The 72,089-nt window shown below is 41.7% G+C and overlaps 2 protein-coding genes and 1 long non-coding RNA gene across 4 annotated transcripts in view; 1 reads left to right on the top strand and 2 right to left on the bottom strand.

Annotated features, from left to right (window-relative positions):
• Positions 1-7,470, bottom strand: part of LOC136766426 (uncharacterized) — a 10,854-nt gene extending 3,384 nt beyond the window's left edge. The window contains exons 1-8 of one of the 2 annotated variants that reach the window (XR_010821739.1): positions 7,309-7,409; positions 7,126-7,220; positions 3,988-4,071; positions 3,571-3,623; positions 3,358-3,393; positions 1,393-1,629; positions 736-774; positions 306-329 (exon numbers count right to left, since the gene is read on the bottom strand). This is a non-coding gene — a long non-coding RNA (uncharacterized LOC136766426). Of the gene's footprint in view, positions 1-305; positions 330-735; positions 775-1,392; positions 1,630-3,357; positions 3,394-3,570; positions 3,624-3,987; positions 4,072-7,125 lie in introns of both variants that reach the window. The other variant, XR_010821738.1, reaches the window with a different exon arrangement.
• A 7,087-nt stretch (positions 7,471-14,557) lies between these two features.
• On the top strand, positions 14,558-56,113 carry eif2ak3 (eukaryotic translation initiation factor 2-alpha kinase 3). The gene is made up of 17 exons (XM_066719857.1): positions 14,558-14,847; positions 33,073-33,202; positions 40,590-40,784; positions 41,136-41,266; positions 41,425-41,665; positions 43,535-43,700; positions 44,038-44,178; positions 44,295-44,417; positions 44,546-44,766; positions 45,902-46,014; positions 49,462-49,584; positions 50,217-50,366; positions 50,646-51,405; positions 51,547-51,720; positions 52,235-52,336; positions 52,674-52,736; positions 52,884-56,113. The coding sequence occupies exons 1-17, from the start codon at positions 14,558-14,560 to the stop codon at positions 53,058-53,060; spliced, it is 3,300 nt and encodes a 1,099-aa protein (XP_066575954.1). The 3' UTR covers positions 53,061-56,113.
• Positions 56,114-67,151: 11,038 nt separating this feature from the next.
• Positions 67,152-72,089, bottom strand: part of LOC136766986 (histamine H2 receptor-like) — a 6,507-nt gene continuing 1,569 nt past the window's right edge. Inside the window, exons 2-3 of the mRNA XM_066720960.1 lie at positions 69,907-70,083; positions 67,152-67,836 (exon numbers count right to left, since the gene is read on the bottom strand). Of these exons, the coding sequence (XP_066577057.1) occupies positions 67,152-67,836; positions 69,907-70,083 (862 nt within the window). The remainder of the gene's footprint in view (positions 67,837-69,906; positions 70,084-72,089) is intronic.

The following is a 72,089-nucleotide window of genomic DNA, read 5'->3' on the forward strand; positions in this document are numbered from 1 at the left end:
TTCAAGAAAGTTACAAAGATGCCAAAATAAAATCACAAATGTCGCGCATTGCTCCGCTTTTTGTCCACAAGGTGGCGCTGTTGTGTATATAAAGCCATTACAGTCTAATATGTACTCGATTTTCCTTTATTGGATAAAGTTCAAAAAGACCTCGAACAGGTATATCACCTCATTTGAATTATGAAATTTAAATAATAAACTTGACGGTCAAATCTAAAAGACAATTTGGGGAGATTTAAGTGAGACTGAAACAACTATCAGAAGAAAATAATTAAGTTTTCACTGAAGCTAACTATAAGACTCACCAACTCCATTCTCATTTATATGACCTGCAAAAGTAAAAAAAAAAAAAAAAAAAAAGTGTTATTACACCGTGTAACATTTTTTTTTCTTTTTTTTATGGGTAGTAAGTGTTATTTCCTAATTGCTTATGCCTCTATAGTAAAGAAAATCTATTTTATTCCCCAAAACTTTGTTTTTGCGACCAGGACAGTGATATTTTGAAATGTACCTGTTTCCAATGAGAAAACGGGTGAATTTGTGTCTTTTCGTTCACATAAAGTCAGAAAAAAAAACATATGAATCCAAATTAACATGTATTTATACTAAAGTCATACAAAAATAACTACAAAAGATTTAGAAGCGAGTAGAGATTTACGATTATACTGTAAAAATGAGTTACATAGTGTTAGTAGTAATAGTAGTAGTAGTATTGTTTAAAATTGTATGCATTACCTTTGTTTTCAGGCTTTTCTCTGGTTGATACTGAACAATCTGAAACAAGCAAAAGACTTTCAATACAGTTTACTAGAGTTAGTTGTAATCCTCATTAAATATAAAAGGAAATAATAGGAATATGAAGAACCTGGGAGTTCTAGTGCAAATATTTCTCAAACCCATTACATATAACAACGAGAGTTGTAGAAGAACAGTTTATTCAATAAGTAAAAGTAAAAATAAAAAATAAAAGCTTTACCTAAATGATTGATTATCCTTCCTCAAGGTTAGATGTCTTATTTTAGATAGATGATCAACTTTAAATGCTGGCCATTGGATTACTGCAGTTTTTCATTAAAATCACTAAAATGTGTGACAGTTGGTGTACTGTGAGCCTCTTACTGCTCTGATCTGTTCTGGTGAGTTGAGGTATTCAAGATTCTGTGTGTTTGTGACGATACACACACACACACACACACACACAGCAGAGTGATTTACTGAGCTGGACAAATGGCAGACCAATTGTACTCTCTTCAGTATTACAGCACAGGGACCCACCTGCCCTAGAGGCCGTGGAGTGAATGCCCCTTGTCACTGAATTTTCAGTAATACAGATGTCACACATTTGGGAAATACAGGTAATTAACATGTAGAATTATAATAAAATTAACTTACTAGTAACTTCAAGATGGAGTGTTATGGATCTGTCATCAAGTTCAGTGTCATATATGCCATTATGAAACTTGTTTACGGCCTTGATCACAAAGGAAGTGTTGTTCAGTGCATAACCATCTTCACAATGGACATTGTCCCCAGGAAGTGAGTAGCAAATCAGAAGATCATCAACTCTTTTATAAACTCTGATGCTAGAATGCGTAGGGACCGTATAGTTTGCATTTTCCCCTGCACAAACTAAAGAAACAGTAAAATAATTAAAAAATATATAAACATGTTAAGATCTACTCCAGAAATATATAGTAAGCTATGTGAAATATATGTTGTATGTTATGAACTCTGTTAGGATAACGTGTTCTACTCAGGCCAATATACACTCACCTAAAGGATAATTAGGAACACCATACTAATACTGTGTTTGACCCCCTTTCGCCTTCAGAACTGCCTTAATTCTACGTGGCATTGATTCAACAAGGTGCTGAAAGCATTCTTTAGAAATGTTGGCCCATATTGATAGGATAGCATCTTGCAGTTGATGGAGATTTGTGGGATGCACATCCAGGGCACGAAGCTCCCGTTCCACCACATCCCAAAGATGCTCTATTGGGTTGAGATCTGGTGACTGTGGGGGCCAGTTTAGTACAGTGAACTCATTGTCATGTTCAAGAAACCAATTTGAAATGATTGGACCTTTGTGACATGGTGCATTATCCTGCTGGAAGTAGCCATCAGAGGATGGGTACATGGTGGTCATAAAGGGATGGATATGGTCAGAAACAATGCTCAGGTAGGCCGTGGCATTTAAACGATGCCCAATTGGCACTAAGGGGCCTAAAGTGTGCCAAGAAAACATCCCCCACACCATTACACCACCACCACCAGCCTGCACAGTGGTAACAAGGCATGATGGATCCATGTTCTCATTCTGTTTACGCCAAATTCTGACTCTACCATCTGAATGTCTCAACAGAAATCGAGACTCATCAGACCAGGCAACATTTTTCCAGTCTTCAACTGTCCAATTTTGGTGAGCTTGTGCAAATTGTAGCCTCTTTTTCCTAATTGTAGTGGAGATGAGTGGTACCCGGTGGGGTCTTCTGCTGTTGTAGCCCATCCGCCTCAAGGTTGTACGTGTTGTGGCTTCTCAAATGCTTTGCTGCATACCTCAGTTGTAACGACTGGTTATTTCAGTCAAAGTTGCTCTTCTATCAGCTTGAATCAGTCGGCCCATTCTCCTCTGACCTCTAGCATCAACAAGGCATTTTCGCCCACAGGACTGCCGCATACTGGATGTTTTTCCCTTTTCACACCATTCTTTGTAAACCCTAGAAATGGTTGTGCGTGAAAATCCCAGTAACTGAGCAGATTGTGAAATACTCAGACCGGCCCGTCTGGCACCAACAACCATGCCACGCTCAAAATTGCTTAAATCACCTTTCTTTCAAATTCAGACATTCAGTTTGGAGTTCAGGAGATTGTCTTGACCAGGACCACACCCCTAAATGCATTGAAGCAACTGCCATGTGATTGGTTGGTTAGATAATTGCATTAATGAGAAATTGAACAGGTGTTCCTAATAATCCTTTAGGTGAGTGTATATATATGATATACAAACTTAAATTACTTGCTGATGGATTCATGTTATCCAGAATATAAAATGGGTTGTGGGGACCATTCAGTCAATCTTGTTCTTCTATGTGGATTTGAGGCTAATGTCTAGTCTATTTTGTATGGACTCTATAAACAGGAAAAATTGATATAATTATAGTGACAGCTATTTTTAAGTTCTTATAATGGTTTATTATTTTTACAATAATTACATGATGTTAATCAAGCTTTTGTCTTGTTTAAAGCCTATATTTGTTTCCACAGCCGAGGAGGGCAGGGGTCTAGTGGTTTGACTGGAAAACAGGACACTGACACCAGTTATTGCTGGTGAGTCTCACTATGACAGACCATTCTTACCTGTCAGTGATCGTACAGGTGTAGCCATTTCGACAGCTGCAAAAATAATTACATACATAAATATATACAAATATTTTGATTCTGAAAACAGAAAAATTCTGGAGCAGGATTATATTACATACTTTTTGATGTTCCATCTTGAAGTTAATTTCCCTTAAGATTAAACATTTTCTTGAAATTTTTTGTATTAAGAGAATGAAAATGATTACTTACAACGTGACAAGAGAAATACCACAGAGATGAGCAGCATACATGTCATCATGTATCTGTCAGTGGAAACAACACCAGAGGCCTACGATTAACACATGGTTGTGCATCAACTCATAAAATGTGTAAATTACAATTATTTATAATTCCTTGTTTAATAAGTATTTCAAATCCTGAAACTGATATTTGGTCTAAAAAACCCTGATGCAATCAAATGTATTACAGCGAAGAAAGTGTGTTTCTTTTCCACGTTTGTTCTAACTCACGTAATGGAAACATCAAGACTTTATCAGTTGTGAATCTTGGCTGACCTCAAAATCGCTTAAGTGTACAAAAAAAACAAAACATCATACAATGTATTTCCTGTGAAAATTAAATAAAACCATTACAAATGGTGTCTCAGATTAAGGAAATGAAACTCACAGAAATGGAATGCAGAAGCCTGGAGGACTTTCTTGGAAATCTGCACCAGTTTCTTTCCCGCCAAGAATATATTTGTCTGACGTCCTTTTTTTTTTTGCCGGGGGGGGAAATTACATAATTCCTATTGTTGTTATCAAGATAAAATAGTACATTTCTTAAATATGCTTAATATTACAAAAAATAATAATACTATAAGCAATAATTTCCGGTGTCTTCCTTTTTGACATATGATCCCACAATGCATCATTCTGTAGTTTTATATATCTAAATGCTCCTCAGAATCTCTATAGGCATCTATCGAATGAAGAGTCTGTGGAGTGTCTGAGAGGGGTCAGAACCAGCTCTGAGCTCTGTGGTAATCTCAAAAATAGCAAGCAACAGTAATTTACAAATCAACAATCACCACAGAGTACCATTCAGGAACAACAAGAATCTCAAAGCACTTTACCTATAACTGTGGGATGAACCAACAATTACACACTATAGGTGTTACTGCAAGAAACAGACTATAGCCTTAATTATAGTGGGATGATTTAAGACATGCTTAAAGATTGATAATCAGTTTTTAATTACCCCAGGGTTAATACAGTGGGGGAAAAAAGTATTTGATCCCCTGCTGATTTTGTACGTTTGCCCACTGACAAAGAAATTATCATTCTATAATTTTAATGGTGGGTGTATTTTAACAGTGAGAGACAGAATAACAACAACAAAATGCAGAAAAAAAACGCATTTCAAAAAAGTTATACATTGATTTGCATGTTAATGAGGGAAATAAGTATTTGACCCCTTCCACTTAGTACTTGGTGGCAAAACCCTTGTTGGCAATCACAGAGGTCAGACGTTTCTTGTAGTTGGCCACCAGGTTTGCACACATCTCAGGAGGGATTCTGTCCCACTCCTCTTTGCAGATCCTCTCCAAGTCATTAAGGTTTCGAGGCTGATGTTTGGCAACTCGAACCTTCAGCTCCCTCCACAGATTTTATATGGGATTAAGGTCTGGAGACTGGCTAGGCCACTCCAGGACCTTAATGTGCTTCTTCTTGAGCCACTCCTTTGTTGCCTTGGCTGTGTGTTTTGGGTTATTGTCATGCTGGAATACCCATCCACGACCCATTTTCAATGCCCTGGCTGAGGGAAGGAGGTTCTCACCCAAGATTTGAGGGTACATGGCCCCGTCCATCGTCCCTTTGATGCGGTGCAGTTGTCCTGTCCCCTTAGCAGAAAAACACCCCCAAAGCATAATGTTTCCACCTCCATGTTTGACGGTGGGGATGGTGTTCTTGGGGTCATTCCTCCTCCTCCAAACACGGCGAGTTGAGTTGATGCCAAAGAGCTCGATTTTGGTCTCATCTGACCACAACACTTTCACCCAGTTCTCCTCTGAATCATTCAGATGTTGGCAAACTTCAGACGGGCCTGTACATGTGCTTTCTTGAGCAGGGGGACCTTGCGGGCACTGCAGGATTTCAGTCCTTCATGGCGTAGTGTGTTACCAATTGTTCACTTGGTGACTATGGTCCCAGCTGCCTTGAGATCATTAACAAGATCTTCCCGTGTAGTTCTGGGCTGATTCCTCACTGTTCTCATGATCATTGAAACTCCACGAGGTGAGATCTTGCATGGAGCCCCAGACCGAGGGAGACTGACAGTTATTTTGTGATTCTTCCATTTGCGAATAATCGCACCAACTGTGGTCACCTTCTCACCAAGCTGCTTGGTGATGGTCTTGTAGCCCATTCCAGCCTTGTGTAGGTCTACAATCTTGTCCCTGACATCCTTGGACAGCTCTTTGGTCTTGGCCATGGTGGAGAGTTTGGAATCTGATTGATTGATTGCTTCTGTGGACAGGTGTCTTGTATACAGGTAACGAGCTGAGATTAGGAGCACTCCCTTTAAGAGAGTGATCCTAATCTCAGCTCGTTACCTGTATAAAAGACACCTGGGAGCCAGAAATCTTGCTGATTGATAGGGGATCAAATACTTATTTCCCTCATTAACATGCAAATCAATTTATAACTTTTTTGAAATGTGTTTTTCTGGATTTTTTTGCTGTAATTCTGTCTCTTACTGTTAAAATACACCTACCATTAAAATTATAGACTGATCATTTCTTTGTCAGTGGGCAAACGTACAAAATCAGCAGGGGATCAAATACTTTTTTCCCTCACTGTATCTCCTGCCTTTGCAAAAAGTGCCCTGGGATATTTAGTCAGTCACAGCGATACCGCAGACAGGACCTCAGATAATCTCTTTAGAAAGAAACTGCCTCGTATTCCAACAATGTGGATGTGGCTTAAAATGTATGGTTTGGAAGGGAGAGAGCTAACATAGTGTCCCACCAACAGCACCTCAAAAAGCAATATCTTTCTTTTTGGTGTTTACGACCTCAGTGCCAACCTTCTGAGATCCTGTTGTCCTGCCACCATTCCAAAGTATGGATCATTACCATTCCCTTCACATTGCACAGTCAAGCACTGCTAAGACATATTAACAGACATGTACAGCTTGATTTAAAATCCTACCAACTGCAAATCAGGCCAGAGAGGTGGAAATTGTGTTTTTTAATATTAATATTCAAAAGCCCTCATTAATAAATAAACACTCATACTATGACTACTCCCAGGCTGCAGGCTCCACGTGTGAGCAACAATCATTCCACACTGCACACAGAAACATTTATAAATTGTTACTGCTCTGTACATGCCAGGACATGCACACATAAACATGGACATAATAAAAGTATACAGGCAAAACAAGCAGTTAAGTACCCTTTCCTCTCAGTCATTAATTTTGCTGTTGAAAAACTGTGGTCATACAGTGTTCTCATATCCAATATAATACAAATTACAGTATATTAAAATGTAAGTAATGTTTTAGCTTTATTTCTTCAACATTTAACAAAAGCAAACCATTTAATTAAACTATTTAATCTAAAAGGCATTGCAGTTATTGCAGAATGGTAATTATTTTCCCAAATCATGCATTTATTGAATAAATGAGAAGTCAAATGTATTCACTGCTGACATATATAGCTCCTATCCCATGTGATGTTTATTCAAATTAAACAATTTGATTAGTTGATGACAACAAATGCAAACGAAACCCATTCGTTTTATCAGAACATCTTCACTGTACCTTGTGAAAAGCGTTTCCAGCTTTCAGAGAAAAAAATGTCGTTGTTTACTTTCCACTCCACACTGGTTTAAACTTCCTGAAGAAGTCAGATTGACCTTGAAGAAATTACAAAAAAGGGGAATCCCTTTGAAAATATGTATAAACACATGAAACTGATATTAAACAATGATAACAGAAACTTACCTAATTTAGAAAGTTTACTATTGATCGTTGTTACGATAAAAATATTAAATCACATGCTTCCGCACAGGAACATGCCCTATATAACAGGAAGTTATCCCTGAGTCAATTGTGTATGAAAAGTATTACATCATCCGAGGCGGTATCAGATAATATGAATATATAGACAGCCTGAAATTCTGGATCTATGAGATTTAAATTAAGTATGAATTTGAATGTTATACACTACCGTTCAAAAGTTTGGGGTCACATAGAAATGTCCTTGTTTTCGAAAGAAAAGCATTTTTTTTGTCCATTATTACATCAAATTGATCAGAAATACAGTGTAGACATTGTTAATATTGTAAATGACTATTGTAGCTGGAAATGGCTGATTTGTAATGGAATATCTACATAGGTGTGCAGAGGCCCATTATCAGCAACCATCAGTCCTGTGTTCCAATGGCTCGTTGTGTTTGCTAATCCAAGGTGATCATTTTTAAAAGGCTAATTGATCATTAGAAATCCCTTTTGCAATTATGTTAGCACAGCTGATAACTGTTGTGCTGATTAAAGAAGCAATAAAACTGGCCTTCTTCAGACTAGTTGAGTAACCGGAGCATCAGCAATTGTGGGTTTGATTTCAGGCTCAAAATAGCCAGAAACAAGTAACTTTCTTCTGAAACTCGTGAGTCTATTTATGTTCTGAGAAATTAAGGCTATTGCATGCAAGAAATTGCCAAGAAACTGAAGATCTCGTACAACGCTGTGTACTACTCCCTTCACAGAACAGTGTAAACTGGCTTAAAACAGAATAGAAAGAGGAGCGGGAGGCCCCGGTGCACAACTGAGCAAGAGCTCAAATACATTAGAGTGTCTAGTTCGAGATACAGATGCCTCACATGTCCTCAACTGGCAGCTTCATTTAATAGTACCCGCAAAACACCAGTCTCAACGTCAACAGTGAAGAGGCGACTCCGGGATGCTGGCCTTCTAGGCAGAGTTGCAAAGAAAAAGCCACATCTCAGACTGGCCAATAAAAATAAAAGATTAAGATGGGCAACAGAACACAGACACTGGACAGAGGAAGATTGGAAAAAAGTGTTATGGACAGACGAATCCAAGTTTGAGGTGTTCGGATCACAAAGAAGAACATTCGTGAGACGCAGACCAAATGAAAAGATGCTGGAGGAGTGCTTGATGCCATCTGTCAAGCATGCTGGAGGCAATGTGATGGTCTGGGGGTGCTTTGGTGGTGGTAAAGTGGGAGATTTATACAGGGTGAAAGGGATCTTGAAGAAGGAAGGCTATCACTCAATTTTGCAACGCCATGCCATACCCTGTGGACAGCACTTGATTGGAGCCAATTTCCTCCTACAACAGGACAATGACCCAAAGCACAGCTCCAAACTATGCAAGAACTATTTAGGGAAGAAGCAGTCAGCTGGTATTCTGTCTATAATGGAGTGGCCAGCATAGTCACCGGATCTCAACCCTATTGAGCTGTTGTAGGAGCAGCTTGACCATGTGGTACATAATCAAGCCAATCCAACTTGGTGGAGGTGCTTCAGGAAGCGTGGGGTGAAATCTCTTCTGATTACCTCAACAAATTGACAACTAGATTGCCAAAGGTCTGCAAGGCTGTAATTGCTGCAAATGGAGGATTCTCTGATGAAAGCAAAGTATGAAGGACACAATTATTAATTCAATTAATAATCATTATTTCTAACCTTGTCAATGAGTATATTTCCTATTCATTTTACTATATTTCCTATTCAAACTGATTTCATGTATGTTGTTATTGAAAACAAGGACATTTCTAAGTGACCCCAAACGTTTGAACGGTATATATTCATATATCTTGAATGAAGATCACAAAAGAGGCCTTTCCTGTAACTGGAAGAATTCAGTGAACTCGTCAATCTACAAGGATCTCCCATAATGTGCACTGTTACCTTTAAACTTGCTATAGAAATCAGTAAATGTACAAAACGTATCTAGCTTGACCCAGCCTAGCACCCTAGAACTCAAACCGTCTTCAGATTTGCTCCTACTCAGAGGGACCCCAGCACCTCCTCTCACATTGCAGGACACTACTATTTCTGAGCACTTTGTGTAGAGGCGAGAGGTCAGAACCCAAGCCCGGTGCAGCTCTGGACTCGGCGCCAGTGAGAGAGATGGCTGCTCACCTCACTCCAGCGCTGCGGCCGCACCTTCTCCGCTCATTCTTCAACCGCGTTTCGACAGCTCTGATGGAAACATGCACAGTGACATTTACCATACGGCCTTGATTTGCTTTGAGGTCCCACTGGCTGCAATTTGTTACAAAGAGAAGGGAATACGCTTTACAGGATTAATGTTAACAAGCAATCAACTCAATTCACATTTTACACCATGACTCATTGCAGGTCCCAGGCCGCCATTTCTGCACGTGAGCAGTGAGGAGCCGAAAGCTCCACAACACTGCGCGTTTTCCAGATGACCGCCTCCAGCCTTCAAGGAGCATTCTCCTAACCAAACTGCTCGATGAAGTGCGAACAATGAAGCACAACACTAGTCCCATTTTGATTTAAAGCACCAACTGTGCCCGTTTAAAAGGAGCCCTTTGGAGTGTTTTGTTGCAACACACATGGAAACCACAAAGTGTGGTGTGCACAATTGTTCAGCACCACTTTGATTTCTACCTTGTTTACACTCCCTTGTCAATTTGTGTACCCTCCCCATTTCTGATAATCTGGTCTCTGTTCAGATTTTCTCCATCTATAATCAGTTTTTTTTTTTTAAGAGTATTTTGGTATTCTTTTATTAAGACAAATAAATAAAATATGCAAACCAAAAATATGTGTGAACTGGTTGTTGAAAATGGATGATAGTCATTATGGACACAATTCATCATATATATATATATATATATATATATATATATATATATATATATATATATATATATATATATATATATATATATAATCTTTTGTAAATGTATTATAGTATAAAAATAAAATATAAAAAGGTACACATTTGTCCAGATAAAACTACCACTGCAGAGAAAATTATAACACTTGTGTATTTTTCTTTCTAGCAGTACTGTAGTATATTGATGTTAATTTATATTAAATAAATATTCAGTTAAGTTAAATATCTAGCTCTCGTGTGTTCAGCTGTCAGCATAGATGTTCATGGTTTCTATATATTGTGGATTGGGGCATGGGAAAGTATTCAAAACAAATTATTCAGGCTTGCGGCTAAGTGGGGTGGAACGCATTCAAATTCCATCTTTAGATTTTCTTTAATTTTTAAATTGTCAGTGTTAGCTTTGATTTGTCCTGGATTTCCAACTACATGACACAAGCTGAGTGAAATTCTGTGCCTATACTGACATTGGAATGTTGAAATGCAATCACAACCCTTAAAAAAAAAAAAGTTTCTCTTGAAGTATTTAAAAATATATATTCTTTCAGGTACTTTAACTTTTAGAGTTCAACTATTCAGATACTGTAAAGACATGACACATATTTTGACAATCTTAAAACTATTTTTTTTTCCAAGTATTTCAGGACTAAATTTGTTATGATTTAAACAGGCATAAACACAATCATGGACCACTGACCTACAATACACAGTCTCATACCTACAGATTCCCCTCTCCCCCCAATACACAGAGTGATGCCTCTCATTTTGTCTCGAGAAGGAGATGTTTAATTACAGTAGCAGGAGAAGGTTATCAGTAATCTCTTTCTCTCTCTCTCTCTCACTCACTCACTCTCTCTCTATCTATCTATCTACACACACACACACACATACACTGAGCTCCCATGGGGAAAGCAGGGATGAGCTCATCGAAAATGACTAACACAGAGGGGCTGAGAGATTAGACTGCAAAACCCCCCTCTTAGCCCACCCCCCATCTCATTCCCCCTCCCCAGCTGTTCCAGAGACCCAGGCTCTCCACAGTGCCAGCTCTCGTTAGCGTCCTGCCAGCACTTCCATCCACTCCACACTAACCAGTAAAGGACCACATTAGTCAATACCAGACAGGACTCCAGCACGAAGCATGATAGACGTTGCATTGTCATCAAGTACACTTTAAATCTGGCTATGCTTCTTTAAAGACGTTTTATTTAAAAATATATATAATAATGCAGCTCTGAAAGACATTGATCAAATTAAAGTTCCGGATTCAAAAAGATACCTCTGTCTCTATAATGAGTTTAGAAAAGGAAACAGAGGTATTAAGTGAAACTGGCTGTAAATAAAGCAAGGGAAGAAAATGCTGTGCAGAAAATAACATTACCTTTGTTTCAGTACAAAAAGAAAATCTAAGGAGACTAACAATAGACATTCTGGTGATTCCTAAATTATATGATGATGAAAAGCACAAGACAAAATTGTGCACAAGCAAATAAATTAGATGTAGTCCACAGCTTTTGAATAAACACAATACCTAAACTAAGTAAAGGAATGAAAATAACCTTAACACTATTTAAACATAATATATTTAAAGACTTGTGCTAAACAAACTGTCCATGCTTTCAAGGTAATTTTATTTGTAAGTTATACATGGTGGCAATGTAAATATTATATATTTAACTTACAATGTGTTCTGTATTTCATTTGTCTTTTTGTATTGGGTTGTGTTTGATTTATATATTGTTTAGTTGAACTCTACAATCATAACTTCAGCACTACACAAATTAACATAGTTCCGTCTTGAAAGTGGGCTGCCTTGCAAAAAACAGAGCAAACGACAGATCATAGTCAGAAGTAAATATGTTTGATGACATTCCTACATCCTCAGATCAGCTCTATGGGAGGGTGCAGATCAAGTCATTTCGGGACACACTGAATGCGGTTTCTGAAATCTTGTTTGCTAAAACGGATCTCTCACAGCAGGGGGCACTCTTGACCACTATTTTAGCTTATTATTATTATGATCACTGTTATTTTATTTTTTGCAGATTCCTGTAATGATCCACACAGCTTCTAATGCATGACTGGGCTTGGTAAATTGGCCACTGCTCTGGTATTCCTAATGGGGTAATGTGTGTAACAGGTCATGTCTTACAGTTACAGAGCTGAGGGTCAGGCGTGTTACACACAGGTGAGAGCCATGCAGCAGCAGGACTGACCGCCAGGATGTGCCACCATGCAGGCTCTGCTGTTTCATTAAAAGACAAACAATAGACAATGTGCACACACACGTCTTGAGAGACCAACTCTACAGAATAACGAATCCCGGTTATATCCATATGTGTTATACCAATTTTAAATCCACCTCAAATAAACACTTCATGACACTCATCCATGCTGAGATGTTCATTTATTGTCCGGTGCCAAGACGAGGTGACTGCACAGCTGTGCTTCACACCGAGCTGCTCTTCACACATGCGCTTTCTCAGCCTGCTCATCTGTGGCCATCAGTTCCTGAGTGAAGTGATGTGATGTTTGGCAAAACAAACATACAAACAAACAAACAACCCCGTCTGTTCGCAATGAGCAATTGGTCCACTGGAATCTGCATCAGTGAAAGGCCAGGAGGCTGAGGGATCTCTATACTTTCTTCTACTACTTCACTCACCGCAGAGCTTTATTGCACCGCAGATGTATATTCATAAATATAACCACCGCCTTCAAATGTGCAGTTTATTGTTAAAAAAAAGAAGAATGGATAAAACATAAACTTCCATGGTTCTTTTGCTCCGACTCAGTTATAACCAAATGTCTCCTGTGCATAGAGCTGTTATATGTAAAGAAAATCATACGAACTGTCAAATCACTTCCTACCAGAGCCTGCAACCACTGATGCAAGCCCAGTGGCGGCAGCAGTGCAGTGCAACTCTGTTTATATTCATAAAAACAATCACAAAAACAGTAAAGTGGCCTCAAACAGACTGTCAACATGTAATTGTGAATGCCATACTGCACTGCTCAAAACAATTAGATAAGAATGCTTTTTAAAAAAAAGCTTCATTATTTATTTTCTTACTGCAATAAATTACATTGATTTTTTTTTCTATATAAGGGCAACAACAGTGCATTTTTAGGTAATTAATTTTTTAGGTAATCGCTTATACAACAGGCAGTTTTGAAATGGCCGGAATATACTGCAATAACTTCATTCCTCTCCGGACCTGTAAACAGCTAGACATAACTTACTCAAAACAAGACCGATGATGCGCATTTAAAGGTGAGTAAACTAAACCTAATGAAGGAAAGGTGTTCCAAAACACAAGACCCCATTAAAAATACACGATACACTATTGATGTGTAATTCATTACGCAAAACACACGTGTGCGATTTTACGGACACAAGACAAACACATGATTTAATGCTTTTGTGTCATGTTTGTGCATCGTGCTGAATCGTTCATTATCTGGTGAGTCCAGCTGTTGATCACGTCCGCTAGGGTGCTCCACTAAGCATTTAATGGGTTAAAAACTCTGTAATTCAGATTGTCCCCCTTGGGCTCCTGTAAAAGCTCAATGGCTCCTGCAGCCGCAGCACTTACACTCCGAAACAGCCACGTATGAATGTTTCCATCGCCGCCCGGCTGGCCAATCAGAGCGCACAACCCCCGAGGCACGGCAACACAGCCCCTGTGTCGTAACTCTCCCTTAGTAACGGATTTGATTGACAGCGCCGGCTGTCCACTCAGAAGCTCCGGCGGCTTTCGCGGTACGGCCAAACCCACCAATCAGCGTCTCTGTGACCCATTCGCCCTCGCCATTGGTCACAGCGGGTCTTGAGTCAGCCAATCGCGACCCCGGCCGACGCGAACACGCCACACATCGCTTCCATTCGAGTAGGCTGGGCTGTCAACCGTGCGGCCCATGCCCTGAGATTGACAGGTCCAACGACCAATCGTCTTCAATGTTTGGTGGGCCGAACGTCTAACCCCGTTCACCTGTGAGTGATGTGTCCGTCGTCCAATAGGATGAGGATGAGTATGTTAGTATTTGGAATTGACAGGGTTGTTACCCAATCAGCGGGCGGCGATGTCGGTGACGCTGGAATAAACATGTTTCTCCGTCCAATGTGTGTGTGGAGACGGGGCGGGCTGAGCGTTGCTAGGGCAGTCTGAGTCTGAAGTATAAAGGGAATAATATGGTGCCCTAGTGGCTGTTTATGTTTACGTTAAGGAAAGAGGTGGGGGAAAGAAAAGAAACTGCTTTTTAGAACTGCAGCTAAGCTCAAAGTTAGATTTTTTTCGTCTTGTTTTTCCCCCCTCGATCGATCCCTCATTTCCCCTTCACTAATGTGCCATTCCCACAAATGGAAAGGGGGTTTCAGCTTGGAAACGTGAGCATTTCCCTTGTGCTCCTGCTGCTGCTCAAAGCGCTCGCCGGGACCTCGCACTGCTCGGCCGTGGGGAAGCCTGGCTCTGCCGCCGCTGTGGGGCCGGAGGCGGCTGAAGATGGTCCTGCTGTTATGGAGCGGGGTCTGGAAAGTGTCGGGGCTGCCTCGGCTCTCGGGGATGTAACTGTGGAGGACGACGAGAACGGGGGAGCCGGCGAGGGCGACGAGGCGGCGGAGGAGGCGAGCGGGGACGCCAAGCTGAAAAGGTAAACAAAAGGGGGACAAAAGCGGAAAAGTTATTAAACGGCCGCCGGCGTGTGCGTGAGGCCAGTCGGGTTTAATATGCGCCTGTTCTCGACGGTGTGAAGTAGTTTCTTTGGAAATACAGAGCATTGCAAGTTGCGTTTGCGACCGTGTCTCTGTCCCCTCGGCGACTTGTTGTAACTTGTCAAATCAAGGTGTCAGTCGGCCCTCTTGCATTGCTGTGCAAAAGCGGGGATATTTACTGCGCCTTTCTGCTCTATTCATTCTGTGCATGTGCGAGATTGTTTTTCTTCTTCTAAACTTGAAAGGCGTTGTTCCAGTTAGGCGCGGATAACTACCTGTCACAGCCATGTTTCTCTTCCCCTTTTGCAATGGTTCATCTCCACTCCAGCCCAAAAGGGAAGCGCCGTGTGCTATATATAAATATACAGCAGATCAGTTCGTGTTATTTGTCTGAGTTTCCTCTGTGCCACGCAGTCGGTGGCAGGGAGTCGTAGCCGCCCCTCAGGTCGGTGGAAACGGCGTGATCTTCCCCGTCCCGTCCCCCCCCTACCCCCACCCCCACCCCCAATGCGGCTTATACAGTGCAGATGTGGACAGCTGAATGAGACTTAAGTTCCTGCCACTTTTTTGACACTTTCTCTTTTATTTTCGCAATGTGCTGAAAGTGTGCACCGACTTTTCCTGTTTTCGTTCTCCGCGATCTGCTCCAAACGCTCATAATTCGGGTGTGGGGGGCTCCTTTAAAAAAGCCACGTTTTAATGTAAACGGCACGGTTTCCTGTGCACGTACTGATCGTGCTGTCCAGTTCATCCGGGCCCCGATGGACAGCGCCTGGCCGGGTGTGCGCTGGTGCGGTGCGGTGCGGTGCGGTGCGGTCTGGCGGACACTGCCGCAGCATGACCGCTCGCTCCTGTTTTGATTGCAGCACATGTGTCTGCAGACGATCCGTTTCTAGCTCTCGGATGAATCCAGTTGACAAATTTAGGATTTGACTTGCGCATCTCAGTAATGCATAACTACTTTACAGCGGATTGCAGGATGTCAAGGTTTGTCAGCCTTGTGTATCGTTGCAATGACTATAAATAGCTCGCACAGTTGTGCCGAGTGAGACATCTGACTTTGCAAACTCTTCCGTTTCCGATTGTGTTTATTCAGTAATTGCAATGCGTTTTGTAGACCCAGTCGGCTAAAACGGGTGGTATTCAAATAGTTCCCTATCATTATTTGTTTTTATTTTTCAATTCTTCATGCAGGGGTTTGACAAAATGCATCCAAAGCATTAGAAAGTATATTCAACACAATCGGTGTAAAGTACCGTAACATGCACCTTAATACAAATAAGCAAATGCAAGTGAACATGCAAATCCCTCTAACACAAATTCAATTGCAATTACAAACGTACTGATACACCCAGGTGTGTGTGTGGTATGCAACAGTATGTAGATGTGTTTATTGGTGGGAACGTCAGGGCATATTATTATTTATTTTTTTAAGTGAAAAATAAGATGATCTCTAATGGAGCCGTAGTTAACAGGTGCCTCATCACCGCAGAGTGCAGCCCGTTTCTGTAACCCCGTCTCTCCTCGACACTGCGAGCTGTGTTGTGCATCTAGTTATATTTTGTGGAAGTAGGCAGCACCCTTGTATATATGTGCGTTTGAAATAAATGTAGACGTATGTGTTTCGGTGAGATTTAAGTGTTTTTCTATACGAAATCAGGACTAGCTTTGTTTTATTGCTGTGCTGTGGGCAGGTTTGCTGAGTTCGCTGGATAGTGTTTTAATGGGTTTTCTCTTTAGCTGCAGGGTAGCTCTGAAAGCAGTCTTAGTTTCTTATGCCCTAAACGAAGAGAGAGTCTGGAAATATGTTTGCATTCATGCCCATGGAGAGAGACTGTGTGTGGGGAGGGAGGGGTGTCAGTAATGCAAAGTATCCCAAATTCTCAGCCAGCGCACAGGGTTATGCAACTGTTTGTTTGAGAGGGTGAAGGTAGAGGTCCTGCTGTGTTAAAGACACTAATACGTTTTAGCAAAAAGTGTCTTTAGATTATACATACTTTATATAACATTTATTACTACCATCATCTTTGCCAATGAGCCACTGTCCTCATGGTTCCATTCTGTAGGTCAGTGAATAGTTTTTTGTTCTACATTTTCTCTCTCCTCTGTTGATGTCAATTTGCGTGTGCACATTTGTATACATCTATGCATTTTTTATTTTTATGTATGCCTCATCCACTGTGTGTCCAAAGGCTTGTTAACAACTGTTTTGCCTGCTGGCCTCATTCATGTTTTTTGCTTGAGGATCATATAATTAATTAACAACATCTCTGTCAATTTGCACTTCCCATCAACTTTGTGACCTCCTTCTGTTGTCTAGTGTAAATATGTTATGAGATTTGTGTTTTCTCTATTGATTTATCCACATCTAAAGAGAAACCGCTCTTTTCACTAAAACAAAAAAACAAAACATTGCTGCTCTATTTCTGTCTTGGTTCACAATTTGTCTCCTAAACTGCAGTGTAGCATGAGCTTTGTTGAATAATGTTCCTGAACAATATGGTCCTGTTTTTTTTTTTTTTTTTTTTTTTTTTTTTTTTTTGTTGTTGTTTTTGCCTTTTCAACCTATTGGGAGAAGTACATTTTTCAGACATGAGTACATGCATGAACCTTGTCTTCCACTGAACAAAGCTTGTTTACATCTGCTTTTTGCATGTGCTTAGATGGAAATTATCCTGGCCAAATGGGGACATCAGTCTCAATCTTATGTCCTCAGTCAATGTCCTAAGGTTGATGCTTTAGTTGCATTAGTTGGGTGACAAACCAAAAAACATAATTCATACTAGAGTTGGTTGGCTTAACTGAAAACTAAGCTAAAGAAGCCTTTCGTGTCTCTACATATACACTACATATTTTTTTTCATACATTCACTATGCAAAAACCCTTTTGTGTAGATCCCTGAGAGAGCAGTGCGTTTGTGATGGCTCTTTGGAGCAGTGTGTCTCGGAGCTCCATGAAGGTGTGTGTGTCTAGTAGTGTGGACGGAGCTGCTGAAGCAGCTTCTGTGAGGAATGACAGGGCAGGGAATGGGGATTTCCACGCTCCGCAGGCATGTGACTCCATAGCACTAGCACTCCTCCTGGCCAGAGAGAGCAGCGGAAGAAATTGCTCTCATGTGATAATATCCTGTGCATTTTAACATTTATACTTGTGTTGTACTTCTTCCAACTTGGCTGGTATGCAATATTTGGAAGAAAGCAAAGCAAGAGGAGAATGTTTCAGTTGTTATTAGTTGAGGCACTTGAGATTTAATCTGTCAAAAGTGCAAGTTCACATGGTTTTTTTTAGTAAGCAGTAGTAGAAAAAATGCTTTTAAGCCAGTATTCATAACACTTTTTAACATTTAAAAATGTTAATTGTTAGTCCATCCTAATCATTTATGTAATCATTTATGTAATCAAATTACAGTGACGCACGTCACTTGTCAGTAATGTAACTGTATCATAGGTATGAAAGGTAAAGAACAATTAATAATAAGGATTATCCATTACAGAGGGTAAAATTGAATGCATAGGCCTGTTGTCCTGCTTTAAATCTGATGTAGTGTTAATGACTAAATTCTGAACTCCACTGCTACTGGGCAGATTTCAAATTGTGTGTGCTTGTCAATGCTCACATCGAGGACGTGCTTTTAACATCCACTGGGAACAGGTTGCAGACCTGACTTTAATCGGATGGAAAGGGACCCGGTGTGGTACTGTAAATCCATAGATCATACACTTAAAATGTATGTATGTTTGTCTCTTAAATTTGCTTAAATTGAATATACCAAGAAATCCCCCGACAGATGCTATAGAAGAGAAACCACTTACTGTCGATTGGCTGGACCCAGTGGCTAAAATAAAGTAGCTCTGTAAACACACTCAACAGATGACGCATCCCACCGTGCAGCTTTTTTAGGGCTCTAATCCATTGCCCTGGACATCCTAAGGGCTGAAGAAGCCAAGTTCTGGAACTGCTTTAAACTCTTAGGATCTCACTGAGACCGAACCAAGTACATAATATGATGTACTCATGCACAGTGGGGACTGGGAGAGCCTACTGCAGCATTAGAAGACTTGACAGCATTGACTGTTTCAACAGACACAGCAGCATGAGCAAGACCATCTGCCTTAATTCACTGTCAAAACTTTGAATAAGACACTGATGGGCTTATTGATGGTTTCTGGAAGTGACATGTTATATGCACTGGGAGGTTAAGTGCATGTTAGCAGAGTGGAGACTTTTCAGAATAAGATGTTAACTCCAGTTAACTTTAACACTCCTTGTACAATTTTCCAGACTTGATAGTGCATTATGTACAGTGGTTGAGGTATTTGAAAGCTACTGGATTTTGGTTCTTGAACTGACATCCAGTAGGCAGAATCTAATTGCCTAAATCCTCCACTGTTCTGTAGTAACTAATGTTTTTACTATTGCTAGCTGTCAGACAAGACAGAATTCTGCAGGTTCTCTTCTGAAATTGATCTATATAACTTTAAAAACGGTAATGATTATTTTAGACTTAAGGGGGATTTAATCTTTAACTCTTCACTGTTGCAGTCTGAATTAATTTGAGTGAATAAGTGGTGTCCTTTAGAGTAGTCAGTGGGTTAGCTCTGAATGTAGCCTAGTTTTGAGTCCTCTACTACATAAAGGAATGTGTTCTTTGGCATTATAAAACAAAACTAACTGTTAATTGTCATTCCAATCCTGCCTGCACCGTGTCCTTTCGAGGGAGTCAAATTAGACTCTGCTGTGGATCTGTTTCCAGTAATGTTGTGTGTGTGTTTTTTTTTTTTTTGGGTGTGCGTGATGCACCTTTCCCCTGATAATGTGTGTTCCTGTTTTCCTTTATGATAAGTCTCCTGCTGCTGACCGGAAAGTCACTGCAAAGCTCACTACACACAAGCATGTAAAAGCAGAGTGACAGCAATGGATGTTCATGTGGAATTGTTCAGCACAGTATAGCACATCTTCACTTTGTAGATGTTACATCATCTAGTGAGGTATCTGTTTTTTCTTAATTTTTCCAAACTCTCCCTTTTCAGTCTACTTTACAGAGCTGTCTGGCTTCCTGCATTTTTCAAATGTCTTTAATAGCCTTAATTAAATAGTTGTTTGGAAAGAATTCTGTCCACCTTTTAGAGATCCAAATGATTATATTTTGGACTTATTGGGTAGGGTTTTTGGTGAAACTATAAAAATGTAATGCTGTTTATCTCGTTTTTAAGAACTGTGGTATTTGTAAGCAGTAGTTAATGTATTTTCTATCCACTTATTGTTAATGGAAAAAGTATTTTGGGGGCATTTATGAAGGAGTTCTTGTAGTGGTTGAACCTCTCCTGCAGCCATTTCCTGGCCCCCTTCCTACACTGTGCAGTAACTGAGGATGGGGCCAAGCCCAGATCCTGCAGAGATCTCTGCGGAGTACGTGTGCGATGGGGACCAGCTGCTTACAGGGCTCTGCTCTACTGCACACCCACTGGCCAGAAGTGAGCAAGGTGACCCCTACCGGCTATCAGTCTGCTGCTATCTGTACAGGAGCTGTTTGAATAAGGAACTGCACAGCCCTAGTGATTGTGAAGTGCTGTCACGGAAGGGAGGAGCAGTACCCTGTGCCCTTCAATTTCACCCCAGCTGGCATCCTGCCCTTTGTAGAGGTGTTTTTTTTTTTTTTTTTTTTTATACTGCATAGCAGTCCTGGGGTATCAAAAACCCATACAGGCTTACAGGATAAACAACAAGATGACGAATGGGCTGGGCAAAATTGTAGTGAAAGTGACCTTAAAATGTTCTCTTTGTTTACTGCCTTCTCTGTTTGCAGGTCATACAATGACATGACAAAGGCTAATACTCTAGAACAATATTAATGTGTAATTGGAAAATGGCATTTCATTGAGGAGCCTAAGCAAACCTCCAGAGAAGGTTTCAAGTTATGTAAATTTGTAAAAAATGTATGTAAAAAGTTATGCTGTGACTGCATTAAGAATAGTGTGGGGAGTTTGTTACCTCTTCGGTTTCATCATATTTATTCATGTACTTTATGTATTAACTGAACACTTTACCTGTAAAATACAGAAGGTGAATTCATGAAACCTGTAGTAAGTAGACTATACTTAGATCTGTCTGTGTTGTCTTTTTTTTTTAGTTCAGTCAGCTTCTTGTATTCATTTGACATGATTACATGCTCATGCGAGGTATGGTTTTGAGTTCTAAACAGCATGCTTTGTTTCATTTAAGTCTATTTTCTAAACTTAATTGAATTCTTAACATTGCATGGCCCTTACCATGTGGCACAATCATTGCTACTGACTAGAGCAATGCTGTGGCAATTGCCCGTTCCTCTGAACTGCTGTTAAGAAAAATAATAATCATGATTTTATGATGCACATGGAATGAATTTAAGGCAAACCTCTGAAAATGCATTAATTAATAATGGAAACGGATTTGTTTTTATTTTGTATTTATTTATAACTGTGCAATTAATTTAGCCTTAATGCTTCTTGTGAGTTTTTGGCAGGCATTCACTGATCGTTCTCTGAAAAGAGTGCTATAGCAATGATCAGAGGTTTTGATAACCTTTGTCCATGCAGTAGTTCTTTGCTTTTTCCAACGGGAACCTCTGTGGCTGTAGCATCATGTAGTGACAGGTACTGAACTTAACATTCTGAATACACAGTACAAGTTTTAAAATTACTCTAACAGATTCAGTTGGCACAAAAACATGGCTTTATCATTGTTTTGTTTTTTACTCTCCTTTACAGGATGATGTAATTCTAAAAGAAGAGCCATCAGCAATACAGTGCAGGCAGTAATCACTCTCTCCTGTTTCATACATATTTCACCGAACCCTGTCATATAAAGAATGAACAGCTTTTGACATGGTTGCCAAAATAACACAAAGTACAGCTGTGCTTTGTTTGTTAGTAATGTTTAATTTGTGTTGTCATTCATTGCAAAACATTATACAGAACATTGTATTTGTGTTCTGTGAAGATCAAATGATCATTTCAACTAGACCTGTAAAATATAATCCATTAGGTGAATAATATAAACTCCTAAACTACATTATTTTATACCCGCCTTAATGAACTGCTGCAAAGACTTTTATTTAATGTATTTAATTTTCGGTTGACACCCTTATCCAGGGTAACTTAGTTTACACAAGCATTACAAAAGCCCAGTATTACAGATCAATACAAAATGTAAGCATTAAAAAGTGCAGTAGTACAATTAATGTAAAATACAAACCATCCATACTAGTTCAAGAGGTTACAAGGGCAGACATGATGCAGTTAAATCCTGTGTATGTGCTAAAGGGAGGGGTGCATAGTTGATATCACAATAAATAATTGTACAATGGACAGGCCTTTGTCTTCCATTATCTTCGTGTGATCTATTTAAGCCACAGAGCTCTACTGCAACTAGGCTGACCAGAGACCAAAGTAAAGTTATCTTAAGAGTTGCTGGTTTCTTTTTTTTTTTTTTTAATTGAATTTTTACTCCTTTTGGGGAGTCCTGGCATGTTGCTAAGAGGCTCATCTATAATTATCCTTGCAAAAGCATTCTGCTTCCTGTTTTTTCCCCTCCTTTTTAGCACGTTCAATTATTTTTTAACCTTGAATGTTCTAAAAAGCCATGACTGCTGATAGAGGCTGGTGCCCCTTCTCAACACTGGTGCTTACTTGCATTCTTACAGCTGTAGATGCAATGCTGGTGTTTTAAAATTAAATGTATCATTTGAAATCTTAACTTGATATTACTCGATACCAGCCTCTGTGTTGATTGATTTCTTCAATGGTAATGCTATTGGGCAAAATGTGTTCAGTTATCACTGAGTAACTGATTTAATGTTATGTTAAGGTTTTAGGTTGCTTATTTTTTATAATGAACCAATGACACGTACTCGCACCAATTCAAATGAATTTCAAGTCTTAACATCTCGGAGAAAATTATTTGACTGTAGAGAGAGATTTAATATTTTCAGATTTTCAATGATTAAACTGTATATTACACAGATGGGAAAACTGTGTTGACAGTCTAGTTTGTAGTTAATATGGTTGGCGGGTGTATCTTTTACATGCCTAGTTCAAAGCTGTGGTGTCTTCAGTAGAAGAAATATACCAGCATGCGTCTGGAGGTCTGAGGTTGCTACTCTGCAAGAGCAAGGTAAAAAGCCCGCTCTGTGGAGCAGTTAATGGACATTAGAGGACATTAATCCATTATGTGGTTGAAGTGATTGCTAAAGGATTGTTAAAGGACTTAACTCTTGATACTTCAGTAATGACTTCCAGTGCTTGTTCTAGTTTAGATACTTGATTTACTGCAGGCAGCATAATCCCCTTTTAATGTGCCTGGTAGATGCTGTTTTTGGTCAGGACCTGCAAGTGCTAATATAGCTTCTCTGTAATCTGCTCTAATTTCTTCCACTCCCTATCTGGACTTGAATCTCAAAGTGCATTACTTCCTGCTGGATCATGGAGTGTTTTTATTCTTTCATTGTATATTCCAGAGAATGTCATGGAGTTTGATTGCAGAGTGAAATAAATGGAATTTGAAAATGTTTTTATTGGTGTGTCTTATCTGCAATTTTCCTTTTCTGGGGTAATGTAATTTTTATTTCTCTGTGAAAGCTACAGTTTATGCAATAACCAAACCATGCCTTGAGAGACATAATGGAGCTTGTTCCAGATGCACACCAATGACCTTTTATTTTTTACAGGGTAGAGCTGTAGTGCTGAACTCTGGGAATGTTCTGACACATGCTTGAAGTCCCATTTTGAGCTCCCATTAATCCAATGCCTAATTGCTGTGGTCATCTAATGTGCCTAAGGTACAATTTAGATCATAACTTCAGGATGTTTTGCATATAGGGTTCTGAACGGTCTTCAGCCTAACTGTCATTTGCATTTGGAGGAGGACTGTGGGGTGTACACAGTCCTTGTGGTTCACCTGTTTTCACTGGTTGGCTTTTCTTTAATGTTCCTGTGCAGAATCTTGTGTGACACTGCAGGTGATAAGATTCGCAACTGTATCTGCAGCTGGCTCGGAAACTGTGCTATAATAGACCTCAGTGTCTCAGTTGGTGATGAAAGGGGTTTACTAAATTGAATTGAATGCTTAGTGTGGTTTTAAGGATTGAAAATCAGTTACATAGATATAAGGTTTTGAAAAATGTAACACTGAACTCACTGCACTAGACCCATTGATATAGATGAACAACTTGCAAGATAACTTTAGCACAGTGCTTTAAAGAGGACTGTCTGGACACCCAACAAATTCATGTGTAGCAAGGATCAATGTAGGGTAGGCAATACAGTAATTGACTTGATCTACTTCTATTCATTCAGTGCAGGGGAGTGGACTCTGTGATAATTTATTTTCTGCGGTCAGCACAACTAACTGAAAGATCCTAAGGTACGGCATACAGATTCTCCATGCAGAACACTTGAGCTCAAAAAGCTACAACTGACTGAATATTTTGCTACAGAGGTGATTTGTCGTGAGTTTAGTGGTAAAGAGGTGCCGTTTAATGTTAGTCAACTGCACCTACAACATGTTCCTTGCCCTTGGTTTATATTACTGCTTTTGGATAGTGTTAATGTTTTGATTTTACTGTCCATGCTTTCATTCCTCATTTACGTGAAAATCTTTGTGACTGCCAGGCACAGAGGTTTTTGTTTTTATTATTGTGTTTTTTTATACAAATGATGTAATGTTAAAATGACAATGGTTATGTAAAAAAAAAAAAAAAAAAAGGTTGCTGAAACTCTCCTTAAAATTTGGTGCTGTGCACTGTTTGAAAGGGTTACGCACTTTTTAAAGGTGAACGTCATATGTTAATGCCTGAACATGATTCCCTCTTATAGTTGTTTCTCAGTTGCATAAGGTACTTTCGCAGTAATGTAAAACTATTTTTATTGAGATGCTCAGTATCCTGAAAAGATTTCTTCCTGGGTGTTCTAACCAGATGGGTTATTTAGTGATGTCTTAGTTGGTACCGGTGGTTTTGTAACCATCACAGAAGTGCCTAGTTCTTGGCGGGAAACGGCGAGCTGGCAGTGTGTAGCATCATGTCTTCTCTGCCTACACTGCAAACACCCCCCCCACCCCCCCGGTGCTCCCGGTGCTCGGCAACACCTCGGCCTCTGCAGGGCTGCCTGGCACTGGGACCCTGCTCCCCGTCTGGCTCTCTCTGCCTACTGCTTAGCAACAACGAATCAGCCAGACGGAGTTGGGCAACTAGTTGGCCAATTAGACTACAGGAGGGGAGTGTGTAGAATTTGAGTTAGCCGCGTCTGAAGGGAGAGGAAGGGGGGGTAGGGAAAGGAAGAAAAAAGAAAAAGGAAGAGTTCATGTCCTTGTTTTGTTTTTCACCGTCTAGTTCTAGTTCTGTAACCAGGGAAAGTTGTCAGGTTTATTAATAGCAACCAGTTCCTGACTGGTGGTGCTCTGTTGGGCACAGGTGGGGTTTGCTGTGGTCCGTCTGCTGGGCACACGTTCTTGCACAGCTTGAGCTCTAGTGCACGTGCATTTATTTTGGAGATTAAAGTTGTTTTTTTGTTTTGTGTTTGTTTTTGTTTTTTTGGTCATTTTATAGTTAAGACAAAAATTAAAATGTTCTTGCAGAACTAACTTATCATGGCATGGCAAAAGCAATGAGTGCCCCAGTGAATAAAGTTGTTTGTGCCCTTTGATCAAAATGCTTCCCATCTGTATTCAATTTCTAAATTTCTTCTAGGTTCTGAAAGTGGATTCTGACGTCTGTTACGTTTTCTACTTTTCTTTTTTGGTATTAATTTTTAAGAAAACCAAACCAAAACATCTTCTGTACAATTTTAGTCGATCAAGGTAATAATATTTTCTATTTTCAAAATGTAACTTTTTAAATGTAATAAAAAAAAAAAAACTCACTGTAGTTTTACTTCAGCACAGGAACAAGGTATCCATTGAAGTTATTTCTGTTCCGCTGGGTGTATACCTTCACCTACTATATCCTATAGTAACTGCACAAAGATGTGAGGAAAGATGAGATGAGGTGATATTCACCATTCAAAAACAATCAAACAAAAAAGAAGTTACAATGATGGCTGCAAGACCTTCAGAGTTGGAGCCTTTTAGGAAAATGTGCGAGAAGTCTGCAGTAAATGTAAGAGTTTTGACTGTACTGCCTGGGTAATTGCAGATGGGAACTCTTGTCTTTAAGAATCTAGCTATTTACAGATCATGCACAGAGTAGGACCCTGCAGTACTGCAGCATTGGGTGGGGGAGATCCAGGGGAGGGGACGGGTGCGGGGGCGAGGGAGGGTTAAGTTGCGGGGGCATTAGGACCCAGTTAACCTGCCTGTCTGTGGCTGGCTCCCTACTGCTTAGCAACAACGAATCAGCCACACAGAGCCAGGAGAGAGTGAGCCAATGAGAAACATGGAGCGCAGTGTGTCTGAGTTTGATTTAGCCGCGTCTGAAGAGAAGAGAAGAGTTGGGGTGGGGGGGAGAAGGGCTTGCATTAGTTTGTGCAAGTTCATGGACCCTTTTTTTTTTTATATAAATAATATATAGTATACTTTAATATCTGGGGAAAGGCTGACAAGGTTGAATTTACTGTTATGTTTTGGTTGATCAGAACTAAATTGACCATAAAGTACAGGAAGATGGGAGTGCATTGCTTGGTTCAATTTACAGAGCACTGTAATACTGCTTTTATGGACTTCAGAGTAGGTGTATTCTGGAACTAAAAGTGATGCACAATCTAAAGTAGAGGTATGTTTTGTAGTAAAACTGCTTGTTTTTGGTAGTGTTTTTATTTGTTTATCTTTATATACAGTGCCTAAAGGAAGCATTCACACCCCTTGGACTTCTTGTTACAACCTGAAGTTTTGAAATGGGATTTCTTTTCCCTTTTGATATACACAACCTTCTCAACACTTTGAATAGGCAAAACCACTTTTATTGTGAAACAACAGTTAATGAAAAATAATCAGAAATGTCTAGATTAGAGGAGTATTCATCCCGTGTGAGTCAGTACTTTTGTTGAACCACTTTGGCTTTACCAGGTTTGCACATCTGGATTGTGCAATATTTGCCTATTCTTCTTGGTAAAATTGTTCAAGCTCTGTCAAGTTGGATAGGGATCATTTTATTGAACAACAATCTTTCCACAGATTCTCAATCGGATTAAAATCCGGGCTTTGACTGGGCCACTCTAGGACATGCACTTGTTTTTAACTCCCTTCAGTGTCGTTTTGTCTGGTCAATGTCCTGTGGACAGGTGAATCTCCATCCCAGTCTTAGGTCTTTTGCAGACTGAAGGAGGTTTTCCTCAATGATTTGCCTGTATTTAGCTCCATCCATTTTGCCCTCTGCCCTGACAAGTTTCCCCATCCCTGCTGATGCAAAGCATCCCCATAGCATGATGCAGCCACCACCATGCTTCACAGTAGGGATGGTGTTACCTGGGTGATTTGCCGTGTTGGGTTTGTGCCAGACAACCCTTTGCATGTAGGCCAAATAGTTCATTTTTTGTTTCATCAGACCACAATCTTTTCCCACAATTTCTCCCTTATATTGTAATATCAATTTACCCCTTCAGAATCCGTTATTAAGTCTACAATCATCCTGGGTGCAGGAGAACTTCCCTGCCTTTCCCTGACCACAGACTGATTCAGATTGGAGACCATTTTGTTTGTTGTTGAGTTGCTGGAAGACTTTCTCTGCAGGGACAGAATATACAGTGGATGCACCCGGTCTGGAGCAGAAAGGAGCCCTATGCTAAGCCACCTTCTAGACATTATCCATTGAACAATTTCTCTTAAATGAAAGTGTTCACATCCTTCGTACTGCTGTGTTGACTGTGCCAGCTGAGTTCTGCCAATCTAGACTGGTGGAGAGCAGAGATCAACCAGTGACAGCTGTGCACTGCTGGGTGTGTTTGTCACAGCCTCTCCTCTCTCTAACCTACATAAAAAAAAAAAAAACTCCCATCCCAATTTATAGCATGGGGGGTTCTAAAACACATTAAAATTGGTGAAACTGAATAAGAAAACAATGTCTTATGCATTGCCATGTTGCAAAGGAAACCTAGGTTTCCTTCTACAGACAGTTTGTAGAGAAAACAAGCCTACATGCAAACATTAAACTCTTTATTCGTTAAAAAAAAAAAAAAAAAAAAAAACTGATTGGCAGTGGGAGCTTCATTTAACTTGACACAATGTTATATAATTTTAAATGAAGCACATTGTGTTTTTTCTCTCTCCATTAATAGAATTGGTAATATACTTTAGTAAATCGGTTCCTTATTGTTTACACAGCAATATGTTTTCTGAGATTTTAAAGCAAAAACATTTGTTTTTCAAGCAGAATACAATTTTTGCATAAAGCAGACAAACTGTGATGAGACAATTTCAGATTAACTTTTCTCCAATTAAAAACAGTCACTCCTAATTGAAGTACAGTGTTTATGACAACCAGTAAGTTCATCTGTGGTCTAAACAATATTAGACTACTACAGAAATGATGAACATGATGACATGTTTGTCTAAAAATAAAGTATATTAAGGGATCAAGAGTTTTTTTTTTTTTTTTTTTTTTTTTTCCCTCTTCTAAATGTGGATATATGCTTGTTAGATAAAACACTGACTATAGCATAAAATAGTGCATTTTTACACCATAAGTTAGCATACAGAAGAAGTTATATTTTCATCAAACTGAAGAAGCAGAAACAAATGTTCTCAGTAATTATATACTCGCAGTCAATCTTTTGTTTTTGTGATTGTGTAGCCTGATGCAGTAGCCTTCCCATTTAAGTCTGAATGTGATGCATGGGCAAAGGCAACGAGTAAATGCAATCTTTACAACGGGAAACTCGACGGCTCTTGATTGCTGTTGCGAGCATGGAGAATTGCAGGGTGTTGGCGCTCTCATGCTGTAAAAACATGTTTTTTCCTATTTGCAGCAAATTACTGTAACTTACTTACTACTCGCACGTAAATATAAATAATGTGCGCTCCACAGTTTCAGGATTTTGTCCTTACTTAAATGAGTTACAGATTAAATGTTAACCTTTGCTATAATGGTATAACCTGTTTTATAAGTTACACTAAGCTGAACAATTGAGTATTTCTCCACTTTTATACAAAAATTACTTTGAAATTATCTTGCTTTTAGCAGTATTTTTTTTTTTAACCAAATATGTGATGAACTGTATTACCAAAGCTGGAGCTCTTACACATTTCAGCTGTTGGACCTGCTTCCAGACATTTTAGGGTTGCAGTTTCACGCTTTACAAATAACTTTCGAGTTTTAATTGCCTGTTTAGGATGCGAGACCCGATTAATTAGCACCATGTGCCTGTGTGTTAGCAGGTAGAGCAGCAGTCTGGCACTGGGATCAGCATGGTATGCTAAGAGCGCTCGGCAGCAGAACAGCTTTATTCCTGGCATGCGAGTGCAGCTTGTCCGCCAGGCGTGGTACTGCATCCACAACTTCCCCACGTGCTTCTCATTTCATTATTTTATTCTGATAGTGTATCAGTGCCCCAGACGTAACTGGGATCAGTACACGATAACTGGGTGTAACACAACTGCCTGCTACTGCACGGTTACAGCCAGACATCTGCCTTGATTGGACAGGGTTGAAGGAGGATGTGCTGATTTGCTGAGTGCAAAATGACCCATAGAGACACTCCAGTATTAAGACCAGCCCTGCTTTTTCAATGGGCTCTGTTCACTGTAACTGGGTGTTTTAGACATGCACTTCAGAACTACTGCGGAAAGTCAATTCTCCGGAGGTGCATTGTGTACGATTGGTTTCGTTCATGTTCTCCATCATTTCAGGGCAAAACATTTGTTGTCACGTTGAACAAGTCTGTTATCAATTTCAGCTTCTTCTGAGCAATAATTCCGTCAATCCAGACATGGAAATCTGAAAATTGATTGCAATAATGCATAATCTGTATCAATTTAGAGAAATATGATTAATTGGTACATTTTAGAAGAACTCTAATCTGATCAGCTTCCTGTCAATTGTATGCAGTGTGATTAATGTAGCCTAGTGATTTAACATGATACCAGTCAATCTTACTACTAGTAAACTGTAAATGGTACTTTAATTTCATTAGTAGTATTAGTAACTAGTTATCTACAAATTTAAGGTCTTATCCCACAAATCTATTGAAGAAAGTCATGACTCTCCACAGCGGGTCTGTGTTTATGTCCTACTTATGAAAGCGCATGAGGTGGACAGGGTGTTGGTCTGCGATGCCGCTGATGTGGCAGGGCTATCCTAAACCAGTCACCGTCTGTTTTTTCCAGGCAGCTGTGGCTCAGTATTCATTCTTTTCTTCTCCTATCTTCAGTGACCGTTCAAGTTAATAATAAACAAATAAAAAAAAATAGATTGCTCTACCATTGCTCGAAAATGAAAAGCTTCATATATTATTAAATAAACTCCTTGCTTAGTACTACACAGTGGGGAGGGCACAGGGACCCAGCACAGCTCTTCTCTCTCTTGCTCTGCATGCCTACTGCTTAGCAACAACCAATCATCCCTATGTTTTTGGAAAACCAGGCAGCCAATTACACACAGAGAAGCATGGGTTTGGGTTCCTTAGTTGTAGTGGAGTCTGGAAGAAAAACACATTTGGACTGAGCCCTCCCTGCTTCGGCATAGAGCTGCTGTCAGTGGGGGATGTTTCATAAAAAAAAAAAAAAAAAAAAAAAAAAAAAAGGTTTGAAATGAAACCAAAACAAACAAAAAAAATGAAGTTAAAAATCTGGAAGGTGTGGTGAGAATGTACTGGGCTGTTACAGCAGTTTTGCAAATGTATGCTCTTCTAGCATATAAATTATGAATTTAAGACTATTAGTCTGATTTGCATTTGGTCCCTGTGGAAACCAGGAGTATCTGTGTGATAGCTGTGGATACTGAATCTGGTCATGGTTTTTAATCCCAGTTACTGAACTGCATGCGATATGTTATTGCAGACATTGAGCGTAGTGCATCTTAGGCGATGTCTGTGTCCTATAGCTCTAGGATACTGAATGACTTCTGCCTTGCTTTATGTACACAAACAGTGCTGTTCTCTGGCTGTGGGCTGAGTGTCTCACTCCCTTGGCTGTCTGGACCCATCCAGTCATGTCAGACTGGATCAAAAGCCATCTGTCCTGTGCTGTGGAGTCCACGAGTCATGCTCATGTGTGTCTGTCCTTTGCAGAGAACACATCGGCGTGTTTTCATTCCAATAATTTATTCATGTAGGGTAAAAAATATAAACTCTGTGGTCTTGGCAAAATCTCCATTATGTTGTCACAATGAATTACTGATGCCACAATCTCAGATTTAGCCTACACGCCAGCATGTTTAGCTGTTGCTGGGAATAAAACCACATGGTTGTTTATCTTGTGTTTTATACATCCAGTCTGCACTCCGTTCGTTACAGTACATTGTTCTGCCCTTACATCTGAAATATAACACCAACACAATAAATCTATGGTATCATTTTAAATAAACAGTTTCTTCTGTTCCAGTCTTGAGAATAATCCCTGTATTGTGCTAGTAACAAGATGGGATTGTATCCCTTTTTCAGTATTGAATTCTGATTCATGTCAGTTGAATCGGAAGTCATGCATCAATGTTTTACTGCAGTACTCCAAAGATACTCTTTGAAGTAATTATTGTAATGCATAAGATCAATGGGCACTACCCCACATACAGTTTATAAAGCAACCCAACTTCTCAGGAGAGTGGGGCCTGGGAACCTTGATATTTGTTTAAGGAGTGTTATCAAAATATTATTTTTTCAAGTTTATATGTTGCTTAAAAGGTTTTGTTTATCAATGGGGTGGGAGAGCGGGAGTGTATTCGTCAACTGAAGTCAATGTCTGTTGGCAGTTAAAGTTGAAAAGTTGAAAGTCTTTAGGATTGTTGTGTAGTGGGTTAAGTGTCCCCTATAGGCTAGGTTTACTGCAGCAATGTGCTCCCTACAGTTCACTGCAATGTGCCAGCAGGAGAGCTGTCTTTGACTGCCCTGTCTGTGTCAAGCTGCCTATTAGAACAACTGACCAAGAATTCAGATGCTGACTTCCTTCCAACGTCTTGGGACAGTGTTAATATGCTAAATTTCTGACCAGTTCAGCCTATCTATTTGAAGTACCTTGTACCATCTGTCTGTGTGCCTTTCATTTGCACAATGTCTATATTGTATCTACTGGTGTCTTTTGGTAGATGTGGCTCTTGGGCTGTACTGTTAGTATGTGAACGCATCCTTGGTAATCTGCTGATGTTTTGTCGGCTAAATTGAGTCCTATTCTCCTGTTTACCAAACGTACATTCTTATACTGCTTTCCACTTCCTTTGGGATTTTTCTTTTTTCCTTTGTGTGTGCCTACTTGTTTTGAATTCTCTTCTTTGTTACTGCCTCTTCACTCTAGATCTGAGATGAGAAGAAAACAAATTTGTAATACCCAAAAGTCTGTGCTTTTCAAATGGAGTTTGCATTCTAAATCCGATTTTTCATATGACAAGTTTCTTTTGTTGTTTTTTCTAAGGCCGTTCTTTAATCATTTCAGTAGAGGCACAGTATAGTGGAGTAAGTGTTTAGATTTAATCATAAGATATTTCTGAAATAATATTATGCATATTAGGAACTTCTCGGTCTATAGTCCTGTGATAAATCTAGTGGAAGATGGCTCAGAAGCAAAGTTGTAATCTGTAGCCACTGAAACCCAGCAGTCTGACATGCTTGATAAGTTACTAACTGTCCTTAATGTAACAGTGATTCTGTTATCCACCCTACTGCTTCTCTTGCATTGCCCTCTCTATGTTCAGTACCCTTCAGAGGCATTGGGATGTTATGACCTCCAGCAGTTCTCCACAAGTGGGGTTGCGCTTTTGTGGTTAGTGTTCGTGTTCAGGACAATTTCAAACCTATCCACTGAAACTGATCTTTCCCTCCGATCTCTGAATACATTTCTATGAGAAGCAAACTTTTGTGTTCGAGAGCATCATAGCTCTACATTTACAGTTATTCGCAAATCATTCTCCTTTCAGCTACACGGCCCTGCATGCTGTCCGTCCCACTCACCACATGTTGCTGAATTTTAGGAAGGCCTTCGAAATGAGGGTTGGAATAGAAGTTGTTTATGGCTAAGCTGATCCTATAACGATTTACTCTGTGTCTATCCAGGTCTCTGGTGATCATCAGCACCCTGGACGGCCGGATCTCAGCCCTGGACCCAGAGAATCAGGGCCGGAAGCAGTGGGATCTGGATGTGGGTTCAGGGTGCCTGGTCTCCTCCAGCCTCAGCAAGCCAGAGGTACTTGTGCATATATACTGAGTTTACAGCAAACTTAATCTATACCTGGGGTCAGGTTTTGCAGCTTCTCATTTAAATTGCTATAAAGTGTGTTCTGTTCAATGAGTTTGAATGGTTCATGGGTCCAAATGTACACAACAACCAAGAGCAGTCTCGGGCAATTGTAAACATTTGTAACCGGATTATAAATTGACTTAAAATGGTGGGTTGGAAGTGGAAGAATGCTATTTGAGACTTCCTGTCCTGATATCTTTGGTCTTAACAGTTCTCCATGCTAAAAACACTTGTTAACTGCCTTTGACGCAGGGCAGCTAATTTGATGTTTGAGGTTGCAGAGTTAAAGATGGTAATTGAGAGGTCCTGCTACTCTGCTCAGATTTTAATAAATAATTGTATAATATCCCTTTTTGTGTAGCAGTTAACTTTTAATATTTGGCAAAGCAATGTTTTTTTTTAAGCATAATGTTATCTAAATGCTGGACTCTGTTTAAACTGATTTTACCTGGCTACTTTACATGCTACAGTAAATTCGGTCAGCAAATCTAGTACTTTGCATAAATGTTGCAGCAGAAGCAGACCATTCCTGGTTATATATTTCAAAGTGTCATTAATGTCCATTCTAGAATTTATTTTTCCAATTTTAGTGCAATAGATCATGACCCTCTAATACTGTCTGCAAGCAACAGACCACAGAGTAAATGTTAACCAATGATTCCTCTGGTATTCACAAATCTACTGTAGCCTGTCTCACTTGGTCATCTACAGATTTGCTGGAGTGTTTGAAGTTGCGGTTGAGTAGTCTGTAAACACTCTTTCCCTTTGCCTCAAAGCCCAGATGAGTAATCGGTTTCCTGTATGATGTCAACCCTCTGACTGCAAATGCCTTATCTCATTCACACTATTTGTATACATCTGCAGTTGAGGAGTCCCTGAGATGGAGATCGATAGGGAAAGAACCGTATTTCGATCACTCTGTGGTGACCCACCTTTCCGTTCCACACGTAACCCAAGCTCAGTGTACGTTTCCGGTGATGGCAGTGTGACTAGACAAGACCTGGCACCTGCTGGAGATTGCTCTGGTTTCCTATTACAAGGAGGCCAGCCAGCTGAGGGCTTGACCTCCCCATTGTGATGTTTATGTTCTGTTAGGGAAGCTGAGGTAGGCTTGCAGACATTAATTGCTTACTACATCTAATTCTTTTATCGGCACCAATTAGGTAGTGGGGAACTATTGTTAAGTGTAAATACTAGACCTTTATTATTCTACACCCTCATTGATTTTCTAGTAAATTAAGAAATACTTTGTAATGCATTACCAGAATTGTCGGGGAAATAACAAATCCTTCAGACTGGCCCTTCACATTCTGCAGTAATACGAATGTTAGTTATTGCTTTGTAGTTTGTTTGTAAAGGACAGTTTATACCTGAAAGTCAGGTTGACAAGGTTGGCCTGGTTTTTTACAGAATTTCATTAACTGTACTATACGAGAGAGCACCATTGTTATTTCAGAGATTGAGATCTTTGTGCAGGAAACTCAATTTGGTTTCAATCAAAGCATGATTTTCTTTTGGGACATTCCCAGGCCAAACATGCACTCCCACTTATTTTTGTTTTCTTTTCCTGTGTGTGTGTGGGAGGGGGCGGGGGAGATTGCAGTGCAGTTGAAACAACATACCAATAACTACAGATGTATAAAAACAAGAACTGAGAAGGTTAAGATCTAGAATGTACTCCCATCCAACACATTTGATCGGTATAATTCATGGACAGTGAAATGCAGAGCTACCTCTCAAAATAAGTTACTTCTAATGTGATTCCAATGAACATAACTGAAGATTGTTTAAAATCGCTATAAATGGTGCCTGTCCTGTTCTCCTTTACAGCAAATGGCTTAGACAGCCTGTAAATAAACTGGCTTTTTTTTTTTTAAATGGCATTTCAGCACATTTGTTGCAATTTGTGTTATAACGGTAACATTTATTTATATACATACAGTATATATATACACCTCCTGCAATTCATCTTTTGCAATTAAGTCGCTTTGTAGGAATGTGGGCTTTACAGATATATTATTGTAAAGATTTTTCATTTAGTGTAAATGCTTGGAAATTGTAAGGCTTGATCTGCTTAACTGCGTCTAAAGGCATTCTATTAAAGCCAGCAGGCTGTCTGACAGAATTGTAGTAATTAGGTGATTAAGTTTATTAACCTTCACTGCTGAACTCAGTGGGTGTTAGAGCCTTGAGAAGGGGTCAGAGTGGGCAGACTGTAATATGGTGGAGGAAGGTGGTAATGTATTGCTGAATGCTGGTGGGGTGGAAGGTGGCTTTTCACACGTTATGTTTTCACCTCCCTGGTATACTGCTTTCATATATGTACCAGAGTTTGGTGAATGTAGTTTGACCGTAAATTACCAGTCACATTCAACTTTCCTCTTTCTCCATTTCACTATTATCACTGTTCTTTTTGGTGCTGGAGTGATTTAGTTTTTCCCCTGAAAGATCTTGTTTAGTTAATCTGTGGGATTGATATTTGAATGCTGAACTTGGAAACTGATCTCACAATAGACCTCTTTCTGCTTTGCAAGGCATGTGATTCTTATTCTGGCGAGATTGGCGAAGCTCACTTTGTCTGGAAGGTCTTATTGCAGTTTGACAACTCTTTATCCTTTTTTTTCTTTGGCAGTTCTGTTTGACAATAAGGTACGATTTAAAGCATTCTTGTTCAGTATAATCTGTGAGTACATGGGGTTGGGGGGGGTCCTATCACAAGAAATATCTGGCCCTTTAAAATGTGTAACTGGGGGAATATTTCACTATGCCAGGTATTTTTGTTCTGCTTTTTAAGCAGTTTCTAACCTGTCTCGTCAGACGCCAGTAACCTCGCAGTTTAGACTTGGCTGTTGCCTGCTCAGAGCAGGCGCTGATTGGCTGCGAGCTCCAGCAACCCCTGGCGTTTTGTAACCAGGCAGTTTGATTCGCGAGCCCTGTCCTTGAGACACCAGTCTGCTTAGTGATTAAGGGTCTGGCCAATGCCATTGGCTTACACTGCCAAGCCGAAATAGTCTTTACCTATGGGGACGTAGGGAATGTGGCGAGTGCAGGGGATAAATAGCGAGTCGGCAAACGCAGTGTCACTTCAAAGAGATAAGAGCCCAGCCAATCTGGAGTGAGTCATGCCGTGGAGGATTAGGGTGAGGTAATGCTTCAGCAGAGGGTGATGTCATTGCCTTGCCCAGTCCCTCCCCCTGTCTGCTGTGCATGCCTTCAGTGCTGGAAGAGCGGTGTATTCCAGTCATCCTGAGGACAGCTACACTCGCTCACACAGGCCCGGTCACAGCCCACTGCGGACCTCGTGAACACCTCACACAATCGCATCCCATTAACACTGGCCTTTTTTAGCACCTTCTGCCCAGGGTAAGAGTCATCCGCTTTTGGAATGAATCCTGGAACAGGGAGAACAAAAGACCGCTATAAGCTGTATTCTATGCATTTACTTTTTAATGCGTGGGTGGGTGTGTGTATGTATGTATAGTGTATGTAATGTATATATAAAATAAAGCTTTCTATATCCCATATGGAAAGGTGTTATTCAAATCTTGTTTCTTCTGATTTTCAAATCTCCCACTGTGAACTTAAGTGCTTCTCGTTTTAATTTGAGTTGGTGGTACTTTGTTACTGGGTTCACTCAGCTGTGCAGATTAAATTAAAGGGAAGATTGAGCGCAGTGATCTAGTGAACTCTGGGGCTAATAAACAGACTAGGTTTTCTATTGTAGCACACTCCTCTAGTCCCTCCAGTCAGAAGCTGGTAGAGTCCATGAATAACCGATCTCTTAGGTTCACTGCTAGAGCAAAAGGGTCTTGTGCCCTTCTAGTCTGCTCAGACAAACTAGCATTTAGCTCCACTTGTTCATTTTTATTTTCTTTTATGGTTCAAGTTCACACATCAAATCAAATCCTATGAAATGACTAGAGATACCCACAGTATACGGTGATGTTATACATAGTCATACAATGGGATGACTAGTGGCATTTTAAAATGCACTACGTAAATTATCATTTTCTCATGTTATGTTGACATAACATGCTGTAGCATGTTATTAAAGCTTTGTTACGATAATGCAGTCCTATATAAACAAGAACAAGCAATTTGGCTCCTCATTCCCAGTTCCATCATATGCTGTAAACTACATTGTTTACTCTGAACTGGCAGTGGTCTCCGGTGCTGCGTGCCATCACAACCCCAGTCAGACATTAACATGTTTTTGCTGTAGTTAGTCTGTCTGGGCTGTTGGGGTTAATTGTGTTTGACAAGTGCACTGGAGCATGGCCGTCTGTGCAAAGCGCATGTGCCCGGTGTCTGTGTGCAGTCGGGGGTGAGAGGATGCGTCCCGGGACCCCTGTATTGTGCTGCATCTGTGCTTCCATTCACACCTCACACCTAAACTTATGAAAAATACAGCGGTCTGCAACCAGGTGCAGCATCTGTAAATCCAGCTAATTGTCACCATTTTATGCACTTGGGTAGGAAACTTAAACCAATTTATGTTTAATGACCAGGAGCTTTGCACAGCTGTGGAATATCCTCCAGAAGGATCATCCCAAAGAGCTGGGATGGTTTCAGTTTCACCGGAGGTTTACCAAAGTATGATGATGCTGTGATAATATTTTTTTTGTAGAATACACGTCACAATACTATATCTCAGCCCATTGCTTCATCCCTGATGTGGATGACGTGACTGGCACTGTTCTATAAGGACGTCCCACTGTGGTCAGGCCTCATAACACGCTGCTAATCTGATCAGTGTTCCCTTTTTTTTTTTTTTTTTTTTTTTTTCCCCTCTGACTACTGAATGACAGAGGTCTGTTGGCTCACACAGAGCACTGGGGAATTGACAGTACTGAACTGAGGCAAGCTCCCTCGGGCAGATTTGTCTCCCATCTTCAGCTCATGCATGTTCCAAGTGAAGAGTGCAGCTTCCTTTAGGTTCCAGTAAGAAAACTAACATCCTACACCCATGTTCTTTGACATCATGCAGTAGAGTTTGACTGATTTCTGTGAATTCAAGTTTCTGTGGTTTTGAGGACCCAGTATACAATGGAACAATCCTCTCCATTTGTATCTGTAACCTTCAGTTCTCTTAACTGTCAAGAAGATAATTTTGTTTAACCTTTGAGATTGTTCTAGGCTCACTGAACAATAGGTCTTCAGATGGAAAACTGCAATTTCTGTGCAGTCCTAGACTAGAAGGACTTCACTAACGACACTAAACAATCTGTGGGCTTTTCTGGACTCAATTACACTTTAACATCCCATACCCATGACTCCCCTTTTACATTTTCTTCATATGTGAAGTATGTATAGACAAAAAGCTGGCATATTACACCTTAGTCTTATGCAACATCCAAAGACTTTAATAGGCTCGATGTTGGCAATAAAGGTTCTTAAAATACCATATACTGTAAAAGTTTTAACAAGATAAAAATCATTCAGCTCACTGGTTTGATTTAAATCACAAAATCCCTCAAGGCACATTATAAATTGCAATGCAGTCTTTTTTTTTTTTTTTTTATGAATGAAATACTTCTAGGAACATTTGCTTAAAAGCACTGACTTCACTGCTAAGCATGAAGGGCTGTCCGTCAAATTGGGTAATTGGTGATGTAGGTTAAGACACTTATTCATTAATCTCATGCATTCTCCGAAGCTTGTTTGTGGTCTGTAGATCTCAATGAAAAACATTGAGGCAGCAGGTTAAGCCCTTACTGAAGATTTTCTTGGGGTTAAAATAAGCACAATGACTCATTGGCTTGGTATTTAAAGTCTTTTGAAAAACCTCTTAACATTCAATCTGTGCCCAATGTGGTCAACACCTCTCTGTAGTCATCCTGTCCTTGTGTGAGCAGATGACATCAGCCCCTATTCAGGACTTTTTAAATCACAAGTTTAGCGCTGCTGTTCAAGGCTTTTGAAATTCTCAGGGGGATAAAAAAAAAAAAAAAAAAAAAAACTGATAAAAGCAGAGTATGAAACTTGAATGTATGAAAGTGAAAAGCACAAACTGAGACCACCTTGATTATGAGCTTAACATGAAGAGCTTAATTTATCTTATATGCACATTTATAATCTCAAAATAACTGTGGTTGAGACCAATAGCAAACTTTAACATTCATTCGTACATCTCAAGCCCACCCAAGATCTCTGTGCCATTCAGCTAATTGTATTGTGCCCTATGTGGCATCCTGGTCACAATGATCTATGACAAATTCAAACCAGCCCTGTGTGGCTTCAAGCTTCCCTCCATTTGAGGCTTTTACTTAAGCCATTCTGGAGCTTCCTGTTTTCCTGTAAACAATTGAAATGATACTTGAACAATACACAGAAGTATCTTGGCTTCTTCTGTAAGCTGTATTGGTCATACATCTGATTGGTTAGACCTGTTAGTGCAGTGATAGACATTTAGGGTATTCTTTCCTGTGTCAAACCACACCAACGTTCAGGATTCACTGTTTAAATGAAGGCATCACCCCAAAACCCCAAAAAACTAAAATAAACACTATTAACATCTTACCCCAAAGGAGTGTTTCTTTAAGCATTTACTAGAGCAAGTGGGCCAACTTAGTTGAATGCCAGTCAGGCATGTAATGTAAGTGCCAGAGTCTTAGCATAATAATAAATTATTGGCTTAGTTCACTAATCTCAGTGGGGATATTAAACTAATTAAGGTTTTAGCAAATCCTGTGATGACTAGAAATATTCTATACGGTGGACTGTGCATCTGTCAAACAGTACAGCATCAGGGAGAGCATTTGGGCTGCTCCAGTATAGCAGAGAACTATGCAGTACTACCCTGGTATTATAATCCATCATTAAAGCTCAACTTCACATCCTTATTGGTCTGTGTAGATGCTGTGCAAAACTTAACACTGATTGTCTAGGAAGTAAATTTGTGCATATATATCTTTTTAGTTTGAAACTTTCAATTTAGCCAGTAGGTTAATTCAAAACCAGGCAAAATGAAGTAAAATAAACCTTAAAGCATAAAAGTACCAAACTGTACAGCAGTAGATAAGTATTCACACTCCTCATTTGAAAACTTTTTTAGTAGGTTCAATAAACTCTGAAAATATGTGATTGATTGGAAAATAGTCTAAACTGTAAAACAAGGACATATTCACAACACTGAGCACTTCAAACTTAAGTTACAAACCTCCTCTTCTTTCTTTGGATAATCACTTGCAATGACTTGGCACAAGTATATTTTTGCAAACTGTTCCAAGCATGAGGTCTTCTCTGTATTGAGAACATCTTTACTGTCTGTGTATAAAAAAAAAAAAAAAAAAAAAAAAAAAAAAAAAAAGCTTCCCTTGTATCATCCCACTAGGTTTTTGGGAACAAGATGATCATTCCTTCCCTGGAGGGGGCGCTGTTCCAGTGGGACCGTGATCGGGAGAGCATGGAGTCCGTGCCCTTCACAGTGGAGTCACTGCTGGAGTCCTCTTACCGTCTCAGGGAGGACACTGTGCTCGTCGGGGGGAAGTCTCTCACCACATACGGGCTGGGAGCCTATAGCGGGAAGGTACACACCACCTCCTTTCTTCGGAAGCTGCTTCTGCTTCGTACTTTAGTGTAGGTTTGTTTTGTTTGTTGCTGTCCAGCAGTGGAAAGCTGTTGATCATAAAGAATACTGTAGAGAACTGGGAGAGCATACTTAGTTATACCTTTCCTAGAAACTGCCTCTCTATAGTGGTCAAATATCTGTTTAGTAGTGGGCTGGGGTGAAAGTAAGTTAGGGAAAACTGGTGTGGAGGCCCAGTTTTTAAATTCTGCAATCCTCATCCCCATCCCTGAACCGCTCCTTCAAAGTGGCTCAGGTAATGTGAAGGGAGAGGCTTAGACCCCACTGTAATGTGCTGTTCTCTCTCCGTAGCTGAGGTATATCTGCTCAGCGGTGGGTTGCAGCCGCTGGGAGGAGGAGGAGCCAGAGCCAGAGGACGTGCTGCTGCTGCAGAGAACACAGAAGACGGTGCGTGCTGTCGGGCCCCGCAGCGGCAATGAGAAGTGAGTCCTGACGGGCCAAGAGGCAGGGTGACAGTGTGCCTCTCTTTAAAGCAGTCTGGGCCTGAGAGTTGACTTGGAAGCCATGCTGTAGACCTATTGAGTTCTAATGTAGGATGTCTTGGAGCCCTGGGCTAAGGCTGTGTGTTTTTCCTGTGCAGGTGGAACTTCAGTGTGGGCCACTTTGAGCTGAAGTTCGTGCCAGAGGTGCAGTCCGGGGTGAACTTCCTGGAAGGGGAGTCGCCAGGAGGGGGGACTCGGCGGGAGGGACAGCGGGTGATCCGGGATGATGATGAGCCGAAGGCCGAGACCAGGGACCTCATCATCAAGGTGTCGGTGCCTGACTGGAAGGTTATGGCCTTCAGTAACAAGCCAGGAGGCCAGTTGGTGTGGGAGCATCAGGTGAGAATCATCTCAGAACTGTGCTGAGCATTATCCACTCAATGAGTACTGTAAGTACTACACAAGGGAGAATAGGAGCAAGAAACAGGAAATGTATTGCAATATTCTTTCTCTTAACTATTTTTTTTTTTTTTAGTTGGAAGTGTTTCTATCCATGTTTTTCACAGGTGCTATTATCAGAGGTAGAAACGAGAATTTTATTTGGAACTTTGTCCTCTGGAATTAATAACGAAAGGAAAAAAAATTAGTGGGAGAGTTTGGCTGACGCCGTCAATGCGGTGGGATCTGAAAATCTCACTGTAAATGACCTTAAAAAGAAATGGTGTGATATAAAGGTGGAAGTTAAGCGGACCGCACCGACAAAGTGTGGGCCGAACAGGCAGTGGTACAATTGGTCAAAAAATGAACTTTGTCTCTGATTACCATTTATATTGTCACAATCACATGTTGACGGGCCTGAATGGCTTGTTGGTTGGGCTGCACATACATTGGTCCTGGGTTGGGATCATCCGGCGGTGCCGCCACCTCACCAAGTGGTATGCCGTGCCTGTGCACGACATTGTGCAGCACACCACAGGCCAGCACGATGCGGCACACCTTGTCAGGGCGGTATAACACCATCCCCCCGGTCCTGTCAAGGCAGCGCCACCGACATTTCAGCTGCCCAATCGCCCGCTCTACAACTGACAGAGTGCGAGAATGGGCATCATTGTAGCTGTACTCTTGGTCAGTTTGTGGGTTGGTGAGGGGGGTTAACAGCCACCTAGTGGATAACCATGATCTCCTGATGGGCAGTTGAATAATTAAATGGCAAAAACAATAATGAAAATAATATTAAATAGAACCATAACTTTAAATGCATCACTCACCAAGAAGCCACCCATTGCGCACCCTGCCAGCTTGGAGCGTCATCCCAACCATGCTGTTTGTAAGGATGTGAATCATGGGTTTACCCAGGCCACCTTACCACAATATTTGTTAGGCGCATTTGTGCATCACATTATCTGCACATTTATTGAATGGAAATGTTTCCGATTCACATATGCAAATTCTTCTTCAGATGGCGCCTTTATAGCAATGTGTGTGCAGTCGATCGCTCCGATTACATTAGTAAAAAAGACTGTCGCTGCAAATTGCGCTTTGTTTGGCTGGTCAACTGCATCGTATGGGAACCTTATATAACTGGTAGACATGCAGATGATCCCGTCCCATACAGCTGGCATTGCACGGCTCAAAGACAACTTGCTTATTCCTGAGCGGTCTGCCAGTTCCCTTTGGAAAGAACCAGTTGCCAGGAAACCAAGTGTTGTCAGCACCTGTAGGGGAACGGGTACTGCGTAGCTCCTCGCGGTCTCGGACCCAACTCAGCACAGAGCTCCAAGAGGATAGCCCTTGGAAATCTGAAACGGCTGATAAACCAGTCAGCATCGTGGGCCAGAAAACCATTGTGGTCCTTAAAAACTTGTTCTCCTTGGATTCTGCGATTGGCAAAGTCCTCTAATAAGGCCAACGCTGCCATTGCCATAGACTAAGGGTTGTATCAATCTGCACATGCTTTTATATGTTCTTACTTAATTGCATAATTGATGGAATATTCCCATAAGGCTTGTGTGACAATAGTATTTTAATTAGTTTATAAATTGCAAATTAATAGCAATGCTTCTCACAGGTGGTGGTGCGATAGACTTGTACAACAGTTCATAGTGTAATGTTTGCATTTCACTGTTAGTACATCCTACTGTGAGTGTGAAAGATGGCGTATGCAGCGTTGATACATGAGGCCCTTGGTCTTTTCGCAGTCCTGAAATCTATGTCTCTATCACTTGGCTGTCTGTTCAAGGCCCTTATTAGCATGTGCTTTGTTTTCAGTTCTGCACTCCTATTGCCTCTGCCTGGCTGGTACGCGGAGGCAAGGTGATCCCCATCAGCCTTTTTGACGACACCAGCTACACCTCGCGCACTGACTCTGTGCTGGAGGAAGAGGAAGAGATTGTGGAGGCGGCTCGTGGTGCCACAGAGTCCAGCATCTACCTGGGTAAATGCCTGCTTTGTTTTTGCAATTACTGACTTCTGTTCCAAGTTTGTTTACTTTTTAAATCACCTTTTTTACAGATCTACATCTAATGTACATCTAAACTATACTATATAAAATATATATATTTTTTTACTTTGGGGGGGAAAGGTCAGACTTTATAGAAAAAGCAAAGCATTATTGACACTAGTCAGTAGGTTTCTAAGTGGTTTCCCACTTATTTTATTGTGCTTATGTCCTTGGAAACCATCTGTCCATCCTGTGTGCCGTTGGGAGTTCATTCCTGTGTCCTGTGCTGTATCGGAGAGCAGGCGGTCACTCTGCCATCCTCCTTTTGTAGGGATGTTCCGAGGGCAGCTGTATCTCCAGTCCTCTGTCCGTATCTCGGAGAAATTCCCCACCAAGTCCAAAGCCCTGGACAGCAGGAGCTCCGAGAATGGCATCATCTCTCTGCCCACCGTCAAGTGGAAGCCACTGATCCGTGAGTCTGGCATATTTACATCATTTCAGCTGGTTATTTCAATTAATATACAAAGCAAAACAATGTGGAACTAACTAACTGGATTCAAAACTTGTTTGCTCCTTCTTACTGTGCAGATTCCCCGTCGCGTACTCCAGTGCTGGTGGGATCTGAGGAGTTTGACAAATGTCTGAACAATGATAAGTTCTCCCACGAGGAGTACAGCAATGGAGCCCTGTCTGTCCTGCAGTACCCCTATGGTATGTACAATCCCACCGCAACCTGCATTAGATGTCTGTGTCGAGCCCGTCGATTCTGATGAGCCTGCTCTGTAGAAAGCATCTGTATTGCAGTGTCCAATTTGAGTCCCTCTCTTCTGTTTGTGCAGACAATGGGTACTACTTCCCGTACAGTAAGCGTTACAGAGGGAGGCGGGAGGCGGCGGTGAGCTTGCTGTCGGGGGATGCGTCCCGGGGGGAGCTCCGTAGGAAGGACCCCGTGCTGCTGCTGCCCTGGTGGAAGGAGATCCTGGGCACCATCGTGTTCTGCATCGCTGCCACCACCTACATTGTCCGCAAGTTCTTCCACCCGCCCACGTCCCAAGTCCGGGTAAGAGCTCGCTTCCTGTCTGTCTGGCATGTTTTGTTCTTGGGCTTTACTCACCAGGCATTACTAAAACCGTTTTTAACTTGACTCCCAAGTGCTGCTCTTAAAAGCTACTTATCCAAAGGGGTCTCACCCCCAGTGGGTCTCACCCCCAGTGGGTCTCACCCCAAAGACTGTTGGACATTTTGTATTTTTACAATCTGGAAATGGATTTAATTGGAATTTTCTGTCACTGATCTACACAAAGTATTACATAATGTCAAAGTTGGAAGAAAAATCTATTGAACTGTTAAAATGAACTGCAAATAATAAACTTGGCCGTGATTGCATTGCATATGTATTCACCCCCTTTGCTATGACACACTTTGGTGCAGTCAGTTGCCTCCAGAAGTCACATAATTAGTTTAATAATCCACCTGTGTTCAATTATAGTGTCACATGTTCTCAGATTTAATACACCTGTTTCTGGAAGGTCCCAGAGTACATCAGAGAGCATATCCAAATAACCACACCATAAAGACCAAGGAGCTTTCAAAAGTCAGAGAAAGTCGGGCCTGAGGGCAAAATGTATAGGGAAATCCTACTGGAAAACCTGCTTCAGTCTGTAGTGACCTTGGACTGGTCTTTCAATGATCCTAAACACACCGCAAAGACAGTTGAAGGTGTTGTGTATGTGGTGTTAATCAAAGAGAATCCTAATTAAATGCATTTTCATTCCAGATTGTAAGATAACTAAATGTGGAAAAAGTCCTTGGGGGGTGAATACTTATGCAATCCACTGTATGCAATTACAAGGCCACATAGTGTTACTGCCATCTGACATTTATAGGACAAATTAGCATAATGTATATGGACACTTAGACACAATTTTGCTGTTAATGTTTCTTTTCAAAGATACCTCGCCTGCATTTGGCTTATGTATGTTATGAGCAGTCACCCAACTTGAGTACTATACCACTATGCTTTTGACAGCTCAGTCCAGATCCTTTCCCAGAACTCACTGAGCAGTAAAATGTGTGAAGAACTGGAGCCAGACTCGCACACCTTGATCAAGACCTCATCTTCCAGGTCCACTGCTTGCTTAAAAGTATTTTTCAGAAGGCAGGTAATGATTTATTTATTTTTGTTTTCCTAACAGCAAAGGAAGGAGTCTGAGACACAGTGCCAGACCGACAGCAAATTCGAGGAGCAGATGGAGGACCCTAAGGAGGTGGTTGTCAGTGAGAGCCGGAGCAGTGAATACGTGTCGAGGTATTTCGAGTCTATGCTTTGTTAATTTAACGGTCTGTTGCTCTCAAAAATAAATAAATAGGGGAGTGTGTGGTGTATATCGCTCTGTTAGGTGTATTTGTGCTTGGCTAGTACAGTGCTAATCCTGTTTGTGGGTTTTGAAAATGTATTAAAAAGCATTATTTTAATACTAAGAAACCAGGTCAAACCAGTAGCCTAACCAGTGGACGGCATTCCAAAGATCTGCTTGCTGTAAACCACTCGTGTACTCTCACCCCCTCCCCTCTCTCTGCATCTGCTGTGAAGAATGAGGTCATCCCCAGCCCGAGCTGCCCTGAGCTCAGTGGCAGTCAGTGTGTGCGCCGCTCAGACGGCGCTTGGCGGTGTTTCAGCACAGCTCAGCGGTGACGAGGCTGGGCACCTCGCTCCGCACGGGGGGGATCCCAGGCGGCCTGTGTACAAACAGTACCCCAGGCCTCCGCAAACAGTGACGCTGTCTAAGCAAACTCGTCTTCAAAAACTGGGCTTAGAGAGGATGGGGACACCAGGCATCTCGGAAGGACTGAACTCACTGTATCATGCCAGCATAATACTGAATATGTAAATTATTATAATTGTTAGTAGTAGCATTAGAATTTTTTTTGTATATATTTTAATTAAGCTTTAATGTTTTTGCTATGTTAACACGATACCAGTCCTCCTTGGATCATGGAAGTTGCTTTTCATTTTGGTCATTACATAGTTAACAGGACTGATCCAGAGAGAGAGAGGCTACTTTGTACCCACTTTGTTTACAGCACCACACATCTTTTTGAACATTGCTGATGTATGAAAACAGCCTGTAGTTGCAGTGCAGGAACAATCTGGTGAAGTGCAGTCTGCAAAGGACAGGATGAATTAAGCATTACACATCAAATATGAAAGGTGTAGATATTTTTGTTTCCAGTTTGCTGTGTTTTTCTCTTTCTGAATAATTTACAGAATTGGTGTGTATATTAATAACAACTGGATATACCAGACTTGGTTAAAATAGTGTTGTGAAGACTTCGATGTGAATGTTGTGCTCTTCACCTTGGGCTTTGGAGGATAATTATATAGCCTGCTGTGGATGGAAGAGCAAAAGAAATGGCAGTGATGTTCTTGATAGCTGTCTAGTGCTCTGTATTGTGGAAATCGTATTCTAAAACTCTCAGAATTGTTTGTAGTCCTGCCAGGCATGATCAGAATTTCAGGCCCAGCCCTTGGTGTCAGCTGCAGTAATGGATAGCTCTACTCGGGAACGCTTTAGCTGTTGGAAACCTGTGGTTCCTGTGTAATGACCGCAAGCGCGGCTGCCTGAAATGAAATTTGATGACTTCCATCTGTGCCCACAATAATCCACTCGCCACACCTCCCTGAATGTGCAACTTTGCCTCTTTCATTATCTGCATTTCTTTAGATCAAGAGGGATCCTGCTAATGGGACCCCAGATTCATAAACTACAATCAGACACTGACTAACACTGTTGGTCAAGTGTCAAAGATTTGGTTTTCTGAAACTGCTGAAACTGTGTCCGATATCAACATCAAATCGTGTTAGGAAGAGCACCTTTTTTCCAACCTTATATTGTAGTAGAGTTAAGGAAGGTGTATTTTAACAGTGAGAGACCGAATAACAAAAAAAATCCAGAAAAACACATTTCAAAAAAGTTATAAATTTGATTTTGCATGTTAATGAGGGAAATAAGTATTTGATCCCCTATCAATCAGCAAGATTTCTGGCTCCCAGGTGTCTTTTATACAGGGAACTCTCCTAATCTCAGCTCGTTACCTGTATATAAGACACCTGTCCACAGAAGCAATCAATCAATCCGATTCCAAACACTCCACCATGGCCAAGACCAAAGAGCTGTCCAAGGATGTCAGGGACAAGATTGTAGACCTACACAAGGCTGGAATGGGCTACAAGACCATCGCCAAGCAGCTTGGTGAGAAGGTGACCACAGTTGTTGCGATTATTCGCAAATGGAAGAAACACAAAATAACTGTCAGTCTCCCTCAGTCTGGGGCTCCATGCAAGATCTCGCCTCGTGGAGTTTCAATGATCATGAGAACAGTGAGGAATCAGCCCAGAACTACACGGGAGGATCTTGTTAATGATCTCAAGGCAGCTGGGACCATAGTCACCAAGAAAACAATTGGTAACACACTACGCCGTGAAGGACTGAAATCCTGCAGCGCCCACAAGGCCCCCCTGCTCAAGAAAGCACATGTTCATTGGCAAACTTCAGACAGACCTGTACATCTGAATGATTCAGAGGAGAACTGGGTGAAAGTGTTGTGGTCAGATGAGACCAAAATCGAGCTCTTTGGCATCAACTGTTTGGAGGAGGAGGAATGACCCCAAGAAAACCATCCCCACCGTCAAACATGGAGGTGGAAACATTATGCTTTGGGGGTGTTTTTCTGCTAAGGGGACAGGACAACTGCACCGCATGAAAGTGACGATGGACGAGGCCATGTACCGTCAAATCTTGGGTGAGAACCTTCCCTCAGCCAGGGCATTGAAAATGGGTTGTGGATGGGTATTCCAGCATGACAATGACCCAAAACACACAGCCAAGGCAACAAAGGAGTGGCTCAAGAAGCACATTTTAAGGTCCTGTAGTGGCCTAGCCAGTCTCCAGACCTTAATCCCATAGAAAATCTGTGGAGGGAGCTGAAGGTTCGAGTAGCCAAACGTCAGCCTCGAAACCTAAATGACTTGGAGAGGATCTGCAAAGAGGAGTGGGACAGAATCCCTCCTGAGATGTGTGCAAACCTCCACGCCAACTACAAGAAACGTCTGACCTCTGTGATTGCCAACAAGGGTTTTGCCACCAAGTACTAAGTCGAAGGGGTCAAATACTTATTTCCCTCATTAACATGCAAATCAATTTATAACTTTTTTGAAATGTGTTTTTCTGGATTTTTTTGTTGTTATTCTGTCTCTCACTGTTAAAATACACCTACCATTAAAATTATAGACTGATCATTTCTTTGTCAGTGTGCAAACGTACAAAATCAGCAGGGGATCAAATACTTTTTTCCCTCACTGTATATATATGTGACTAAGTACAGGCAAATAATGCACAGAGCAGAGCAATATTCCTCCTAGCTTCATCAGGTCCCTGAGTGGGGAAGGAATGCCACTCGGATGGGTACAGTCAGAATGATGACCCACCAGAGATGTTAGAATTCTATACTATTTATACCTTTGTCTTACCAATGGCAAGTGTGTATTGGGGCTGGGTTTTCAGTTTCTGTTGTGATCTGCTTTTTACATCTGTGCTGCAGATCTGTGCATTCCAGTACCCTGCCTCTCCTTTAGTGCCAATGCCAAGAGCAGAGCCATGCTGCACCCAGCACACACTGATCCTCAATTTAAACCCTTTCCAAAACCTTTTCCTGGTGCTGTGGCGTGCTCTCTAACCTCCGTCCTGTTCCTCAGGTATCTGACGGACTTTGAGCCGGTGCAGTGTCTGGGCCGCGGGGGGTTTGGCGTGGTGTTCGAGGCACGGAACAAAGTGGACGACTGCAACTATGCCATCAAGAGGATTCGCCTCCCCAACAGGTAAAGCCCCTTATACCAGCACCTAAGGAACATAAGACTGGTACGAGCAGCAATGTTTTTCACACTTTGCACACAATAAAGTGCCTTGTCAAGGCCTCAGCCAGCCGCCTCCTTCAAATGGTATTCCCTGCATTGGTCCTCTGGAAATAGGTCTCTAACAGTTTTTCAGACATGTTCTATGTGGACAGTCTTGACTATATTATGTCATGTAAAAACTGTAAAATTCATCCATCAGAATAATCTTCTCGACCCAGGAAATCAGTTTAATTCCTTGTCTTTTCTGCCACCTAGTGTTGACAATGTAAATTGTACCATTTTAACCACATGAATAGAAGTTATTGCGACCGATTCACTGTAATAACTGCGACCTGGTTTATTCTGGATGTGTAGTCTTAGCTCAATAATAATGTATAGCCTTGTGAGTAGAATGCTGACCCATCTGGACATTTACAATTTACTGAAACTCGGGTACAGCCCCATTGCTTGAGCAATGTAGGCTGCAGGTAGTTTTGTGCATCATATGATGTTCAGCTGTCTTGTGTTGCTCTGTCTCAGTGCTGTCCAATAGTGCTGTGCGTTGCTCGGTTGTGCAGGTGTGTGGTGTGATCCACAGTGTTGTGTGCTTGTCTCAGGGAACTGGCTCGGGAGAAGGTGATGAGGGAGGTTAAGGCCCTAGCCAAGCTGGAGCACCCTGGCATCATCCGCTACTTCAACGCTTGGCAGGAGACCCCACCTGAGGGCTGGCAGGAGAAGATGGATCAGCGCTGGCTCAAGGATGCCAGGTAACACACCTGTGCAGAAACAGCCTATTTTATAGCGAGTGCAAATCGCAGACTAGGTGATCATGAATAGACATCTGTTGACAAATAAAGTATGTTCCAAGTTTCCTGACTGATCACGTGTTTGGTTTGATACATCCTGTAATGTCATATTTGATCAGAATCCTGTTTAATAACTGTTATAATTGATAAAAATGTATAATATAATTGGTAGAAACTGTGGTATTCTACATTATTTTGTAGCATATCAATACATGTGGAGTCTCTTGCTATCCTTAACAGTGCCACAGACTGGCCACTCAGCTCCCCAGAGCAGATGGAGGCACTATCAGTGAAGGTACCGGTGCCCAAGCCCCTGCCTCTGGACATTTCTTCACTTGAGGGAGCAACAGGGAACTGTTTGGGTGTCCGTACTGCACAGCAGCCCTCCTTCTCCCTCCTGCTCTCCTCTTCCTCCACATCCACCATGGACCACAAGGGCTGTGGAGATCCTTGCGATGTCAGCCTGCTTCATGGGCATGACAGCTTCCTGTCGGAGGGGGACAGCCAGGTCGAGGCAGAGGGCTCAGACTCGCCACACTCCTATGAGCTGTGCCCGCCGCACGGCCCCGAGGACTGTACCTCCTCCTCCTTTGACATCGTTTTCGAGGACTCGGGCTGCGATGACACCTCAGAGCGTGCAGAGCCGGGCAGCCACGGCACGGTGACGGAGAGGCACAGCTCGGAGTCCCGGACCCAGACCCGCGAGCCAAGCGCCGTCACCCTCTCCAGCTCCCCTCCGCGGCCGACCAGCCTGAGCCTTGGCCCTGCTCCCCGCCTCACACCCGTGCTGCCCTCCCAGCGCCCCCGGCCCCTGACCTCCCCCAAGGTGTTCCTGTACATCCAGATGCAGCTGTGCCGCAAGGAGAACCTGAAGGACTGGATGGCTCAGCGCTGCCGGCCAGAGCAGCGGGACCGGGCTGAGTGCCTTGGCATCTTCCTGCAGATCGCAGAGGCGGTCGAGTTCCTGCACAGCAAAGGCCTCATGCACAGAGACCTGAAGGTCAGTTACAACTCGGTACTGTCCTGGAGTAGATTAGACTAGGCTGCACTGCAGTCAAATGCAATAGACACTGTGCTGCCCATTTGTACCATATTTATTGCAGCCTCTGTACTGATTTCTGAACTTCTGTTCTCTCCGCAGCCCTCCAATATCTTCTTCACAGTAGACGACGTGGTGAAGGTGGGTGACTTCGGTCTGGTGACTGCCATGGACCAAGAGGAGGATGAGGACGAGGGGCCAGTGCTGACACCCATGCCAGTCTATGCCAGGCACACCGGCCAAGTGGGCACCAAGCTGTACATGAGCCCAGAGCAGGTAGGCCCGTGTTCTCTTTCTGCGGTGTTCATAGACATGACAACACAGCGCTGTGTACTAATCCTGACAAAGCCTGGAATTGTTGGCCAACAGAATTAATCAGCGTACACATTACTCCCTATGGCTATTTTTAAAGACAGCCAGCCTGACTGTTTCAGACCTGTGATAAGGGTTCCTGCTGGTTCAAAGAAGCCAATGTCATGAAGAGATCAGCTGAATCCAAACAAAAAGACACGGCATCTTTGAGTGCTAGTGTTGGGCTCCCCTGATTCTTGGTCTCGTGTGTTCAGGTTGAAGAGTTCAACAGTCTGGTGCCCAATTCAAATAAATACATGGTAATTTACTTTTGTGCGTTTTAATTATTAGGTTGCATATCCTGTGCTACATTGGCAATTCTTGACCCCAGTCTGGAACGAAGTGTTAAATACGCTGCTAGATGTTGGTGTCTGTTACAGTTCTTGTGCAGTGGTTTCTTTTCTCTCGACCTAAGTGCTGTTGATTTTGTATTCTGCAGCTGTCGGGGAACTCGTACTCGCACAAGGTGGATATCTACTCCCTTGGGCTAATCCTGTTTGAGCTGCTCTGTCCCTTCAGCACACAGATGGAGAGAGTGCAGGTAAGAGTTGTCTGAGAGAGACTGCTTATTTTACAGTATGGACTCGGACTGCCGCTCCGTTGATTTTCTGTGGGTTACATGTTTATATGGGACACTTAGAAAGCTCCAAGCCTTAAGCAGTATATCCTGCTTTAGTTGCTAGTCTTTGGCGCAAGTATACAAGTTGAATTTTTTTTTTTTTTTTTTTTTTTTTTTAAATAAGTAAATCTTAGTTTTCAAAATTCACACCTAATTCCAAATCGATTTTGAAGTCAGTATGAATCTGATTATATCCTCATTACTCATTGTTTTGTAGTCAATGTTGGTTGACTAATGTAAGTTGTGTATGTTCCTACAGACATTAACAGAAGTGAGGAACCTGAAGTTCCCCAAGGTGTTTTCCCAGAAGAACGTGCAGGAGGTGAGCGACACTATGGCCCTTGTCTTCTGCTATGCTGTGCATGGTGGACATAGTGCAAGCCTTGGTGCTTCATGCTGTTCTTGTGTTCGTATGCTGTTAGTCTGCTCTCTTCTGTGCGGCTCACGGTTTGCCTGGTTGTTGTTGCAGCTCGGGATGGTGCGACAAATGCTGTCACTGAGCCCGGGCGAGCGGCCGGAGGCGATCGAGATCACCGAGACACCCCTGTTCCAGGAGCTGGAGGTGCCCAGCAGGCTGGTCCTGAGGCAGCGCTCCCGCACGTACAGTTCCTCCGGGGGACGCCACGCACGCCAGCCTAGCAGCTGAGACCTCGGGGCTGGACCCCCACACACTGGCCGTCTGTCTACATAACACTGTCTTGAGCCGGCTCGTCTCTCCCCCATCTACCCCCAACTGTCAGGGTGTTCATCCCTGCTCACTGCCAGCGACTGGTCCATAAGCTGCTTCGAGCAAACAAACCTAATCATTCTTCTGATTCTGGCAGATCAAGACAAACCTCTTCATCCTTAGGCAGCCTGAAAACTTTGTGCTGAGCAAGCAAGGCCCTTCCCACATAGACCGCAATTGTCCCACAGACCTGGCCTATACCCTGCCGCTCCCTCAGCCCCACACCCTGCCTGGCCATCAGCCCATACGTACATGGTTTCTGACGGGAACACCTCCCAGAAGGCAGCACTGGCCCGATAGTTCATCACCTGCTTGTGTCATGATTGAGAGCTCTATTCTAGCCAGGTTTCCATGAGCGATCCACTTCAACAAAATCACGAGACTCGTGAAAACAGGACTTCTTAGAATCCAGAATGAATGGGAGGAATTTTCTCTTTTGTCTCTACGATTGTAGATGTCAATACACCTTTACTGCAGGAGAGAGCCAGCGTATAAAACCGCAGTCTGTTCAGCAGAGCCCCGCATTGATCTGGAGCATGTGGTAAGCTGTAGGGTCAGTGGCCCGACCCTTAAAATTGTGTGTGTGAAGGGAGAAGGTGGGGTTCAACCGCTGAGCAACTGGATCCAATAATGGGAAACTTTTATATGCTAAAACCAACACTTGCATACATTTCAAATGTATGTTATCAGAACAGAATTACATTTCTGATAATCCCTTGTCAGTTTTTTTTTTTTTTTTAAGCTGTTGAAAATGTAAACTGCTCAAGATCCAGAGGACTAAGTTGCATCTCTTTAGCATTTTCAGTTTTCCCAGACCTGCACTCTCCATGCGCTCCTCCTTCCCCTCCCCAGGATTATGCCTGAGGAAAGTCTCGATCCCTCCCCACCTCCTCCGCGGAGACCTTTAATTTACGTACTGGCTTCCTGGGCCAGCTTCCCAAACACAAACCTACCTTCACATGAACTGCTTAAAGCTGGCTGCTCCTAAAAGCCATAGGGGGTTTTCTAAATTAGAATGAGGATTCTAGGTGGGTATAAACAATCAAAGACTTTTTTTTTTTTTTTTTTTTTTAAATCTGAAAATACTGTCAAAAGTGATAAACCTTGCCTTTAAAGAAAAGTCTTGAGAATGGTCACCTGCAGGTTTGGACTGGCGTGGTCCCGACGCCCTGGGGTCATGGGGGCAGCGTCAGTTCTTGAATAATTGAGGTGATCATTTATTTGTGGAATGAGACGAAAAGAAAAGAAGAAATCTGTGAACTGCATTTGAATTTTTGAACACTTTTCTACTTGAGAATTAAATGGCTTAAAATAATAAATTGGTTTGCACGTTAAAGCCAGGAGAGGGCGCTGCTGTTCCATGTCTTTCTGATGCGACTTTTCAGGAGGAATACAGCTTTGTTCTGGTTTTTATTTTCCGTTGTTGGTTCTTATGATTTTCCTCACAATGTACATAATGACTGGTTACTTTTTTATCTTTATCAAAGGGCAAGCTATACCAATACTGTACATACTGTGCTTTCACGTTTGGTATCTTATAGCAGCTGTCCATGGTATTACGGTTGAGAAGTGGGTCAAAGTGTGTTGCGCACACAACATGCAAGCTACCATTGTGAAAGTACACGGTAAACGAAAAGCAGAACTAATTGGGGGGGAAAATCGGTTATGCCTTTTTTAAATAGAGCTGCATGGATTTGTCTTGGAAAACACTGGAAACCAGGTCCGGTGTATAGCTTTAAGTGTGCTTCCTGTAAATTTTTTTTTTTTTTTTTATGCTAAAACAAAAAACTGAAAATTTCTCACTATGCTCTTTTTATCTAAATTTGTAGATTGTTTCCTCTCTAAACGGGTAACTTCTATGTATGAAGGGGTAAGGCTCTTAACCTTAAACCCCCTCAATGTTAGAGTGAGTATTCTTCTTGGCCAGTCCTGGTTCTACAGATGTGGCCGTAACCCACATCCTCGCCCTCCATGAAGCTGTAAACCGTTGCCCCCTGGGGCAACAGTCGCTCCTGTTGGTCAACCTGAGCCATGTTAACTGACCAGCATACGCAAATAAAAAAAAAAAAAAAAAATTGCATTGGTTTTCACAGCAGAGAAGTTTCATGCCTGTGTTTGAATTATTTGCACTAGGCCTTGATCACTTCCCAAAACCTTGAGCGGTGGGAGTCAAGTATGACTTATGAAGTGACCTAATCCACTAATTGGCTCAGGTGGAAAGAAAACCAGCAGGTGGCTTGTGGCCCCCCAGGGCTGGAGGTTTACATTCCTATTGTCAGTTCTGTGCCAGCAGCCTTTAGCCTGGCAATGCTGTCCTCTGCCATGTGTTTAGAATCCCCATGCTGAGGACAAAACACTCACCATCCTTCCATCAGGAATAGATGGTGGTTCCACACATCCAGATCAGTTTATGTATTTGTTTCTGTATTCAGTATGTGAATTTGAAGGGGTTATTGAATACATGCTTGATCGCTAGGCTTTCCAGAAGCTTTGTTTTGGGACCGATCAGGATTTTCCAGTTTTTTTTTTTTTTTTTAATCACTTTGCACTTATGAAGAATAATTAAAAGGTGCATATCTGAATTTTACTACGAGTCCAAAAAAAGAGAAAAATCGAGCTCTTGTTTTCCATTTGTTCCAATTTTAATTCAAAATGTTAATTCTCCTCGGTTCATGACTGGCACTTGGCACTGTAGCAATCTTGGATTTTAGACTGGTTGTGTCAGGTATCGCACCACAGCCGCAGTGGACCTGCCAATCTTGTAAACTAGTTTGTCTCTGTAAGCACAATCTGTTTTTGTCTGTTGCAAATGTAAATATGTATTTTTGTTTTTATTTATGTTTATTGCTAAATCAATCCGTTTTGGGTTGGTGGTATGAGAGAATGCACTTAATGCAATAATTGTCAGGTGCATTGAAATATCGCGACTTCTTACAAGTCTAAATTTAATAAAACATTCTATGACATTTGTATATCTCTGCCTCTTTCAGTGATTTTATTTAAGATATGTATTACTCCAGTGTTTATCAACAAGCACAATGCTTTTTAAAACTGTTCTGTTTGCTTACATCTGTTCAACTTAAGTAAAGTTACAAACAATAGGGGATCAATCAACTTAGTCATGCATGTTTGGTTGATAGGAGCTAATGTATGGTAGATTGTCATCAAGCTGTTTCTTTGTAACAAATTGTTTCGGTCATGTCTTTGAACACTCTCCAGAGAAGCAGAAGGGTAATTATAATTACCCACAATTTAACACCTATATTCTAAATTAATGGTGCAATAAATCATTCTTTGGACACATTTAGCTTTATATTAAAGTATTATGTTAACCTTTTTATGGCTTCCCCGCACTGTCTATATGAGGACCGTAGCTTAGTACCTTTATTTAGTTGGTTCAGTTTAGTACCACCAATTTAATAGTTTAATTTCTTATTCCTGCAGCATGCACAAGGTACGGGTGCCATGTACCAATGTAACATTTGGTCTTGTATTTCATTTGATGCTACAGTACTCCCCTATGCGTTATCTGCAGAGGTAATTAAGTGTTCTGGAGCCTAGATTTATCTCCATTAAGAGCAGTCAATCTTCAAAAGGTCTGTGATATTCCACTATCTACCTCCCCACAGTCTGAGTTACCATTTCGCTTTCCTTACATTGTTAATGGTGACTTGCCATATTTGTTACTGGATCCATACTCTGCTTTACTACAACACAAATACACTGCATGATGCTTTTCGGCTTGCCGTTTACCGCTTGCGTCATCACATTGTCTCTCCATAAATCTGGCTGGTTCCACAGGCTCAGGTGTTCTGTGGTAGACTGCCTGCCTCAGATGAAAGGGCACCAGCTGTGCTTTGTAAAAGAACGGCGGCCTCCGTCACAGGGCTCTTAGTCAGGCAGCTGCAGCTCCTCCCCGGGTGTCCTGCCTCTTCACCATTTCGGATGACTAAAGAGCCACAATTGATGTGCACAATCAATACCTATAAATTGAACCTGAGCAGACCAGGCACGTCGGGGGACACAAAGGCAAAATTGTCCCTGCCCAGCTTATTGGGTGTGCATTCAAATTTCTGAAAAGAAGCAGTTATTTTTAACTTTCATATCCCTGCCATCCTGTTGTGCATGTATAAGCATTGGAGCTTGTCTGCAAAGTTCTGTGCTTTTTAAAATGCAACTGACATTGTTCTATAGAGGCAGGTACCTGTGCCTTTGTTTTTAGTCTGTTTTTATTCCCCTTACCTTTTTTTTTTTTTTTTTTTTTTTACATTATAGGAATGCAAAAAAATTGTATTGATTTCTCGAGCAGTCCAGAGTACTTAATTGTCTCCTTCGACTTAATTGCAGTAATTTTCACTGTCCCCGTCTTCCTAATGTCATAGGTGACATGATCATAACGGAAACTTTAATACTGAAAGTCTACAGAAGAAAAGCTAATTGGCATTTTCATTGACTTGCTTGCGCCTCCTCATCACAAAGACCAAGTGAGAACCGCAGAGGGTCAGAGAGCCGTTCACTTCAGACTCATTGGAGTGCCCTTCCACTATAATTAATAGATCGCCCTTGAATTTGTTGCCCGTGTTTGAAGTGTGACTTTGAAGGGAATGGTTTGTAGTGTAGCAGCTCCTGTTATGGGTGTCAATGATCTTGTCTGGCTGGGTCTTCATTTATTAATACCATCTTGGAGAAATGGGGGTGGGGGGGACTTTTAATGAGAGCTCCTTCCTCAGATGTACAGGGATCATCTAATGATAATTTTAAAAGCTCTAAAAGAATCGGACTTCTCTCTTCAACCCAAAGGACTTGCAGTTACTTGGATCTTTTAGAGATCTGCTAGTGAATGATAGTGGGCAATGTTCCAGGATCTCGAGTCGGTGGCCCTCAATTAACTTAATTCACCATGATATTAAGAATATCTCTGAGGCCTGGCCAATTACCAGACTATAACAATCTGTAGGTGAGTTTAATGCTCTTTGCTGCCCCCTCTGGTGAGAGGATATAGCATGCAAGCTGGTATGTAGAACTGGTAGGCATGGAAGTAATTTCTCTCAGAACAGCCTAGAAACATGAACCAATTATACTTACTGCTGAAATAGAGAATACTTCATTGTAAGCAGGTGATTGACAGTTGGGTACATTTAAAGAAAGTTCAGATACTTCTGCAGAGTCTTAAGTCTTCTGCTTCCATTTGGACTTTTGTTTTCAACGGAAGATGCACAAACTTTAAGGCAGCACTAGCAAACATATCTATTATCTGCTGACAGCCACAGAAATGAAACCGAGGACCCTTCACTGAAACACTACACTGATTCTGTTCTGCTTCCACAGACTGGTGTCCACAGTGAGTGTCTACAATAGCCTGGAGTGTAAGCAGTATTCTGCAGGAATGTGTGTTTTGTAGGAATCTTTGTCGGCAGTTTTTTAATGGGTGAATAAATAGATCAAATACACCATTCAGGGCTCGGCTAGTTTGCAGATTTAGGTTGTGCATGTCCTCACCCAAATAAAGAGGAACACATTTAATCTTAAATTTCCCATTACTAATGGTTTTATCTATTTTGTGGCTGGACACAAAGTAACAGTTGTGCAATACAAATGGAATTAAGATTAACTTTCCTTTGAGTGCAGCCATTAATTCTCACAAAATCACACATTCATTTGTTTAACCATATCTGAGTGCACAGTCTCTTTTAAGGAAGAAAAAAAGACAGTTGAATACATTTGTCTTGTGCCTGCAGATAATATAATAACATCACGTATGCGTGTGATATACACAGGGAGACACTACGAGTCAGCGGGGATTTCAAACTGAAATTAATCTTGTCAATTTTCAACAAAACCATTTTTTTTTCCTATTTCTTTGGTTTTGTCATCTATTTCTAAAGTTTTGTCATCTTAATTCCTTGCACATGGTAGGAAAGGCCTCTGCATTTCAGCACCGTTCCATTAGTTACATTCTTCCATTATGCACTATCAATGAAACCGGTAGCTCTTAGAGACTGAGAACAATGTAACTGACTGACTGTAGATTTGTCAGACTCAGTTCCTAGTCTCTTCGGGCCCTGGAATATTTTAAAGGTAAATTCTTGGAACCTGCTGCATCTTTTCTATCAATTCAGCATGACCGCATGTAGCCACAGCTGGTTGGACTGCAAGACACCAGCAATGATCCACAAAACAGCACTGAGATGTGTGTCAAGCCCAATTTAGCTTAAATGTTGTGGAGTGTGCTACACATCAGCAGCCTGACCTCAGCCACAGCCCTCTAACATTTGGACAGTGTAACCCTAGGCCTTGTGCCTTTTCCATTCCTGCATGAGATGGGTTTGGTAGGTGAGACTTTATCCAGGATTTTCTCATGGTAGCAAGGATTTGCTTTCCTTGGGAGCTAAACTTGTGAATTGAGAACATTGGCGCCTTACTCACCTGTCTTCCAAGGCTGAGTACGTTGTGGTTGCAATCAGACTATCGATCTTCTCTTTGGAGCCTTCATTGGATGTTAGCCTCAATATGTGACACAAGTTCACACACTCAGTCACAGCAGCCTGATCCAGGGGTTATATCTCCTCTAGCCAAGGGCTCATTAGCCAGGATAAGCAACTGGTCAACTGTGCAGAGAAGCCATCGTGGTCAATGACATTGAGGGAGGCTGACATTGCTCTCACTTTCCCATCAATTTAAAATCCAAAAAATACTTCTACAACCCATCTCCCTCTATATCTACCTGTTCTAGCTGCCCACAGACTAACATCACAAGAAGATGTTAAGGGACATTGGCTCTGAATCTATGAGGATTTATCTGCAAGGTCTAGTCATGGTTATTCAGCCTGCTCTGACATCCTTCAGTAGTTGGATAAGGTACGTCTATTAGGGAGTAGACTAGCATATATATCTACATTGTCATAACTGTCAACCACTTGGTAGACCCATGATGAATAGCCAAAAGATGGGCTATCCATTTCCTGTGTACTGGTCCTGCCTGCATGGTGGACTGTGAAATCCACAGGCTTTTCTCTGTGGGAACTTGCTCCTCTGCCATAGGCCGATGAATGGCTAAGTACACTTACCTGGCCTGAATACATTTACCTTCATAAATCTAAAGCTCCTCTTACTAAAGTGATACATTTTCCTTCTTAAACTGCACAGAAGCTTCTATTTCTGACAGTTTTAGGACAAGCTAATGTGGATTGATTAGACACCGTATAATATTTATGGAACAAGGCTTCTTTCGAAAATGACTTAAGCATGACACTTTCCTAACAGGATAATTAATGGGGGGTTCGACAAAACTCTTTCTTGAAGGAAAAAAGGTCTGTACAGTGATTCTGAACTGCCTGTCTGCCCACACTCGGTCTGTTTGCAATAGATTACCCAGACATTAATTTTATAGGGAGGAAATTACATTTTTTTTTCCGTTTCCACCTACACTGAAGGAACATTATAAACATGTCGTAGCAAAGATATAGGTATAGATGGATGACAGGATGTTTTAAAAACCTGGTGTTCAGGTTTAGGTTAAATGTAGTTTAAAAAATGATTTAGAATGCCATTTGTAATTCTTCATGGCAAAGAATTTTGTTCTGTATGATATAAAATGTGTCCTGACTTCTGTTTTCTCTGTGAAAATATTGTCTTTGAAATCATAATTTCCAGGTAAGGAGAGGGGTTGGAGGGGACTAGCTTAAATCTGATGCACATCTGTTGCCTTGAAACACTTTGCAGGAAACTGATCGATTGCAAATTGTCTTCTTGTTTTCTTCTTTTATAGCAAATAATCACAGTACAATTCCACATTCCTGCACAATCAAAAATAAACAGTTCATCAGTAGCTCAGCAATTACAGGAATTATTGAAATAGGGACAACAAAGTGTGACTCATTCTTGCATTCTTGTCTGTGGGTTAATAGTATTTGGAATATATGTATGTGGAATATGTCTGAATAAGCAAACAAAAAAGTTATTTTGTGAGGTATGCTTGAATGTGTAAGAAATCTTTCTAAAACTCCTATGGCAACTTATCTAAAGTACTTCCTTTCTACCAAATACAACATTCTTCAATCTCAGAAATAATCTCGGAACTTTTCGGCCCATGAATGCATTTGCTGATTTGTAAAGCATAGTTTCTGTATTTGAAGCCTTTTTGTTTTATGCCATAGAAACATTTGTATGGTACATCACTGCATGCCCATGTTTTTTTAAAAACACAGAGTCTTGTTGAAACCATTATGGTAAATTTGCCAATGGAGGTAAAGAACTGCATGTTGAGATTCACAATAACTTAAAAGCAAGAGAATACAGTTTCACTACCAGAAAACAGGAAACTATAAACAAGGATCTCAGCAGGCCTGGCTTTAATAGACTTCTTAGAAATAGATATCATGTCAAACAGTCAGCTGGGGAGACTTCCTATCACTGTGTAGACTGCAGTGAGTGAGTGACACTCAATATTTTTTTGTTGTCGGCCGAGACGACAAAACCAATTTCATGTTCAGAGCACTGAGAACAGTGTGTATCTCTTTACATATGTGTGTCTATGGAAGTGTGTGAGCAGAATAACAACCGAACAAAAAACAAAAAATAATTCAATCTAAACAGCACCTGTGTTTTGAAGGTGTGCACTAAAACAAACCTTTGAATCAGTCGTCGGACACGATTATATACATTTGATACAGTTAACTCCTGATGATGAACTCTGAAGCAGCAGGATGATGAGTGGTAATGCTTTGCTTTTGCAGAATAGTGTTAAATATAACTGTTTTACAGCCACTTCATGAACTTGAGTTTCAGCATGCTGTCAGTCACCCGGAGAGACACCCTGTTCACTTGGGACTGAGATGTCTGTGCCTTACAGTCTGTGAGGGACATATAGACTTAGCTACAGCACCATAGAAAAGTATAAATACAAATAACAGACATTTCAACCAAAATAACCTCACCTTCCCCACACTGGAGTGGGAAATGACTGGCTTGATGCCTCTCAGCTTCTTCTGCATCCAGGGCCAGCATGTATGCAATCAAACGCCAAGAGCTCAGTTCATGTCACCTGAGATGGAATTCAGGAGGGTGAGGAGAGCTTTAGAGCAAGAGAGAGAGAAACGAAGAGAAAATCAACACCCCAGAGTCACGATCGCCGCACCTTTGGAGAACTCGCTACGGATTATTGACCTCGGACTGGAGGCTGACCACCCCATCAGAAAACCCTGAATCTGCCCCACGACTGTAATTGCTTGCCCTGATTTATATCAGGAAACCTAAAAGACCAGTATAGTAAGTGCCCTAACTCGAGCTATGTGCTTGTTTGTTTTTCTTAAGGGCCTTTGTAAAAGCTACACTTATTCCCAACACTCACCGCTTGAACTTGTGCCAGAAAACTGTAACAGAGAAAGTTTCAATCCATACTACATTCTCTTAGCCATACCACACGACTGTAATAGAAAGCAGAGGAGGGGCACAGTGGCTTAATGCAAAGCCAGTCAGGCAGTTCCACTGTGTGAGTCATACAGCAAGACTAATATCAAAATACTTTATTTTCTCTTTATTCTCTGTACAGAAATGAGCCTGATCTGGTACACGTTACAGCCACACAAAGACAAAGAACACAAAACCACAGCTTGATTCCTATTGGGAAAAAAAAGACTTTGAAGAATAATCTTCTAGCTGCCGGTCAAAGTACTTACAGCACAGTGTTACTCTTGTGGGTTTAGGATCCCATTTCCTGTGCTTGTTCCTAGCTGATCCCTAGGAGTTCCCCAGCTTTCTCTGATCAGTTTTTCTTTTCCGAGTGTGTGGAGTCTCAGTTCCAGTTTACATCACATTAAACAGTAGCATTTCTGTATATTTGATGTTTTGTCTGTGAGAAACGTTTTGTCAGCCCAGTGTGGTGAAGTGCCCTTGGATATATGTGGAGTTTGCAGACAGAGTCACGCAGCACAGGACTAGACTGAGTGGCCTGGAGATATGGATGCAATGACACATTCTCTCTTCTCCCTTTGCTTACACTAGCTCTGCAGGCTGTCCCAAGGCACAAGCAAGGAAAGACACAGCAGATGCAGGCCCGGCCTTGGAGATTTAAACAGTCATTCAATGACAAAATGGCTGGTTGTATCTTAATGCTTCAGCAATCACCACCACAGATGCTGTGGAGGCAACAGTACTTTGTACAGCAATGTGGCAATTCTCCTATGTTTTTACCAAGTTTATACCATTCACGTAACTGGCTTACCATAGATTTGTATAGTTTATACATTGGTTTGCTTTACCTGCAGTATATACGCAGTTCAGGGCTGAGTTCCCTGTAGGAGACAATAACACAGGAGGTCGGAGGGGATAAAGAAGGGATCTGTTCACTTGTTGATTCTTGAGCCTGTCCCAGAGGAGACCACTCATTGTTACACAGACCATCCCCATGGTCAAACTGGCACAGACTGGACACCTGGGAGAGGAAGTGGAAGTGGAAGACTGAATGCAGTATGAGATCAGCCTGGCTTGCTGGAGAGCTGACAAACAGAGGCACTGCTTAAGCCACCTTATCACACGCAAGTCCCATTTGCAGTAATATTATAATTAGGAATAATAATATACAGACGGGTGACAAATTAAAGGCAAAACCAACATAAAGTGTCTCAGTAAGGTGTTGAGCACCACGAGCTGCCAGAACAGCTTCAATGCTCTTGGCACAGATTGTACAAGACTCTGGACTCTACTGGAGGGATGAACACCATTCTTCCCAAAGATATTCTCTCATTTAGTGTTCTGATGATGGTGGTGGAGAGTGCTGACTAACACATCGGTCAAAAATCTCCCATAGGTGTTCAATTGGGTTGAGATCTTGTGACTTTGAAGGTCATAGCATATCATTCTCATCATTTTCATACACATCAAACCATTCAGTGAGCCCTCGTGCCCTGTGGATGGGGCATTGTCATCCTGGAAGAGACCACTCCCATCAGAATAGAAATGTTTCTCCATAGGATAAAGGTGATCACTCAGAATAACTTTGTCATGATTTGCAGTGACCCTTCCCTCTAAAGAGACAAGTGGACCCAAACCATGCCAGGAAAATTCCCCCGGCATGATAACAGAGCTTCCGGACCCCTCTTTATGGAAGGGGTCAAACAGTCAGGCCTGTACCGTTCTCTTGGTGTCAGCACACATGACTCTCTCACTTGTCGAGAATATGGTGAAGGATGACTTTTTACACATCTCTGTAGACCAGTGACTATGGTGCCCCAATAATGACCCCTCTTTCAAAGTCACTTAGATCCTTTCCTCTTGCCATCTTGATCCAAAATTGAGGTCAACTGGGCCTGCTCAGCATTTGTATACAGTGAGGGAAAAATTATTTGATCCCCTGCTGATTTTGTACGTTTGCCCACTGACAAAGAAATGATCAGTCTATAATTTTAATGGTAGGTGTATAACAGTGAGAGACAGAATAACAACAAAACAATCCAGAAAAATGCATTTCAAAAAAGTTATAAATTGATTTGCATGTTAATGAGGGAAATAAGTATTTGATCCCCTATCAATCAGCAAGATTTCTGGCTCCCAGGTGTCTTTTATACAGGTAACGAGCTGAGATTAGGGGCACTCTCTTAAAGGGAGTGCTCCTAATCTCAGCTTGTTACCTGTATAAAAGACACCTGTCCACAGAAGCAATCAATCAATCAGATTCCAAACTCTCCACCATGGCCAAGACCAAAGAGCTGTCCAAGGATGTCAGGGACAAGATTGTAGACCTACACAAGGCTGGAATGGGCTACAAGACCATCGCCAAGCAGCTTGGTGAGAAGGTGACAACAGTTGTTGCGATTATTCGCAAATGGAAGAAACACAAAATAACTGTCAGTCTCCCTCGGTCTGGGGCTCCATGCAAGATCTCACCTCGTGGAGTTTCAATGATCATGAGAACAGTGAGGAATCAGCCCAGAACTACACGGGAGGATCTTGTTAAAGATCTCAAGGCAGCTGGGACCATAGTCACCAAGAAAACAATTTGTAACACACTATGCCGTGAAGGACTGAAATCCTGCAGCGCCCGCAAGGCCCCCTGCTCAAGAAAGCACATGTACAGGCCCGTCTGAAGTTTGCCAATGAACATCTGAATGATTCAGAGGAGAACTTGGTGAAAGTGTTGTGGTCAGATGAGACCAAAATCAAGCTCTTCGGCATCAACTCAACTCGCCGTGTTTGGAGGAGGAGGAATGACCCCAAGAACACCATCCCCACCGTCAAACATGGAGGTGGAAACATTATGCTTTGGGGGTGTTTTTCTGCTAAGGGGACAGGACAACTGCACCGCATCAAAGGGACGATGGATGGGGCCATGTACCGTCAAATCTTGGTGAGAACCTCCCTCAGCCAGGGCATTGAAAATGGGTCGTGGATGGGTATTCCAGCATGACAATGACCCAAAACACACAGCCAAGGCAACAAAGGAGTGGATCAAGAAGAAGCACATTAAGGTCCTGGAGTGGCCTAGCCAGTCTCCAGACCTTAATCCCATAGAAAATCTGTGGAGGGAGCTGAAGGTTCGAGTTGCCAAACGTCAGCCTCGAAACCTTATTGACTTGGAGAGGATCTGCAAAGAGGAGTGGGACAAAATCCCTCCTGAGATGTGTGCAAACCTGGTGGCCAACTACAAGAAACGTCTGACCTCTGTGATTGCCAACAAGGGTATTGCCACCAAGTACTAAGTTGAAGGGGTCAAATACTTATTTCCCTCATTAACATGCAAATCAATTTATAACTTTTTTGAAATGTGTTTTTCTGGATTTTTTTGTTGTTATTCTGTCTCTCACTGTTAAAATACACCTACCATTAAAATGATAGACTGATCATTTCTTTGTCAGTGGGCAAACGTACAAAATCAGCAGGGGATCAAATACTTTTTTCCCTCACTGTACATGCCACAGAGCATGATAGGATGTTAATTGCTTAATTGTATCATGCAGTACACTTGTTTGGAGGCATCTGCATTCGTTATATTCCTCCAATCATTTATTCAGGTTTTTCCTTTAATTTGTCACCCATCTGTATGTATTCATATCACTTTTTTGGATGAAGTTAGAATGAAATATTTAGAATGTTTCAATAACTAGGTTGAATCAACTGAATCCAGTCACATTTCATACATTTGCAGATGTTGTGTTTGACTTCTGGCAAGAATACACCATTACAGACATAATTGAAGACATACAAACAAAAATAAATAGACAAATAAATAATGCACTTTGTTTCCCTCAGTCTACCTAGAACATGCAGGTATGGGAGGTCCATAGATAAAGCAGGTATATCTGTTTGTGGGTTTGAATGTGCCTGGTTATGTCAGAGTGAGATTGTTGCTTCTGCTGGGACTTTGTGGTGGCATGCCCTGATTGTGATGAAAGCTGCACGGTTCTCCACCTGTGTAGTCCTGTGTAGCAAGGAGGTGGGTCCTGTGAGGGGGATGTGTGTGTCTCTTGAGCTCAGAGATTGTCTGCGTGTCCAGGGACAGTCTAACTTCAGACGTTCAGTCAAGCTCCTGCCCTTGCACTGTGGGAACCACACACCACGCTCTTTTTCAGACTGAGACCAACATCTGAAACAATCAGATCATTTTTCACCGGCCTGCTTTCGAGAATGTTCTAAAGCTCTTATGAGTGTAATTGTACCAGACACATGCTCAACGAGGTTCGGGGATGACCAGTCAGGTTGCTGATGAGAAGGTTAGTGTGCCGATGAGTGTCTTCTGCTCTGATGGTTTCACACATTTGCAGCAGACTCTCAGCTGGAGGCCTGGGTTGCCATAGATAGAAATACAGCAGTCAATGTTGGCAGTAATGACAGGTCGACAGCCAGAGAGGGGCTAATTATTTCCATTACAGCCTGAGAGATCCCACCCTGATGCACAGGGATTTCAGTAATTAGAGAAGATGGAAAAAACCCCACTGGGAATATCAAATAGGAGGCTCATTGTAATGCCCTCAGCCCACTGTCTGAGGACGGAGGTGGGTGGAGAATGCAGGGGGCTCACTGTTTGGCATGGCTCTTGTGTGGGCCACTGGGGAGGGCAGTGGTCTTGTTGCTGTACTCGGGGTCCTGGGCAGTGCGGGAGAAAGTGACGATGGACACCATGTCCTCACCGATGTCCACCTGCGAGCGCCAGCGCCGGCACACCAGCAGCTTCTTGAGCGCCCGTTGGAAGTCACGGTTGAGGAAGGCGTAGAGCATGGGGTTGATGGTGGAGTTGCAGTAGCCCAGCCAGGTGATGACCTTGAAGAGGCAGGTGATGGCAAGGCTCTCCCCTCCCCAGCCCTTGGCCGCCAGCCACACGTTGAGCACGAAGTAGGGCAGCCAGCACATGACGAACACCGAGATGATGATGCTCATGGTGCGCGTGGCCTTGTGCTCCAGCTGCAGGTTGTTGGGCCGCCGGCTGTCGGGGTGGTAGTGCAGATCCAGGGTCTGTGACACGATGCGGGTGGCCTTGAGGCGCGAGGCGCGGTAGATGAAGAAGTACATGGTGCACATGATGAGGAAGGGGATGTAGAAGGCCAGCGCTGAGGCCACGATGGCGAAGGTCCAGTTGGTGACGAAGACGCAGTCGCGGCCTGCGTCATACGCCAGCCCCGGGATCTCGTTCCAGCCCTGCATCACCGGTAGGAAGGAGATCAGAGCCGAGTACACCCAGATTGTCACCGTCATCACGATACACCTGAGGGACAGGGACACAGGGTGGGTAGAGAAGGGGTCCAGGAGGATGGGAGTCAAAGAGAGAAAATGGAGGGAGGGAGAAAGTCCAGAAGGGGGGGGGGCAGGAGAGAGAGATCAAAATTGAGTGTTAAATGTTTCTTTTAGTGTTCACCACACAAGGGTACCATATGAATCGAACATTGATTGATAGATTAGTTGACTGAAGGATTGATTGAGAGAAACAATTAAATTGAGTTCGAGAAAAAGTAAATGAAAGAAAGGACGTGAAAGAGGGAGGAAAATGCATTGACTATATTGGCTATATAGAGAGCTGAATGAGTCTTTAATTAATGCTTTGGCTTATTGGTGTAGAAGAAGCTTCACTAGCAAGAAATAAAGGGAAAACTCAGAGACCTATGTAGCTACAGTATTCACCCCCTTGGCATTTTTCCTATTTTGTTGCCTTACAACCTGGAATTAAAATTGATTTTTGGGGGGTTTGTATCATTTGATTTACACAACATGCCTACCACTTTGAAGATGCAAAACATTTTTTATTGTGAAACAAACAAGACATAAGAAAACTTGAGCATGCATAACTATTCACCCCCCCAAAGTGAATCATTTGTAGAGCCACCTTTTGCAGCAATTTCAGCTGCAAGTCTCTTGGGGTACATCTCTATAAGCTTTGGCACAACTAGCCACTGGGATTTTTGCCCATTCTTCAAGGTAAAACTGCTCCAGCTCCTTCAAATTGGATGGGTTCCACTGGTGTACAGCAATCTTTAAGTCATACCACAGATTCTCAATTAGATTGAGGTCTGGGCTTTGAATAGGCCATTCCAAGACATTTAAATGTTTCCCCTTAAACCACTCGAGTGTTGCTTTAGCAGTATGCTTAGGGTCATTGTCCTGCTGGAAGGTGAACCTCTGTCCCAGTCTCAAATCTCTGGAAAACTGAAACAGGTTTCCCTCAAGAATTTCCCTTCTGACCAGTCTCCCAGTCCTTGTCAATGAAAAACATCACCACAGCATGATGCTGCCACCACCATGCTTCACTGTGGGGATGGTGTTCTCGGGGTGATGAGAGGTGTTGGGTTTGCGCCAGACACAGTGATTTTCTTGATGGCCAAAACACTCAATTTTAGTCTCATCTGACCAGAGTACCTTCTTCCATATGTTTGGGGAGTCTCCCACATGCCTTTTGGCAAACAGCAAACATGTTTGCTTATATTTTTCTTTAAGCAATGGCTTTTTTCTGGTCACTCTTCTGTAAAGCCCAGCTCTGTGGAGTGTACGGCTTAAAGTGGTCCTATGGACAGATACTCCAATCTCCGCTGTGGAGCTTTGCACACCACTTTTCTGTTTTTTATTTATTAGAATGTTTTAAAACAAGTTATTTTTTTCATTTCACTTCACCAATATGGACTATTTTGTGTATGTCCATTACATTAAATCCAAATAAAAATCCATTTAAATGATAGGTTGTAATGCAACAAAATAGGAAAAATGCCAAGTGGGGTGAATACTTTTGCAAGGCACTGTATATTGATTAAAACATGATACAATTACTTTTAAAGCATTGTTCATAAGTGTATGTCATGGACATCAGCTAGGGATGTTTGTGATACCTTTGAACAAACAAACAGAAAAACACTATAACCCCATTACAGATTAGTATACAGTATCACTGATAAAATAAATGTACATTATGTTAATATTTACAGCAGTATGTAACAGGATTTCATCACTAGAAGGAGCTGTTTTAAAAAAGAGAACTCAGAGGAAGCAAGTAGTCAAAATAAATACATAATTATTATTACCGTTGGTAAACCTTCAAAGTGATTAAAACAGACACCTCTGTGGATATGATGTTAGGGTAACTATGATCAGTTCAAGCAGGTATGGCATTGTCTATTATTATTATTATTATTATTATTATTATATATTATATATAGAGAGAGAAAAAAAGAAAGGAGGGACCAGAGGAACAGGACAAAAAACATGGAGAATCCAACAAAAAAATATGTCTGAATGTGTGTGTGCATTAGCGCATGCGTGCGTTGGCGTGTGCGTTTGTGTGCGTGCTGACCTGCGTCGGGACATCCTGCGGGGGTAGTGGTAGGGCGTGACCACGGAGCAGTAGCGATCCAGGCTGATGAAGCACAGCGTGACGATGGAGGCGGTGCAGAAGAGCACGTCAAAGGAGATCCACATCTTACAGAAATGCTCCCCGAACAGCCACACACCTGTCACCTCGTAGATGATACTGTTGGGGAGAGGGGAGATCACTGCCCTGCAGCATCTGCCCTGGGCCCCTCCACACAGCCCTGCACATCCCCACTCAAACCATGATGTTCTGTAGCACTACAATTAGGACCATTCAAGCACAAATATTTTAGAAGGAGTCACCTGTAAATTCTAGAAACTTGCCAAGCCATGTCTTGTGAATCAGCATCCACATTAATAAACAAGAGAGCGGTGAGGTGTTTCTGGGGAAAGGAACGCAGGGGGCATTTAACTCCATTCAACTGCCATTACATTCATCACTTAATGTTTCCTTTACTGTTGCAAACCTCACCCACGCTGTCTGCGGAGGTATAGGATGACAGTCGAGTGCTCAACTACCACCGTATGGTGCCTGAGTGCTAAGAGAGGCAGACTGTATTGAGGAAGGTTACACCTGTCAGTGGCACAACACTGGACTGACACAGCGGGTCGGAGAGGCCCCGCTCTCCCATTGACCCACTGACATCACCACCTCAGCCTACTTCTGAGTGGTCACGACTTATGCCCCTTACTACACTGGCACTGAGAGCCATAGGAACCACACAGTCAAACACAGATGCTAGTTTATAAAAAGAACAAAAAGAAAAGATATGAGTGGCCCAGTGCTACGGTTGAAGACTGTCAAAAGCAATCCCTGTAGGTCAGCTTTGTTTACCTATACGAATACTGTGGGGGACTGATTTTGATGTAAGTAAACAACACTTGTACACAAATGAGAAACACAGAAGTTGCATACTAAATATACTGCACATAAATGGCATCAAATAATTGCACCTCTGTACACGCAAGTTTCTGCCTTGAAATCCAGCCCCCAAGTCAATTTAAGTGAAATGGAAGGATTAATTTCAGATTGTGAATGAAAGAATGAATCCACAGAGAGGCAGTCACATTGCCAGGTAAAAAAAAAGAAACTAACAAAGCACTTAACTAATATGATTAAGTCTAGGTTTATAAAAATAACAGTTTTAAACTCAAACAAAAAAACAAAACTGGAATTCAAAAATGAAGAGAGACAAATCAATGTGGCAAGCATGCTTTCAAACGTAACTTTACTCTCATCTTTGAAAGATCCGATTTCCAGACGACAAGTATAGTCTAACCAAAAATGCTTTTTTCCTATCCTCAAATTATGTATAATTCATGAAGGGGCACTGTGTTCTGTATTTAGAGTGTGTGGTAGTGTAGATTTTCAGCTCTTTAAGTCTCACGAATACTCCGAGAAAAAGCCCATGAGAGCGTCAGCCCCACACAGTCTGGCATCCTGTCTGCAGTACGGGCAGTACACACACTACAGACTGAGGCAAAGCAACACCAGCTGTCACGATTTCATGAACTCCAATGCCGACCTGCACAGTGCTGATCCTTAAGGGATGTGAAGTCCAGGAGAGTAAATATTTCCTACAGATGACCAAGCAAATGTTCCAATGAAGCAAATAATTAGTATAGTTAGGGAATGAACTGATCTAAAGGGAAGTCTCTGGTGTAGGTCACCAATGAACTGAAAATACATTTCAGCTCATTCCAAATCTCCTGGGCGCTACAATTGGTAAGTCAGCATGACACTGAGATTACCCAAAGCCTGACCGTGGAGAGCAGTCTTAAAAGTGTTACTCAAAAGTCATGTCATCAAACAAGAGATGCACTTGGCCACGGTACTACTGATTTCTGATTTCAGTAGATAATTTTTTCCAGTAAAGGTTCCAGTGACTGGTTAAGTCCTACAATCAAATGTTACTGGTAAGCAACTGGACCTCAGTGGTTCTCTTGTTGCTTGATATTTGTTTTTGCCTCTTTGCACAGCAACACATAATCCACGGGGACCAGCTGCATCTTCAGATACAGTTAGGTCCATAAATACTTGGACAGTGACACAATTGTCATAATTTTGGCTATGTACGCCACCACAATGGATTTGAAGGGAAACAAGATGTGCTTTAAGTGTAGACTTTCATCTTGAATTTGAGGGTAGTTACATCCAAATTGGGT

Source organism: Amia ocellicauda, chromosome 13 (genome assembly GCF_036373705.1).
Source record: "Amia ocellicauda isolate fAmiCal2 chromosome 13, fAmiCal2.hap1, whole genome shotgun sequence".
In the NCBI taxonomy this organism is placed as follows: domain Eukaryota; kingdom Metazoa; phylum Chordata; class Actinopteri; order Amiiformes; family Amiidae; genus Amia; species Amia ocellicauda.

Coding starts and splice junctions, on each gene's coding strand:
- eif2ak3 (XM_066719857.1), top strand. CDS start 14,558: ATGGAAAGGGGGTTTCAGCTTGGAAACGTGAGCATTTCCCTTGTGCTC. Junction 46,015..49,461: donor AGCAGTGAATACGTGTCGAG/GTATTTCGAGTC, acceptor CCTGTTCCTCAG/GTATCTGACGGACTTTGAGC. Junction 49,585..50,216: donor AGGATTCGCCTCCCCAACAG/GTAAAGCCCCTT, acceptor TGCTTGTCTCAG/GGAACTGGCTCGGGAGAAGG.